This window comes from Lactuca sativa, chromosome 5, assembly GCF_002870075.4.
Source record: "Lactuca sativa cultivar Salinas chromosome 5, Lsat_Salinas_v11, whole genome shotgun sequence".
Lineage (NCBI taxonomy): Eukaryota > Viridiplantae > Streptophyta > Magnoliopsida > Asterales > Asteraceae > Lactuca > Lactuca sativa.
In genome coordinates, this window is record NC_056627.2 from 6,376,713 (window position 1) to 6,448,801 (window position 72,089).

The following is a 72,089-nucleotide window of genomic DNA, read 5'->3' on the forward strand; positions in this document are numbered from 1 at the left end:
GGGTCCTTTTTATAGGTGAGCTGCTAGGGTTTTCGTCAAAACCCTAATTGGATTGCTTAGGCCTTAAGTAGTCCAAAGGAACCTTCCAGAATAAGGCCTTGGACGAATTCAAGGTGGGCTTCCCTCCTTGATTTCGTCCACCCCATTCTAATGGATCCTCAACCCAAAATCCAATTATCTTATAATTGCAATTCTAGTCCCCTAGGTTTAATTAATATCTTTTTATTACAAAATTAATTTCTTAATTAAGTCTTGACCAATATTAATTAACCAATATGAACTCTCTTTTAATCATCCAGTCAAGTTGCTCTGGTGAAGGCAACCCAAAAGGACCATGATACAACCGGGTCAAGTACATACCAAATATAGTTATGGGCTTAGAAACCTAATGCAACAGATAGCTCCCAACAACTCTTACCTAACTAATGATAATGATCGATCCAACGAGATAACTTACCCTACAACCAAAATCCAACCCGAGCAGCACAAGAACCTCTAAACTCTATCTCCGTTGTCTCAGTATGAACGACCGAATACAACAAGATCTTCACCTAGAAGCTCCCGATACGAGAACCACACGTATATTCTTGAAGCGTGAAACTGACAACAATTCATCCTGCACACGCATTCTGACCAATCCATTTTACCCCTCGACGTAGGACACCCATTGTGATGCACTTGATATGTGTAAAATGCCCTAGTTTTAATCCTACTACTTCAAACACAAATAAACACACGAAAGGCAGTGTACTTATCGATTAGCAATATAGTTCAAGCAAGTAGGCTATCGAACACAGGGAACAATAACAATTAAACTAACTACTAGAATTATCTAAATAAAAACAAGTAGTAAAAAGAAGGGTTTTCTCTAGTTTTGCAAGACTAGAAACTTAAGCAATTAACTAACAGTCAAACAAAGACAATTAACATCTAAACGAAAATGGAAGTAACTAGATTCAATAATAAAAGAGACTTATGTTCATGTTCGACTCACTTATTCCTAAGGTTGATTTTATGACAAGTGCAATGGATTAATTTATCATTGGCTACTGATTAATGTGATTAGATTCATGTTCACTATTACTAATCCTTAGCAAACAAATTAATTCAAATAATGGCCATTTGGTTAAACTAACAAGTTTCCTAGTATTTTGAATCGGATCAAGTAAGACTTGTAATATTAGCTAATTAAATATGGCAATTCAATCAACTCATGTATGGTTGTTCATCATACATGCTTACACATTAATGTACTTATTTTCTAGTTAATCATAGGTTCATGTTCACTAATACTAGGCATACAATGTTGTGTTCACAAAATTATATAATACAAGCAATTAAGAAGATATCCATGCAACTTAATAGACTTGATAATTAACAGAAAATAATTATTATCAACACATAAGGGTCTTTAACAAGCTTAACAAGACAATTCACCAAATCAATTAATCCATACCTTAAAATCAAACCATATTAACAAGTTTATCTAGCCTAAACAGAAGTACAGAGTTTTTATATCATATCTACAACAATTAACATCTCAAAAACGAAATCTAATGATAGCAACATCATTTATGCAAAAGATTAATAAAAGAATATGTGTATTGCCTTTTATCTCCTCCAAATTAATCTCTAGGTTAAACTATCGAAAACTAGAGCTCTAGGAATACTTCTAATCACCAATTAGTCGCCAAAAATCTTCTGAAAAGCTTAGGGTCTCGGGCAATAATGTCCTTTATATATATTTTTGAACAGGGGCAACTCGTCCAGGTCCTTTGACCGAATCGACGAGTTCTTTACTTAAGATATGTGTACGGTAAGGTACAGATGGTTTGAGAATATTCCAATCAACTCATTGAGTTGATGGCTAACTCGCCGAGTTCTTCACATTTCAAGCTCTATTTCTTCAAAACTTTAATTCCCGAACTTCCAATCGCTAGTCCCGCTTCTTTTTTCACTTGGGCACGTCTTTTAGGCTGAAAATATAATTTTAACATAATTAAGTACCTTTTGTTCAATATTTGAGACAAAATAGCCAAAAAGTATTAAGATATTATACAAAATATATGACTAAATATGCACATATCAAAATACCCCACACTTGACTTTTTTTGCCCCCAAGCAAAACTGAATTTTAGCACACTAGCATCACATAAGACAATCCCAATCAAACCCAACCATTATGCCAAGGCCGCAACGCCTGCATTTATGTCTAATGTTTTTCAAAAATACCCCCCTAATCCTAAATACCTCCAATCCTCATAAACACTCGCCCACTTCTTTTGAACAATGCTCATTTTATGCATCCCTCCGAATCCATCCGTAGAAACTTTCTTAACCTTAAGTCATTTTTGGTTAAACCCCCAAGCACACATACGATAAAATATCCTAGAAAAGAAAATTACAATAGAAATACTTGATACTTTGTATCTTCAATAATTTGTAGCTTTTCTTCTTGATATTTCTTCTTTGTCTTCAAAGCTTTCTAGATTCTTTCTTTCAATCATTGCATCACTTTTTTTTCAATTTTTTCTGATTTTTTAAAATACTCACTTGTTTTTTTCTCTCAAAACTAAAAACCTAGAAAAAACATATGCTTACGCAAGGGGATTTAACTTCATCATTTATTGGTGAAAGTCATTAGTCTCATGTGCAATGACTACTTAAGTTTTCCTGGATACATTTCGGTACACGATGCTAAACATATTGCATCCCTCAAACTAAGCAAAGTTGTGTTTTTGTCCCATGATTTCACTAGAATAAAGGGGGCCACAAATGCATTATAACGTATATAGGCTTAACTAAACATTTGGGTCCTCATAAAATCATCAAACACAATACTAGCATGAATCTTAATTGCTTTACCAAGATTTTCTAAGTTAAGTCCTAGCAATTTTGTGCTTTTTTTTTAAATTAACTAAAAATCAAAATTAACTAATATAACCAACCCCCTACCCCACACTTAATTTATGAAATGTCCCCATTGCATATTATGCATGATAAAGAATAATAAAGTAAATAGAGAATTGGAACAAACTCCCCTCGGATAGTAGTTGCGAGGTTGATATTCTTCACTTAAAGCTCCATCTTCAATTGACTTTTAGGCACGGGAATAACTCATCCATGCGTTGGGTGTCAAATCTTGTGTAGTTGTGTGGTACAACTCCAAATATTTAGGAAAAGCTCTTGGAAATGCTCGGAAAATAATCTTCAAAAGTACAGCCAATTGCCCGCATCAAATGTAATCAAATCATCAACTTGAAGGTAAGATAAATGGCCAATCGACGAGTTCATGTGGGGAATCGCCGAGTTGAAGTGTAATGCTGGCAGAAATTGCGTTTTTTCACTTGGACTCGTCGAGTTCATGATATGGACTTGACTAGTTATCGTTATATGGACAAAAACTCCTTCTGCTTCAGTTCCATTTTTGGTGTTTAAGGAGAGTATTAAAGCAATATTCCCCCTTGTTTTTCTTCAGTAAAATACACTCTTTAACCGCTCTAATTATCGGACTCAATACCGGACTCAAAACTCCTATCTTATCGTCTATACTCGACTTCTCTCATTATTCCCTTACGCTCTATTTACGTACTCAATCCCTCAACATAATGCTGAAAAGATCAAAAACAACACACAAGTAATAGAAAACGAAAACAAAATAAAAATCCTAATTACTATTTGTTCGAATCATCAACCAAGCAAATAAAAAAACACAACAAACCAAATAAACATTGTCTTAAACAAACCACATAAATAAAAATTAAAAAGGATAGTTAATCTTCATCTTCTTCCTCGACCCCTTCATAACCACTTCCACCCGCCCCACTTCTTCTTACATTCACCCGTTCCTCCCAACTTCTAACATACGGGTAGTCGGGGCCATCCATTCGTGGTATGTTCAAATGGCTCATGAAGTGGGGGAGTGGCATATGGTTGTAGTTCATACTACGCCCCAAGTCATCTTGATATTTCCTTGATTCTACACTATACCAATCCATTGGCAACTCATCATCCACCGAAATCACGGGAGGGTCTTCATGCACATGCTCTCATCTCGGCCTCACCCTTCTTCCCAGTTGGTCGGGTGCCACTACCTCATCATCATCCGGGAGAGCATAATCACCACCATAGTCCTCAACAATCCTCGCCCTCCTATAAAGAATAGGATTGAATGAAGGTGTTGGTAACATGGTCAACATATTCCCGACCCCCCTTTCCAAGACCCCAAATGACCTTGCTAATTTTGTAACAAACATTCCCCCACAAAATTTTGAAGTCTTCCTCTCCTTCACTACCCCTTCACCCAAATACTTCGCCAAACAGTATGGAATATTGAAAAAGGTATTTGGCATGATAATACACCACAAATAAAATACATCAAGGCTTGGAACCTTGTCGTCATCCTTACGCATGTTTATGGTGTTTGCAATGACCCGGTGAATCAACCGGTGAATCGGGGACCGTATGCTACCCTCTTGGGCCGTGGATGGAATATATACATTGTTTGCAATTGTGGTCCACCAATTTTAACCATTTGTTCCATCCGGGAACACTTTGTGACAACTCTCCATGAAAATCCCAAAGGCTTCAGTCATAACCACAGATTCATCATAAATGCCCATCCTCCAACTCAACTCCGCCATGCTGCATCCTTGATACTCACCACCAAGAAAAAAAAATTCAAGGCGTTTTCATTGTAAAAATCATCTCCCCATCGGAAGATTACCGTGGAAAAGAACTCCAAGCAAAGATCTTGATAAATTGGTTCCTGAATTCGTAATACCTTCCTCCAAGCATCACAAGTTACTGAAACTCCATCTTGTACAAAAAACCTTAGTCAAATATGGATGTAACGCCTCCTCCAAACCTACTTGTCCCAGCCAATCCCAACTTATCTCATTTGGGACATAGATATCCTTGTACTTGAGTGTGTCAAGCTTTTTCCTCCACCTAATCAAATTTGACTTGGATCCAATATCTGGGAAATTAAACTAAGGGAAGTCCCCTTGGCTCCCTCGTGAAATCTAGCCTCTTCTGAACATTTTCTGCAAAATCAAACACAAGGAAAAATACCACAAACCAAAGAAGATATTAAAATAAAAATCTGGAAAATAACTACATGGACTTGTCGAGTTCATATACCGACTCGACGAGTCCGATGAACAGGCCGAGTATCTTCTACTGATTCGAACAATATCCAATCTATTATACTCAAATTGACATCAGGGGTTTGTTCACGGCGGTAAACCAAGTATTAATTCACAAAAAAAAATTAGTCTAAACACTCTAAATTAGCCCGAATCGAAATCCTACTGTTCATATCAAAATCAAAATTCACGCTTTCAACACATTTTAGCCATTAAACCACCAAATATTGAACCTTTAACAGAATATTGAGTGAAAGCACTAACCTTTATGCAAGAATTTAGAAGAAATCATGAAATAGGTATATGGTTGCTTGAGAGAGAGTTGCTCGTCGAGTGTGTGGCATCTGGAATGAACGAAAGTTTACCTTTAGGGTTAAAACCCTAATTTACAGAGTTTAAAAATTATATTTGTTTCGGTAATAAAGTTATACTCGTCGAGTCCGGGGGTCCCAACTCGTCGAGTAGAAACGAGTTTTGTAAAATACCGGGGATTTTCAAATGGACTCGTCGAGTTAGGTTTGGGACTCGGCGAGTTGTTGACTCTGTTCGAAAAATTTTGGAAAAAATTTTTCTTTCTTGAAATTGATTCCACCACACCCCACACTCAAACTTTGCTTGTCCTCAATCAATCAATTTAAGCTAAAAAGAAGATTTAGATTCAAAAATCCTAATAAAACACACCAACGAAGACAATAAATAAAAACGAAAATGAAAGGGTAAAAGAAAGCAAACTCAAACAGTGGGTTGTCTCCCGTAAGTGCTTCTGTTTTTGAGGAGTTTTTAGCTGGAATCCTTCCCGCTCTACTTTGCAGCGACTTTCTCCAAATCCAACCCTTCTTCTAGTCCTTCTTCGGTTGGCATGCCTTCTTCATATCTCTTAACTCTATGCCCATTCATTTTAAAGCTCGACCCATCCTTGCTCCACAATTCAATCACCCCATATAGATAAACATGCTTGATTGTAAAAGGCTCGGTCCAACGAGTGCAGAATTTTCCCGGAAATAACTTGAGTCTTGAGTTGTACAAGAGAACCTTTTGATTAGCTTCAAAGTCCTTATTACCCTTCAACCTTGCATCATGCCATCTTTTTCTCTTGTCTTTATAAATCAACGAGTTAGTGTAAGACTCATTCCTCATTTCTTCCAAAGCATTCATTGGAAAAATTCGATTGGCACGCAACTCACTTGGTTCAACATTGCATGTTTTCAAATCCCAATAAGCTTTATGTTCAAGCTCCACGGGTAAATGACAATTCTTACCATAGACTAATCTATAGGGTATAGTTCCAATGGGTGTCTTGAATGTTGTTCGGAAAAGTGCATCATCCATATTTTCAGCCCAATCTTTCCTATTGCTACCCACCGATCTCTCCAGAATCTTCTTAAGTGCTCGATTAGTAATCTTGGTTTTCCCATTTGTTTGTGGATGGTATGGTGTTGAAAATCTATGATGTACACCATATTTTTCCAAAACTTTTGCTAGTTGATCATTAACAAAGTGAGTTTCCCTATCACTTATTAATTCCTTGGGTACTCCAAATCTAGAAAATAATTTTTTTAGAAACTTCACCACAACCCTTGCATCATCGGTTAGTGATGCTTGCACTTCTACCCATTTTGACACATAATCCACTGCCACAAGTATGTATTTATTACCTTTAGATGAAGGAAATGGTCCCATGAAATCCACACCCCACACATCAAATATTTCATACACTTGGATGTTCCTTTGAGGCATTTCATTTCTTGCAAAAATATTACCCGTTCTTTGGCAAGCATCGCACTCTCTCACATCAGTGGCATCATCCTTGAAGATTGTAGGCCAATAAAACCCCGCATCAAACACCTTCTTAGCAATGAATTTTACCCCATGATGTCCTCTTTCCGGTCCATTGTGGCAATGCTCTAGTATGTCTTGGATTTCCTTGCCAAAAATGCATCTTCTTATGATCCCATCTGCACAACTCCTAAAAAGATAATGCTTGTCCCACAAATAATATTTAATTTCTGAAAAGAGTTACTTCTCCTTGTAATGCCGAAAATTTTCAAACAAAATTTTCATTTAAAATCACATAATTCTCATGATACATTTCAAAAAAATCTCATTTATTTAATTTACAACTCGCGACTCCATAATTGTTTGATTAAAATCCAGGATCCTCAAAAACATAACTCTTTCACTAGTGTGTACAATCAAGCCGGTGCCTTCCCGCGATCCTGAGAAAAACACATAACACATAACACAGTAAGCACAAAGCTTAGTGAGTTCCCCAAAATACTATACATAGCTCATTAGCCACTCGAGGCCATAACAAAGTAAGACCCTCCGGTCAATGTGTCTCAGTGGGACCCTCCGGTCCTAACTCAATAAGCACAAAATAATACACAACATAAATACATAGCCATAAAGCAGGATATCTCAGTACTCAATACAAACACATAAGACATCTCCATCACACAAAGATACCACTCATGGTAAGTATAGTGAGAAGACTCACCTTGACAGCAAGAAATCATCCTCGCACTCGAATCTCGAACTAGCTACCGCCTAACACATAGGGTAACTATCTCAATAAATACTCCATTCTCGACTCTAAGTAAACCAAAGGTTATTATTCCTCTTTCTGACTCTTGAAGTGGGTAAAAGGCCATTTTACCCCTCCATGGTCTCCATTACTCATGTTTGAACAAACCCTAAAGTCAACTCGAGTCAACAGTCCATGTTTGACCCAACTCGCCGAGTGCACCTATATGACTCGTCGAGTCCACTCGTTTCCTTAGAAGTCTCGTGAATGTCCAGCTTAGCTCGTTGATTTGACCCCCAACTCGCCGAGTTTTCTCATGATTAAGCTCATCGGGACAAACCTTAACCAACTCGTCGAGTCGGCTCATCGACTCGGTGAGTCCATTTAGACTCGTTTCTCATTCAGAAGATTTCAAGGCAGAAAACCTTCTCAAAATTTAGATCTACATTCTCAGAGCTTAATTATCACATAAAGTCACGAGCTTTACGTCCATGCATGGCATATGTTGCTCTAAATGCCAATATAACTCTAACAAGGATGTTTAACCACAATAACTCTTATATGGTTGAATAAAACTATAATCTTTCGACTCTCTAGACCTCACAAGGTCCATATCAGAATTCTAGGCCTGTAACATCCGGATTCCCAGGTATTCTATTTTAATCATTTATTTTGAGTTAAAGAGAGGGACTCGACGATTTGACGCCTAGACTCGTCGAGTAGGATCGTGATTCGCTGACTGGATTAATGAATGGACTCGATGAGTCGGCAAGGTGACTCGACGAGTCCGTGCTGGCGGCAAAAATCCTAAATCTTTGGGCTTGTTCCCTATTTAAGGATCCTTATAGCCCTCATTTGCGGCTACCAGTCCAGAGAGAGAAACCCTAGAGAGCTTGAGCGAGTTGTGTGTGAGAGAAAACTATTTTGATCCATTGTTGGTGTTGTTTTGCAAGAAGAACGTGTTTCCAGAAAGAGAAGGTCAAGGGGGTTGCTATTCGATGGTTTTCAAGCTTGGATCTCCATTGTTGAGGTAGTAATTTGACCCCTTCTTCTGTTTAGCTTAAGATCCTTGAATCTAGGGTTTTCTATACCCTTTTATTGGCTTGAATTGATGATTATGTTGTCCCTTTGAGTGTTAGACTCTAGATCTGGACCTTTAGAGGTCCAGAGAGCCTTATCCTTCCTGCTTTATGTTGTTCTATGGAAGAAATGAACTTAGGTTTCCATTTTAGAAGTGAATTCATCAAAAGGAGCCTTATGTGTGTTGCATTAACATAAAGGTCGGACCTTTACATGATTATTGGGTATGGGAAGGTCAGATCTACGGGATAGAGAAGCAGATCTGACCTCAAAAGGTTATTTGAGTGTTGCCATGGAAGCAACTCGTCGAGTTCATAAAAGGACTTGACGAGTCGAGTCTGGGTTACCCTGCGTTTCGTGACAGAAGTAACCCGTCGAGTGGAGGATGACTCGACGTGCCAAGTGAGGCTTAGAAGGACTCAAAGGACCCGCGTGGACTCGCCGAGTCGCCCATGTGCACTCGATGAGTCTGGTCAAAGTTTGACTGTTGACTAGAGTTGACTTTTGTTGACCTTTAGGGTCTAGTCAATGTTTGAACTTTTGAGCCATTGGAGGTGTAAAATGGTCTTTTACCCTTTTGAGAAAACTTATAGAGGGAATAGCCTAGCCTCTCAGAGTCGTATTGATTAGAGTAATTATTTTATGTGATTAGGCGGAGGCTAGATTAGTATTTTCGAGTTCGAGAGTTACCGAGTTACCTAAGGTAAGTCTTCTCACTATACTTTACCTAGAGTGGTAATTAGAGTTATGTGACAGAGTATCTTGTATGCTATTTATGTGATTGTGATGCACTACATTATTTCTATGTGATTTATGTTGTGTGTGTTCCAGAGTGTACAGAGTTAGGACCGGAAGGTCCACAAAGTTTGGATCAGAGGGTCCATAGATTTATAGCCTCTACTGGCTAATATGTGTTCTATATTGTATTTTAGGGAGCTCACTAAGCATTTATGTTTACAGTGTTGTGTGTTATGTGTTTCAGGTACTAGCAAAAACTGTGCGAAGGCGTCGACATGATCCGTACACACTGGGAGAATTTATGTATTTGAGATCTTGGGATTTGTTTTACTTTGACATCATGTGATACAATGGATTTTTGTGATATTTTAAGAATGGAAGTATGTTTTAAAAAGAAAAATTATTTTGAAAATTTATGTTGTCACAAGGCCTCCTAATAGACTCCATGCACTTATTGTCCCAACAAAAGGTAGAAAAAAGCCCTAACTTCCATAGTCATGAGATCCAACTAATAAGATGGGAAAGGTGTAGTCACACACCATCTCTCCTATTCCTTACGATTACGGTAATCCTTCCTCAACCCGGGATACAACAATCCTCATCCGACACGGAGACCCCATTCTCACCCGTGGTCCGGCAACCAGGTTCCAGAAGACTAAAGTGGTAAGGCTACCCAAGCCTAAGAACTCCTTTGCGTCATAGTCTGACTAGCGATTATTACAGCTCCTCGCAAAACATTATTCACTCTTATCAACTACTGAGTGCTACGGTTACCCCCGTAGGCTTACGACACCCCCTTACTAACCAGTAAGTACTACGGCTCCCTATAGTATCACAACACTCTCCCGCTAACTAGTGAATACTACAGCTCCTCGCAGTATCACGACACTCTCTCGCTGACTAGTGAGTACTACGGCTCCCCGCAGTATCACGACACTCTCCCGATGACTAGCGAATACTACGGCTCCCCGTAGTACCACGATACCCTTTCCTACCGACTCATGAATGTTACGACTCCCCGTAGTCTTACAACACTCTCTCGTTCACTGAATCACCATGGGCTCACTCCATGGTTTCTCCTGATAATCCCATGCAATTATTCTTACCCAGATCCACTCGCTCTCTTATCATGCCATAATCTCATCCTCAAGACATCATTGCACTGAGTTCACCAAATCATACTCTGCAGCTCAACCTAGATAGGTGCTTACACCCACCTAGCTTATGCACCACCACTCCCTGATGTAAATTCTCGAAGGTACAACACTTTTCTCAGCACATATACACCCTTAGACAGTCTCACTCCGGCAACACTTAACCGATGGGTTTCCCCTGGAAAAAAATCTCTCGGTACTCCACTTGCCATCTCACATTCGAGTCTCAACATTACCAAAAATTAGGACATCATACTCGGGTACCTCGGTACACCCTCACAGCATCTCACGATGTCTTGCCTCAACCACTGATCTTCCACTTACATAGCTCGAAACCTCCAAATACTCCCATCTCACGAATTGAAACATGGAGGAATCGTCAATGACTGAAAACACGTTGCCAAAATCCAAAGTCCCATCCTCTATTGATCCCCACCCATACGAAACTACTCATACCGACTCTAAAATTGGTTGACAAATCAACTGATTCCCCTCCTGGAGTATAGATCACAATCTATGCCTATACCTGCAAATCTCAGCTAGTGTACCCTGAACTCAGCGATCCAACCGCCTCGAACTCAACATTTGTAAACCCGAAAAATCCCTGGCCACAATAAATTCTCTGACCAACGGCCACCTGCCATGGATTCACTCGTCCTTTCTTAAACACACACTCATGCATCTTCCCGCCTTCCACCTGACCTCATCCACCAATAACCCAAGTCTCATGTGTCCGCACCGCAGATCTCCATAACTAGTTCTTTACCCGCACTTGAACGAATCGCTGATTCTCCCAATAGAATACCCAGTTCTCCCCCACTTAGGATTCGAACCATCACCAATTGGCATACCAACAATCTACTCCAGACTATTTTACCCGGTACATCACACTTGACTCTAGGAACGTACCATGTAATCATTCAATGATCTTCCCAATGGAAACCAACCAACTCCAAATATCCCGCAACTCAGACAAAAATCTCGGAATCTTCCCAACGTGACTGCCTCTAGTCCTCTCGAAGCCTCAGACCGACAAACCGTCGGATACCCCCACTGTTTTGAATAGACCAGAATCTCAATCACAAATTAATACACTATCACGCACCTCGTCACTGATTCCTCGACCAACCTCCCACCGCGGGAATCATCATAAAAGCAAGAGATCTCACTCTCACAGTCGATACACAACATAGACAACGAGGGCCATCGTCCCGATATGCTCCTCTTGATCACCTGGAACTGCTGCTAAAAGTATGCCTCCCTCAATAAGGTACCTCCTTGTTCTCTTCCATCTTAGTCCTACTAATGACCTCTCATGGTATGAAAATACCTCGCAGCAAACATACTACCCAAATACTCTGGCGAAAAGGTTGCATCCCTATGCTACCCCACGGGGTTTACCTCCAAACTCTGAAACTGAGAACTCGTTATCTCCTTCGCTTCTCCTAGAAACGGGGACAACGCAACTCTTGTCATAGAAGGTGACGTCTCATCCACCGGTCGATTGCTCAACTCAGACCGTGATCCACCAATAAGCATCATCTCTACTCATCTCTAAGTCTTGTGACTCCAACTGGAGTCTCACCAAAAATCTCTTAGAAACTAACTCGATTTCCTTCTCAAGGTATGCTCCATTGAAACTCGTTCGACAAGGCCCTCGGGCCCCCACACTCTATCATATCTGATCTCAGTCTAATCAAATACAACGGGATAACTGGTAAAACCATAATCACTAACCGCCATGAATCATGGTACTCGAACCATGTGATCACCTCTCGATCTACTACAAATCATGGTACTCAAACCATGTTATCTCCTCTTAATCTGCTACGAATCATGGTACCTGAACCTTGTTATCTCCTCTTAATCTGCTATGAATCATGGTACACGAACCATGTTATCTCCTCTCAATCTGCTATGAATCATGGTACCCGAACCATGTTATCTCCTCTCAATTTGCTATTTAGAACCTTTGGAATTCTCCTTGTTTCGAGTATAGGTCCTCTGCTTTCAGTAGTACGGGCCCATACTACCTGCGACATCTACCCATACTTCCCACACGGATCGTCGTAGATTTCCTAAGTAGCTCCTCAACCTTCTCGATCACCAATCCCGTTAAACCTAGTCGCTCACCATCAAGTACTCTCCTCTATCAGTGTACTTATCTAACTAAGGCCACCCCCTAGGCTATTCCTAGGTTCTCACACGTCTCTGCCATCAGCTACTGAAGATCTCCTTACGATGCCAACCACTACCTCTTGAATATCGTCATATTCACTTAGTAGCTGACTCCCATCATCGAGAGTTCCACAAAGCATGAAGCAAGCAACATTCAGGGATCAAATAGTCTCCACCAGCACGTAAAACCACTATAGGTTACAACTCTATTAGCTCTACTCACACTCTAAAGGTGTCACTGAACTCAAGCAACTCTACCCCACACGGGTATCTAACTACTCTCTCAGTAGGCTCCTCCACTTCTCATCTACGTATCTCTCCTAGATTACTCCTCTACTCAAAGCTCTATCTCTGAAATATTCCTACTGGATATTGTTACTCCGCACATACTCAAAGCGCATCATAGATAGAAAAATTCCTAGGCTAAGGAATCAAAAATCAGGCAACTCTAGCCCTAAAGTATGAAATACCTAGCCTATCTCCTATCATGCATCACTAATATCTCAATACTAACTCATAACACAAATAAGTAAGGGTATTTTTGGGAAATCACCGTTCGGGCTCTGGCTGATTGTACACACTGCTCCTTATCGTTTTCTCTTAGAAACTCTTGCTTGTTTTTAAAAATAATTTCTTTTGAAATTTTTTCTCAAATCCCCAGTTTGAGTCCAGACATAACTGAAGGTGTATCCGAATCCCTCAAACCAAGGCTCTGATACCAACTTGTAACACTGAAAATTTTCAAACAAAATTTTCCTTTAAAATCACATAATTCTCATAACACATTTCACAAAAATCTCATTTATTTAATTTACAACTCACGACTCCATAATTGTTTGATTAAAATCCAGGATCCTCAAAAACATAACTCTTTCACTGGTGTGTACAATCAAGTCGGTGCCATCCCACGATCCTGAGAAAACCCCAAAACACATAACACGGTAAGCATGAAAGCTTAGTGAGTTCCCCAAAATACCATACACTGCTCATTAGCCACTCGAGGCCATAACACAGTAAGACCTTCCAGTCAATGTGTCTCAGTGGGACCCTCTGGTCCCATAACTCGGGTGGGCCCTCCGGTCCTAACTCAGTAAGCACAAAATAATACACAACATAAATCACATAGACATAATGCAGGATATCTCAGTACTCAATATAAACACATAAGACATCTGCGTCACACAAAGATACCACTTATGGTAAGTATAGTGAGAAGACTCACCTTGGCAGCAAGCAATCATCCTCGCAATCAAATCTCGAACTAGCCACCGCCTAACACATAGGGTAACTATCTCAATAAATACTCGATTCTTGACTCTAAGTAAACCAAAGGTTATTCTTCCTCTTTCTAACTCTTGAAATGGGTAAAAGACCATTTTACCCCTCCATGGTCTCCATTACTCATGTTTGACCAAAGCCTAAAGTTAACAGAAGTCAACTCGAGTCAACAGTCCATGGTTTCCATTACTCATGTTTGACCCGACTCGTCGAGTGCACCTATGTGACTCGTTGAGTCCACTCGTTTCCTCAAAACTCTCGTGAAGGTCCGGCTTAGCTCGTCGAGTTGACCCCCAACTCGCTGAGTTTTCGCATGATCAAGCTCATCGGGACAAACCCTAATCGACTCGTCGAATCGGCTCATCGACTCGACGAGTCCATTCAGACTCGTTTCTCATTCAGACGATTTCAAGGCAGAAAACCTTCCCAAACTTTAGATCTACGTTCTCAGGGCTCGATTATCACATAAAGCCACGAGCTTTACGTCCATGCATGGCATATGTTGCTCTAATTGCCAACATAGCTCTAAAAAGGATGTTTAACCACAATAACTCTTATATGGTTGAATAAAGCTATAATCTTTGGACTCTCTAGACCTCATAAGGTCCAGATTTGAAGTCTAGGCCTCCTAATAGACTCCATGCACTTATTATCCCAACAAAAGTTAGAAAAAAAGCCCTAACTTCCATAGTCATCATATCCAACTAATAAGATGAGAAAGGTGTAGGCTTTATACCTTCTACAGAAGCTCCACGTGAAGAAATGCTAGATCCCACAGCCTCTTCTCATTCCTTGCTTGTTGCTCACTCCTTTCCTTCCAAAAGATTCACCAAAAACACTTGATATTAGCTCAAGCATGAGATTTAGGTAGTTGGTGAGGCGCATTTGAGGTTATAAGTCCCTTTAAATAGGCCCCAACCCCGGGAATTTAGGGTTTCCTCACACAGCACCAACTCGGCGAGTCGGCACACTGACTCGTCGAGTCAATTCATTAAACCCACACGGATAACTCGACTCTACTCGATGATTTGGACTCACAACTCGTCGAGTCGCTCCATGAATCTCAAATTTACTCTTACAATGATATACCTGAAAATCCAGATGTTACACTCCTGCTGGTGAGTGAGTCCTTTTGGAAGAAAGTCGCTAGCCAAGAAATTTGCAATGTCTGCATACCATGGTTCTTCCCCCATAATCACCATCAAGTATTCTTCCGGGAAGCTATCACCAATACGCTTGTCGTCCATCTAGTCCCTTTCTGGATTTTCCAATCTAGATAGATGGTCAACAGCTACATTTTCCATCCCTTTCTTGTCCTTGATCTCTATGATAAATTCTTGAAGTAAAAGCATCCATCGGATCAATCTTGACTTTGCATCCTGCTTGGAAAACAAATACTTGATAGCAGAATGGTCAGTAAAAACAGTAGTTTTAGACAAAATAATATAGGTACGAAATTTATCAAAAGCATAGACCATGGCTAACAATTCCTTCTCGTTTATTGTGTAATTTTCTTGGGCCGGATTTAAGGTCTTGCTTGCATAATAAATGGGTTGAAAGTGCTTATCAACCCTTTGGCCAAGCACGACTCCTAAGGCAAAGTCTCTTGGATCGCATATTATTTCAAAGGGCAAATTCCAATTTGGGGCGATAATGATCATGGCATTAGTTAATTTTTCTTTCAAAATTTCAAAAGCAGCTAAACATTCTTTAGAAAAAAAATAAAAGGTGCATCTTTCAAAAGCAATTGAGTTAAAGGTCTAGTTATTTTAAAAAAATCTTTGATAAAGCGGCGGTAAAAACCCGCATGACCTAAGAAACTCCTAACACCCTTCACATTAGTTGGTGGGGGTAATTTAGAATGGTATCAATTTTTGCCCGATCCACCTCTATCCCCGCTTTGGATACATTATGGTAGGGGTGTAAGTGAGCCGAGCTACTCGTGAGCTACTCAGGATCGACTCATTAAAAGCTCGACTCGAGATCAAATTAAACGAGCCTGAGCCAAGCTTCAATTAATGGACTCGCGAGACTAAACGAGCGTAAACGAGCCTATATATATATATATATATATATATATATATATATATATATATATATATATATACATACATACATACACACACATACACACACACACACATATATATATATATATATATATATATATATATATATATATATATATATACACACACACACACACACGTACATAGAATCTCGTTTAGGCTCAATTAGGCTCGCGAACCCACTAAATTGTTCACGAGCCAAGCTCGAGCTTCATTTTAAGGCTTGAATCGAGCTCGAGCTTCCTCAAATTAAACGAGCCAAGCTCGAGCTTGGTCAAGCTCAAGCTCGGCTCGGCTCGGCTCTTTTACAACCCTATTTTATGGCCTAAAACAATGTCTTCTTTCACCATAAAATGACACTTTTACCAATTCAAAACTAAATTAGTCTTTTCAAACCTAACAAGCATCAAATCAAGGTTAGTATGACAGTCATGAAAAGAAGAGCCAAAAATAGAAAAATCATCCATAAATACTTCCATAAACGTTTCCACCATGTCGTGGAATATCGCCATCATGCATCGTTGAAAATTTGTTGACGCATTGCATAACCCAAAAGGTATGCGTCGATAAGCAAATGTTCCACTTGGACAAGGTTTCACCTTGGAAAGGTGTTATTAGGTTCCGAAAGAGGGGAAAGTTAGGCCATAAGTATATCGGACCCTTTCAGTTCATTGCTCAAGTGGGCAAAGTTGCCTATCGTTTGGATCTTTCAAAAGAGTTAAGTCAGATCCATAACACCCTCCATGTCCCCCAATTAAGAAAGTGAATTACAGATGAATCCACAATTGTACCATTGGAAGACATTCACGTAGACGAGCGTCTGAACGTGGTGAAGCCGGTGACGATCTTGGATAAGAAGACGAAGACCGTGCACAATAAGGTAATCAACTTAGTAAAGGTTCAGTGGCAACACCGAAAAGGATCAGAATGGACATGGGAGCCAGAAGAAGAGATGATGAGCAACTATCCAGAGTTATTTAGTTAGATTTTGAGGACGAAATCCTTATAAGTGAGGGAGAGTTGTAACATCTCATTTTACTGTTTCTGCAAATATTGACAATTAATAAAAATTCAAATTTTAGATATTTAGCTCGTTAGCCTTAGTAATATAAACAAAAGTCGTAGTTCTCGTTAAAGCGGATTCATGCGTATACAGAACATCCAAATCTGACTTCAAGAGAGGAAGATATGATTTTTTCTAAGTTTCAACTTAGTAGTGTGTGCACAGATATCGACTTTTAGAAAGTAGATTATTAGGAAAAATAATCTAAACGAGAATAGAAGATCTCATTCATAGGAGTCTGTTGATGTAAAGAACATCGAGAACGAAGTCTGTATATAGGAGTCATGCTTTCTACAGTGATCTCTAACAGGCTAAGCCTATCAAAAATATAAATTTTTGATAAAGTGAGAATTAATTGTTGAGGTCTAAAAGAAATTTGTAGATCTCGTCGTGAGCTTTCCAACAATATAAAGAACGTCGAAAACAGAGCTCGTATGATGAAGTTATGCCATTTTAAAAATATAGAAAATCGGGCGCGAGCAATGCGCGATGCGTGTTAATGTCGTGGCGGCACCATAGGACGCCATGTGGCAAGCCGACTCTTCCTTTCCGCTAAGAGGTTTGATGACGTGGCACAATATGAGTGTGACATGTGATGGGTTTTGGTCATAAGAACATCCTATGTGCTCATACAAACCCTAATGCGTGGATCTAGGTTTCTCTATTGTACATGAAAGTTATCCAAGACTATAAACCCTAATTCTAGCATACAAGTAATCATATTAACATAAGAATAGGTTTAAGATATTACCTTGATTGTTATGTAGCAATAACAATCCAATTCCTCCTTGTATTGACTTTAGAAAGCTTAGAGTCACAAATGTCACTCCTCTAATGGTTCACAAACACCATAAGCAAGAGGATGAAGAGGAGAGAGGATGAAGGCTGCCCAAAACGTGTTCTAACCCTAGAATAAAGCTTCACCACGTTTTTGGGTCATAAGGGTCATATATATAGTGAGGCTATTAGGGTTATCTAACAAGGAAACCCTAATTTGGATGCTTAAGCCCTAAGCAACCCATGGACTCCTTTAATTAAGGCCTTGGACGATTTCCTTATGGGTTTCCCCATAGAATTCATCCACTCCTTAATTTAAGACAATCCATAGCCCAAATTGCAATTATCTTATAATTACAATTCCAGTCCCTTTAGTTTAATTAATCTCTTTTAGTCACCAAACTAATTACCAATTAATTCTTGACTGATATTAATTAAACAATATGATTTCTCCTTTAATATATTATTCTCATAATATATTAATAAATCATATTTAATCCTTTCTCTCCATAATTCATCCTATCAAGTTGCTTTGGTGAAGGCAACCCAAAAGGACCATGCACCATCGGGTCAAGTACATACCAAAATAGTTATGGACTTAGACACTAATCCAACAACCTGTGGCACCACAAGAGTGTGACACATGTCACCTTCTAGAAGGGTGTGAGGTGGGCGAACCGGTGAGCGAAACGTAGCAGGCAAGTGCAAGAGCCAGCATAGCCCTGGTGTGCGGCATGCCTCCTGCTTCAGTATATATACCCCTCATTTTCACTTCATTTACTCTCCTATTCATATAATCTCTCTCTAACCTTCATTGAGTCCGACTTTTGGGCTTTTCTTGAAAGTGTTTAGTAATGTTTTAAGGGTTCGAGGTGGTCGGAAAGTAGAACTTTCAGTCTCGAAGTTCGATCCGCTTAATCTCCCAGTTTTTTGAAAGATCTAGTATGTCCAAGAGTCATTATAGAATGATATTGCTAATAATATATGATCATATAAGGTCACATCATATAGCAAGTTACCGTCATTTGATTATTTATTAGTATAATTTGATTGTTAATAAATATATCAACACTTGTGTTTAATTGGAAAATTATTATTTCATGGAAATAATATTTTACTAATTGAGAATTTATTAAGGTCATGGATCTCGAAGCCTTAGCGAATGAAGAGAAGAGGAGCACTATGTCCCACTACTATTGTAAGTACCTTAGGTTGTCGTGGATGCGAAAGACACGAGGGTCTAACACGAATTTGATTACTGTGACCTTACTAGCTTTTCTAATGGGCCTCTAGGGCCCAATAGCATGTAAAAGCTATTGAAAGTCCTTTTATAAAATATTGGGTCATAGAAGGCCCAATAACATATAAGCGTTATCCCTTTGGGCCCAAAGATCATGTCGATGGGCTTGCAAGGCCCAACGAGCATGATTTGAAACTCATAAGCCCAAAGTTTGAAGATTTACTCATTGTAGTTATCGCGTATCTATTGAAGTATTTTGACTTAACGATTGTAGTTTTGTATTGATTCGAGACCGAATCATTTCATTTATAACGATATTTGGTGTTTAATGTGTATTCGTCTTCCATTTTGTCGGTAGTCATGGATTTTGTATTTTGACTTAACGAATTAATTTGTTTAAAAGTAGGTGACCTTTTCACTACCTTTCTTTTTATAAAAATAACAATTTTAGTCCTTTATATAAAAGAATTTCATTTTTAGTCCTTAAAACATTTTCTTGACACTTTTGCATCATAAACTTGTTGAAAAGACAGTTTTAACCCGAAATTTATTTTGTTAACAGATTCAGCCCTCCCAGAATGGTATTTCTCGGCTAAAACCCCATTTTTCGCAACTTTTACAGTTTTGGCCCAAAATATAAAAACTTTACGTTTTTGGTCCTTTTTGGTAGTGAAAAGCATTTTTTGACCCTTGAGATAGTTTTGTTACACTTTTTATCGTCTGTTATGAAGAAAGTTTCATTTCATCCCCTTCAGTTGTCAATTTTTCGCAATATTGGGCTTATTGGGCCAAAAAGCCCAAAATTAGCCCATTAAGCAAAAATTTTACATTTCAAGTCCTTTGAAAATTTTATTATTCAGAAAAACAATTATGGAAACTGTTTTGACTTTTTTGGACCTTATGAAACCATGACTTGGCAACTTTGAACCCAAGTTTTGTATATTTGACAATATAAGCCCTAGAATGGGTTTTATGTTAGAATATATTCATCATAATCTTATAAGCTATTATTCTTGACTCATTTAGTGTAAAATAACTTAGATTATGTTTGTTTCCTTTCTCATGTCATAGATCTCGAGTTAACACTCCTTTTGGTTACATATTCATCACAAAAACACATAAAATCACACACATACATTCATAAAATCACACATAGCATACACATACACATAGATATACACATTTTCTTGTATTCTCCCCCATGAAACATATGAAAACTGAAAAGAGATGGGTATGAAGCTCACCTTGAGTTGTGGTTTCGGTTTTTGAAGGATAAGATGAAGAAATTTCGATCCTAGCAAGTCTTCTTGGAGGATCTCGAACTTAGATGCTTCTAGGGTGCAAGATCACGAGTTTGATTAGGTTAAGAAGAGATTTTGATGAAATGAAGTAGCTAGATCATGTATTAGTCATCAACTTACCTTAGATGATGAATTACTTGATGAAAATCCTTAGACTTCAAGCCAAATTTTTGAGATCTTCAAAAGAGAAGAAGATGATCTTGAGAGTGGTTTAGAGAGAGTTTTTGGTGAGATTTGTGTGTTGTGTTCGGCCGAGAGAAGAAAAGAGAGAGGAGTAGAGAGTGGTGATGGGATTGTTGCGTGGAGATATGAGGCCTTAGCATGGGAATGCAAGAGATAATGGTGAGGTGGCTACCAAAAGTCAACTCCTCTTTCTTTGTGGGTTTGGGCCGAGAATGGAGAGGGGAAGAGAGAAAATTTGGGCTTTTTGCCCTTAAGCCCATATTATAGTTAATTTAGATGATGCTTGGCCCAAATAAATCAAAGTATAATTTTGTGTCCTCTTAGTGCTAAATTAAATTGGTTGTGACCCATTAAAGTTAACCTAGTTTATTTTGGGTTCATAAGGCCCAAAAATGTTAAGTCTCATGTATATGGGTCCAATTAGGGCCGATTTGAGAGTTCTAGGTTCAAGATAGTTAAATTGGAAGCTCATTGGACCATTACGCCGAATAAGGAAATTCTAGTCCAAAATGGACTTAAACCGGGATTTCAAGGGTTTCCAATTCTTTGTTGACTATTTGTAGTGCTTGAATGAATTATTTGATGAGGTTTTATTGTTATTGAATAAGCATCATACATGCTTTCATATTGTTGATTCATAATTGATATAAGTGTTGTAGTTACAAGGCCTCAAAATTCCTAGTTGTGACATCATCCCCCCGTTAGAGGGAATTTCATCCCGAAATTCTTTTGAAAGCTAGACTTGAGAATGCGAGAATAGATGAGGGTACTTCTGTTTCATTTGATCTTTGTGTTCCTATGTGAATTCTGGCCCGCGTCTTGCGTTCCATCAAACTTTCACGATCGGAATGCGTCTCTGCTTGGTACGCTTCACCTCCCTGTCCATGATTTCAACTGGTTCCTCGATGAACAGGAGATTCTCATTGATTTCAGTTTCATCTAATGGGATGACGAGAGTCTCGTCGGATAATCACTTCTTTAAGTTGGAGACGTGGAACACAGGGTGTACACTGCTGAGCTCGGCGGGTAGTTGCAGTCTATAAGCCACTAGACCGATTCGGGCAAGAATCTCGAAGGGTATAATGTATCGAGGGTTCAGTTTGCCCCGCTTCCCAAAACGAATCACCCTTTCCAAGGAGAGACTTTTAGTAGCACCCTATCTCCGACTTGAAACTCCAAGGGCTTTCGTCGTTTATCGGCGTAGCTCTTTTGTCTGTCTCGGGACGATTGCATTTGGGCCCTGATCTGGATTATCTTCTCAGTCGTCTCGCGTATGATTTCTGGTCCCGTTAGGGCATTGTTTGGAGTCTGCCCTCCCGCTAGTTGGGTGTCTCCTACCTCAGCCCAGCACAACGGTGATCTACATTTACGCCCGTATAATGCTTCGAAAGGAGCAACTTTGATACTCGAGTGATAACTGTTGTTGTATGAGAACTCGATCAAAGGCAAGTGGGTATCCCACGATTTTCCAAAGTCTATTACGCACGCGCGAAGCATATCTTCTAGCGTTTGGATGGTTAGCTTGCTTTGGCCATCCGTTTGTGGGTGGTAGGGAGTACTCATGTCGAGTTGTGTTCCCATAGCTTTCTGAAGCGATTGCCAAAAGCGGGATGTAAACCTGCTATCTCTATCTGAGATGATAGATACAGGTACTCCGTGGAGTCTCACGATTTCCTTGATGTAGATCCTTGTCAGGCGCTCCATCTTGTATGATTCTTTTATTGGTAGGAAATGGGCGGAATTCATTAGTCTATCAACTATTACCCAGATCGTGTCCAAACCATCCGTCGACTTGGGTAGTTTGGTCACAAAATCCATGGTAATCCTTTCCCATTTCCACTCTGGAATTACTGGTTGTTGTAGTAATCCGGAGGGCTTCTGATATTCCACCTTTACTTTAGCACAAGTAAGGCATTTGCTAACGTAAGTGGCAATCTCTGCCTTCATATTAGGCCACCAATAATGTTGCTTAACATCCAAGTACATTTTGTCTGAACCCGGATGGATGGAGTATCGCGTCTTGTGGGCTTTGTTCATGACTACCTCTATGAATCCCCCAAGTTTAGGGACCCATATGCGGTTCATGAAGTAATATGTCCCATCTTCCTTCACCTCCAAGTTCTTCTCCATTCAACGCAGTGCTTCACTTGTTTTGTTTTCCTCCTTCATGGCATCTGACTGGGCTGTTCTAATTTGTGAGGTAGGTGGGATTGGATAGTTATCGAGAGAGTTTTCACACGATGATTTGAGTATTCTTTTCGACTCAAGACATCGGCTACCACGTTAGCCTTTACTAGGTGGTACTTGATTTCGCACTCATAGTCGTTTAGCAGTTCGACCCATCTTCATTGCCTCATGTTTAGCTCTTTCTGATTCAAGATGTGTTGGAGACTCTTGTGGTCGGTGAAGATGGTGCACTTAGTACCGTAAAGGTAGTGCCTCCAAATCTTCAAGGCGAAGACCACTGCTCCCAGCTCCAGATCGTGGGTCGTGTAATTCACTTCGTGAGTCTTTAGTTGTCGGGACGCGTAAGCTATCACCTTTCCACGCTGCATGAGTACACAGCCTAAACCCTGATTTGACGCATCACAATAGACTATAAAGTCTTCCGTTCCTTCGGGTAGCGATAGCACCGGCGCACTACAGAGTGCTTGCTTCAGAGATCGAAACGCGGCTTCCTTCTTGTCCGTCCATACGAAGGGTACGCCCTTTTGTGTAAGCATGGTAAGCGGTTTGGCCGTCTTAGAGAAGTTCTGGATGAATCTCCTGTAATAGCCTGCGAGACCCAGAAATTGGCGAATTTTTGTGGGTGTTGTTGGAATTGCCCATCCTTCGATGGCTTGGATTTTAGAAGGATCCACATGAATTCCTTCCTGACTAACAACATGTCCTAAAAAGTTCACACTTCGGAGGCAAAACTCGCACTTGGAGAGTTTTGCGTGTAACTTTTCGATTTGCAGGGTTTCCAGGATTTGTCGAAGGTGTTGGCCGTGTTCTTCTTCGTTTCGGGAATATACGAGGATATCATCGATGAAAACGATAACAAAGTTATCAAGAAAAGGTCGGCAAATTCGATTCATTAGGTCCATGAATGTGACAGGATCATTCGTTAGACCGAACGGCATTACGACAAATTCATAATGTCCGTAACAAGTTCGGAAGGTGGTTTTTGGAATATCCTCCTCCCGGACCTTAAGTTGGTGGTATCCAGATCGCAAATCTATCTTTGAGAAGTGACTAGCTCCTTGGAGCTGGTCAAATAGGTCGTCGATTCGTGGAAGTGGATATCGGTTTTTGACAGTGAGCTTGTTAAGTTCTCTGTAGTCGATACTCATCCTGAAGGTACCGTCTTTCTTCTTGACAAAGAGAACTGGAGCTCCCCAAGGTGAGAAACTGAGTCGGATGAATCCTTTATCCAAAAGCTCACTGAGTTGGTTGGACAACTCTTGCATCTCCGCAGAGGCTAATCTGTAGGGCGATTTGACGATGGGGGTAGCTCCTGGTACAAGGTCAATTCAAAACTCGACTTGTCTTTCTTGGGGTATCCCCGGAAGATCATCAGGGAAGACATCTGGGAACTCACAAGCTACTGGAATGTCTTGAATGTTGACCTCTTTCTTGGATTTGTCTACTATGTGAGCCGGGAATTTCAAGTCCTTCCTTCGTAGGTACTTTTGCGCTTTAATGCACGAGATAAGACGAAGGTTCGTGCTGGGTTTGTCCCCGTAAATAACTAGGGTTTCGTGATTTGGGAGATGAAGGCGAACGGCCTTCTCGTGACACATAATTTCAGCATGGTGGGGGCTTAACCAATCCATGCCGATAATCACATCAAAACTCCTATGATGCTTCTATTATTGTATAGATTAAGTTGTTGTTCTCTTCTTGGTGATAAAGGGGTATGTTTTTAGGTTTTCCTACCATCGCGATTTCCTCGGGACATGTGATAGTTGTACCTTGGAGTAAATGTAGTTGATCAGGCTACATCCTCTCCTTGATACAACCACGAATAGTCCCGGCCGAGATGATAGCATTATCTTGTTTGGTTTGGTATTATATTATGTTTCCTAATTCACACAGGCAAAGATGTTTTATAGTTGTGTTTTTATTTGTTTTGTTTTGTTCAGAGTTGGGTTAGTCCCTCTTTGGTTTCTAGTTGCATATCAATGTGTGGTTAGATATGCTAGTTCACTATAAACAATGCTCTGATACCAACCTGTCACACCCCCAAACCAGACGGCGGAAATGTCCAAGGGCTCGTGTGACTTTAATTGAATATCATCACAATGAATATACATGAATCATAACATAAACGTCACCATGCATCAATATATTACAACTGGAATTGTTCACATCAAGTACATTGTTTACAAATATTACACTTCATAACACAAATTGTTTCAAAGTTTTCAACACAAAATATTCTAACATACTTGCCATTACCCTTCCGCTTATCTGTTACCTGAGAATACAAGTTATTTTGGAAAAACGTCAACATATGGAATGTTGGTGAGTTCATAAGCATAGTTGTAAATAAAATGATTTGTATAGTTTATAAAACCCAGAAAATCCGATATTTTCTGAAAAGACATTTGTTTATCAAAGTGTGAAGATCCATAGTTGATGCATGAATGATTTCAAAACATATATATGAAGAGTGTTTTGTATTATAGTTATAGAAATTTCGAGCGAGTAGTATTGAATTCCCCGGAAAACCTGATGTTTTCCGATACTGATAGGTATTCGTGATTACTGATTTTTGTATTGTCTTAAGTCTTAACGAACGAATATTGATTACTCCACATTGTATATCTTCCTAATTTCGTCTACTTTGATTTCTCGTAAGCCTTAGCGAACGAAGAAAAGAGGAGCACTATGTCCCACTACTATCGTAAATACCTTAGGCTGTCGTGGATGCGAAAGACACGAGGGTCTAACACAAATTTGATTACTGTGACCTTACTAGCTTTTCTAATGGGCCTCTAGGGCCCAATAGCACGTAAAAGCTATTGAAAGTCCTTTTATAAAATATTGGGTCATAGAAGGCCCAATAACATATAAGCGTTATCCCTTTGGGCCCAAAGATCATGTCGATGGGCTTGCAAGGCCCAATGAGCATGATTTGAAACTCATAAGCCCAAAGTTTGAAGATTTACTCATTGTAGTTATCGCGTATCTATTGAAGTGTTTTGACTTAAAGATTGTAGTTTTGTATTGATTCGAGACCGAATCAATTCATTTATAACGATATTTGGTGTTAAATGTGTATTTGTCTTCCATTTTGTCGGTAGTCGTGGATTTTGTAGTTTGACTTAATGAATTAATTTGTTAAAAAGTAGGAGTTTGACCTTTTCACTACCTTTCTTTTTATAAAAATAACAATTTTAGTCCTTTATATAAAAGAATTTCATTTTTAGTCCTTAAAACATTTTCTTGACACTTTTACATCATAAACTTGTTGAAAAGACAGTTTTAACCCAAAATTTATTTTGTTAACAGATTCATCCCTCCCAGAATGGTATTTCTCGGTTAAAACCCCATTTTTCGCAACTTTTACAGTTTTGGCCCAAAATCTAAAAACTTTATGTTTCTGGTCCTTTTTGGTAGTGAAAAGCATTTTTTGACCCTTGAGATAGTTTTGTTACACTTTTTATCCCCTGTTATGAAGAAAGTTTCATTCCAGCCCCTTCAGTTATCATTTTTTCGCAATATTGGGTTTATTGGGCCAAAAAGCCCAAAATTAGCCCATTAAGCTAAAATTTTACATTTCAAGTCCTTTGAAAATTTTATTATTCAGAAAAACAATTATGGAAACTGTTTTGACTCTTTTGACCCTTAATAAACCGTGACTTGGCAACTTTTAACCCAAGTTTTGTATATTTGACAATATAAGCCCTAGAATGGGTTTTATGTTAGAATATGTTCATCATAATCTTATAAGCTATTATTCTTGACTCATTTAGTGTAAAATAACTTAGATTATGTTTGTTTCCTTTCTCATGTCATAGATCTAGAGTTAACACTCCTTTTGGTTACATATTCATCACAAAAACACATAAAATCACACACATACATGCATAAAATCACACATAGCATACACATACACATAGATCTACACATTTTCTTGTATTCTCCCCCATGAAACATATGAAAACTGAAAAGAGATGGGTATGAAGCTCACCTTGAGTTGTGGTTTCGGTTTTTGAAGGATAAGATGAAGAAATTTCGATCCTAGCAAGTCTTCTTGGAGGATCTCGAACTTAGATGCTTCTAGGGTGCAAGATCACGAGTTTGATTAGGTTAAGAAGAGATTTTGATGAAATGAAGTAGCTAGATCATGTATTAGTCATCAACTTACCTTAGATGATGAATTACTTGATGAAAATCCTTAGAATTCAAGCCAAATTTTCAAGATCTTCAAAGGATAAGAAGATGATCTTGAGAGTGGTTTAGAGAGAGTTTTTGGTGAGGTGTGTGTGTTGTGTTCGGCCGAGAGAAGAAAAGAGAGAGGAGGAGAGAGTGGTGATGGGATTGTTGCATGGAGATATGAGGCCTTAGCATGGGAATCCAAGAGATAATGGTGAGGTGGCTACCAAAAGTCAACTCCTCTTTCTTTGTGGGTTTGGGCCGAGAATGGAGAGGGGAAGAGAGAAAATTTGGGATTTTTGCCCTTAAGCCCATATTATAGTTAATTTAGATGGCTTGGCCCAAATAAATCAAAGTATAATTTTTGTGTCCTCTTAGTGCTAAATTAAATTGGTTGTGACCCATTAAAGTTAACCTAGTTTATTTTGGGTTCATAAGGCCCAAAAATGTTAAGTCTCATGTATATGGGTCCAATTAGGGCCCATTTGAGAGTTCTAGGTTCAAGATAGTTAAATTGGAAGCCTATTGGTCCATTAGGCCCAATAAGGAAATCCTAGTCCAAAATGGACTTAAATCGGGATTTCAAGGGTTTCCAATTCTTTGTTGACTATTTGTAGTGCTTGAATGAAGTATTTGATGAGATTTTGTTGTTATTGAATAAGCATCATACATGCTTTCATATTGTTGATTCATAATTGATATAAGTGTTGTAGTTACAAGGCCTTAAAATTCCTAGTTGTGACAACCTGAAATAGAGTTTTGAAGGGAAAAATGGGTAAGCACAAAGCTTAATGAATTCCACACATACACATTATCATATCATATATATTCCTTATCGTTATACACAGATACAAACAGTATCAAACACGTAACCATGTGTAACAGCCCAAAAACCAGGAGAAATTTTTTCATTTTTAATTAAGGTTTACAATCATAAGTTTGATTCCAAAATCCATTACATCATCATCATATCAAATCATCAGAGTGACAATATCAATAAATGCGGAAAATGGTGGGGAGTGAATGTTGTGCAATCAAGTCGGGTCATTCCCCTTAGTACCGAAAGTACCTGAAACCACAATACAAACTGTAAGAAAAAGCTTAGTGAGTTTTCCCAAAGTACCACATACCAAACATACAACTGGGCCATGCCCTATGGTATATTCTAACTGTGACAACCCGATATTTCAAGACGATATGATGGAACGCAAGTCAAATTTAGGTCAAAATTTAACTTTCCTAAAATCTTATTTGGGTTAAATAAAGTAGAAGGAATCGTATCAAGGTTTCCAAGCATATAAAGAACAATAAAATCCGAGTTATAACGAAGAAGTTATGACCATTCTAAGTTTTTCCAACAGAAAAACGGCAATACGAAGTTACGTAAAAACTCGAATCGGAGATCGAGCGACTTTTGGCCGGAATGACCTAAACGGGAATTGAAGGTCTCGTCAATGGTATTTCAGCAGTAAAAAGTCTGGCAAAAACCGACGTCAGATAAAGATGTTATGAATTTTTAAAGAAATCCCTTAATCACATCATTTTAATAAATAAATAATAAAAATTATTTTATAATTTGCCAACGGAATCTAAACGAAAGTTGTAGATCTTAGTCTCACCTACGCGTGGATATAAAGACCATCGAAAACGGAGTTCGTATGAAGAAGATATGAATTTTTGAAGTTTATTAAATAAATTATATATTTATTTAATTCAAAATTCGGACCTTATCCGAAGAGGAGTCAGCGTCCTCATCCGAGGTACGCGCTGCGTACCCCTGTACGCCCTGCGTACCCGAGAGACTTGGCCTCTGATCGTCCACGTCGCCCTATCCGAGGCGTCCGACCCGCCGTCCCATCCGACCCGCCTCCCCACCAACCCGTCCCATCCGAAGCCGAGGCAGTCGAGGCTTCGGTCATGCATGACGTACGCGTACGCGCTGCGTACGAGCGTACGCCCCTCTTACCTAGGCGGTTCAGCCTTCCTATAAATAGGATGCGAGGGCTTCCGAGAAAAAGGCTCATTTCTCTCCTCTCTCTCACAATCTTGCCTCGTTTTCCGTGCCCGTTCAAACCCGAAGCTCTGGCCTTTTTGCTCAAGTCTCGAGGGTCGATTTTACTCCTGAGATTCCCAAGAATCCCGAGAAAAATCCCTTTCCCGAGACGAAACTCTGCCCGGTTTTCCATCTCGCTATCTTCAAACTTTCAGATGAGTTCATACCCCTATAATCCACACTTTTAAATGTTTTATAAATATTTTTATATGCTTTTAAGGGGGGAATACAAGTAAAACACACGATGATTATCGTATGTTATATAAAGTTTCGTTTTACACTTTTTATCAACGGAATCGCATGTGATTTATAATTATTATAAAGAAACTTTCGTATGCAAAATGTATCACGATAACATCATATCTTTTGAAATGAAAAGTGTTGGTATTTATATATAAATCAAACACTCTGCTTATACTGTATGTATATGTGTCCACCTATCATACTACAAACATACGATTATTTTGGCACGAAAAACATCAATATTTTCGGATACTTCTTGTTAATAAATCAATCTTATGTGATTTATAACTAGTATACAAATGGATTTACTACAAGTTTAACAGTTTCGCTAAACATATTACTTCAAATGACTTTCTTAAACGTTTTTACATGATTAAAGCTCGTTATCAAACTGTCTTACATACTGTAAGCTTCCTTTCAAAATCGGTTACAAAGGTGTTTTCAAACAATGGTTTTACGTGTACTTAAACTGTCTTATCAAACAAAATACTTTCAATCATTTTATAAACTGACATCAAGTCACAAATTCTTTATTAGACTTTTCAACAGTTTTACAAAACTTCTTTATGCTTTTATATTATAAATTGCATGCCTCTATATGTATAGTTATATAAGAAATGTTTAAAAGACTTAGGAAGGCTATCCACCCTATTTCCTTTTCGCGCCTTGAGATGTGGTCTGGTGGGATATTGGGTATTCGTCCGAAAGTCGTTTAAATATTAGTTATATATCATGTATACATATATGGTCATAAATGTTCCATCAGTTAATTTAGTTCCGATACTCTTAGATAGCAATGGTGTATAAACCTACTTGGTCACTCATCAATTACATTCTAGTAAACTATTATAGGAATAGTTTAGAGTAAACAAAACATTTTCCCTACTACAAGAAATTACACCGGAATCAGTTCATTCATGAGTCTAGACTACATGTTATATGAAAGAATACTCTTACATGAATACTTATACATGAATACTTTTACATAGACATTATATGGCAAATTACTACTACATGTTATATGAAAGAATACTCTTACATGAATACTTTTACATAGACATTATATGGCAAATTACTACTACATGTTATATGAAAGAATACTCTTACATGAATGCTTATACATGAATACTTTTACATAGACATTATATGGCAAATTACTACTACATGTTATATGAAAGAATACTCTTACATGAATAACTATACATGAATACTTTTACATAGACATTATATGGAAAATTACTATTACATGTTATATGTCTAAGATACGGTTATATCGTTCGCCTTTCTATCTTTACCTTGTGATTCAATCACATCATCGACGAGATAGATTGGGACTTTATCTCCTAGTACCACATGATACTTTGAGGGACTAACCATTCCGACAACCACTGTTAGCTACAGAGGTAAATGAACAATCTACAGATGTTTTAGGTTGATACCATCGTGGGTATACATAAGGGACTAACTATTCCTAAACCCGGCTGTTAGCAACAGAGGTAAATGAACAATCTACGGATGTTTTAAGTTGATACCATTTCAGGTATACTTAAGGGGCTACTAATAAGAGTTAATCAGGGAAAAACCGTCATATTTTCAGGAGATGCGTACTTTCAAAACAGTCAGGTCTAGGTAAAAGACTACTTTCAAAACATTCGAGTCTTGGTAGAAGACTACTTTTATACTAGTAGGAAATATGGGATTTTCTAGAGCTTTTCATACTTATACTAAATGTTTCATCATTCATTCACCAGTCTTTCATATCAACTAATCAAAGCAATGACATTAAATACTTATGAACTCACCAGCTTAAATGCTGATCTACTCTTTCAAAATAACTTGTATTCTCAGGTTACAAATAGACAAGTGTCGATGCAAGGTTTAGAGAAGACGGAGCAGTCAAGACTCGTCTTTTATTTTGATAAGTTATCATCATGTCTTGTACTATGAAAGAAAACACTTGTAACTAAAATTATACTATTAATGCAATGGATGATGTTGTTGCTTGTTTACTACTTTACATTTGTTGTGATGCATACATGACGTCCTCCGCCCCAGAACGTTTTCGCCATTCGTGGTTTTGGGGTGTGACACTAACCCAATAAGCAAGTATAGGCCCCGCCCTAGGGTATATTTCAACCTGATTATACAATAGTGGACCCCACCCTGGGGCATATTTCAACCCAACATGCCATATTGGGCCCCGCCTTGGGATATATTTCAACCCAATCATGCAAACACAATATATATCACACAACAGATAACATACTACATAATCGAATAATGGGCCGGCCTTGGTGCCTTCGACCCATGGATGCAGGGAGGAGACTCACCTCGGTCTGCTGGTAAATACTAACTGCTCGGCTACTGATCTGGGAAATCCACATTAAACATACGCAAATTACCCTAATTAGGAATGGTTTAACCATGATGACTATGAGCCTAAATTCCAATCCAACTACTAAGGTCACCTTCCCCCCCCCCCTTCTCTTTCACCTTACCCTTAATGGATATAATCATTCCTGGCCCAAAACACAATAATGGGCCCTAAGGCCCAACTCATAACACTTAAGGCCCACAACAAAAATTTGAGGCCCACCTACCCTAAACATGCAAACTCCCAAAAACTAGCTAAGGCCCAAAATCCACAAAAGTCCAATAATTGTCTAATGGCCCATTAGGGCGTACACGTGGCGTAATACCCGTGCGCTTGGCGTACTCGAATCCAAAGCTGTACGCACGACGTACATCTTAGTACGCCCAACGTACTAAGCTGTTAAGCACTTTCAACTATTAAGTGCTTAATCCATGTTCTCTCACACCAACTTCTAGATCTCGGTAATTTAGGAAGTCCTAGGGCATAAATTTGGCAACTTTATGCCTTTTCATGTTTTATAGGAACCCAACATCTAATTTTGTCCATCAAGACTCACTTCTAAATCAATGCATGATGTCATAACAACCATCAAGATAGCATTTTTATGCCTCTTACACACCAAAGGGACTAAGATCTAGCATCACAAGCTTTTGGAGTTGCCCAAACTCACAAAAGAGAATCTATGGACCCAAAAGAACTCATAAGAAAACCCTAACTCTAACTATCAAAGGAGACAACAAGGTATGAGCTTTTTACCTTCAAAAGCTTCCTAAAATTTTTAATTTAGCTAAAAACATGTTCATTTTTGTTAAAATTTTGAAGACCATGATTATTTTTCCGGTTAACTTCAATAAATTTGGTAATTTTATTGATTAACTTTATAATTTACTAATATTTGGTTATAGACAATGTAACACAAATTATTTATATAAAATTTACTAAACTGTTTTAAAATTATGTAAGATATACTCCAATTATTTATAATATTCTTCAACTATTATTAAAATAATAAACATGTTGTTGAAAAAATATTAAAACAAATCTAAGTTGAATAATATAACATAAAGTAAGTGACAAGTGGTTTGAAGAGGACAGTCTAGTGTTGCGCCACGTAGCACACACGCAACAGTTTTTATGTTAGAAGTCTTTCAAAAAACAAACAGCTGCGAGAGGCCTAGTGTTGCGCGTGTGCTGCGCGGCGTAGCAAGAAGTGGTCAAAAGTGGTTTTCTGGAAAAACAAACAGCACCTAAATCCTGAGGTTTTACTCTGTTTCTTATAGCCCTAGAAGCGAAGTAAAAACCTTTAAAGACAGGAGTCTGATCCCTGCAGTTTTCTTCAATCAAGATCAACTTCAAACATGTCAGTTTTAATTATTGTTTCGTCTTTAATTTCGTCCAACAACATGTCAATCTGCTTTTACTCATTTTTTATAATTAGATCTGATCGAGAAGGATCATTCTGATTTCTGGATGAATCTTGGTAACAATATTAATAATAATTGGATTTATTATCTTGCGACATATCAACGTTTAATCATATGTATTAATCGTTGGTTGTTTGTGAAAACATTTAGATATTTAATCATAAATATTATTTGTCTATTCTAAATAATTCATGATTAGTTCATAATACTGATTATTGGATTGTTTAATATCAAGTATGAAAATCGACATGTTGATAAGATGCTCACGTTCAATGAAAGTTGCCCCTATCTTTTTCCAGCCGAAAATTCATTTAGTATGTTTTTATTCAATCTAACCTACCTCGTTTTGACGCATACAAAAGATAAATTGACACGAGTTCATTGCACAACATGTTGAACCATTTGTGATCTTAGTGACACGACAACACGTTAGGTAGGGTGTGCATAACTTAACCGGTCCAATTCAAACTGATCGACTGGATTGAATATTCAGTTACAGTTGGATCTGATAAATTATGAAATTTCAAAATCCAATTGGATTGGATTGGTTATTGGATCACTTTGAAAATCTAATGGATAACTCAACCAAACCTAATATTAATCAAATATTATTATCTAATTACTATTATAAAAATTTACAAATATAATCAATTTTCTTAATGATTTTGCATGTTTGAACCTTAGTCGGTGAAGTTGAAGATTTGAAGTGTCGTTTGTTAGTCTTATTTAGCGCAATTATGTGCGATTTAATTTTAATTACTATAATTATAGTAAGTTGTTATTGGATAGAAAATAGATAAGAATATATTGGACAATACATAACCAATCAAATATATTCAATGGATAAAACCAGTCCAATACAATATTCAATTAGGTTGGTTTGGTTGCATATAACAATTTGGATTAGATCTATTGACAAAATCCAACATCCAATGGTTGGTTGGATTGGATCGGTTCCATCAAAATTCATTGGATTTAAACCGATGGACACTCCTAACATTAGGTAGAGAGATTTAGTTAAAATGTTTTATTAGATTATATGTTTTTTTTAATTTGTAGTAGTGAATATAAGATTCAAAATTGCTGGTGTCCAATTTAAATACTGTTACAAAATCAAAAGATCGGAAAAAGTTTATTATTTTGTTATTTTATATTTAATTTTTAAAACGGGTATTTATAATTATATTAATTTTTAATTTATCATTAAGTAAGTATTAGTTTTTAATATTTAAAATATAGTTTAAAAAATACTCCCTCCGTCCCAAAATTATAGTTCATCTTTCATTTTTGGTTTGTCCCAAAATAATAGTCAACTTCTAAAAATAAATAACATTTTTACCAAAATACCATCTCATTATTATTTAATCAACTAAGCATTTAATGGAACATTAAATGCAAAGTAAGGACAAAACTGTCATTTTATTATATAAAGTTAGTAGTAATTAATGTTTTTTTTAATTTGTGTGTTTTTTGTCTATGGACAATAATATTGGAACGGAGGGAGTATAAAGTAATTGTTGATGTATGAAGACCATTTTGAAATGATGAGTTGCATTACTTTGATGTAGTAATTAATTATTGTAAAAGTAACCTGTAATGCTTGAAAGATAAGTAACAATTCATTAACGTGAACGGCCTATAAAGCCAAGGGCAGAGCTACCTATGGGCCAGGGTAGGCCCAGGTTCACCCTCAAAAATCTCAAAAAATCTTTTTTTCTTTTTTTGCTTTTATATATATATATATATATATATATATATATATATATATATATATATATATATATATATATATATCCAATTAATTTATAAGGACCTCTCTGAAAATAAATTATGGCTTCGTCCTTATATAAAACGGTCTTAAAAAAACTCAAAAACATACATTTTTAAAGAGTCAATAACATGTCACAAATCTTATCATCACAAACAAAAACTTACCATATAAAAAATAAAAAAAATAAAAATAAATAAATAAATAAATAAATAAAAGGTTTGGTTCATGACTTCGGTTATGGTGTACCAAAGACTTGATCTAGTAGTCAAATAAATGTTTCATGACATCGGGAAAAAAAATTGTTCCGTTTCATTTTTATTATTTTCAAGGGACCAAACTGCTCGTGATCTCAAAGTGAAGGGACAAAATTTGTAATTTACCCAAACAAAAACACACGACCTTAAACAAAAGAATATGTTGTTTTGAATCATTTCAACGCCTTCCAGCAGGGAATGAAGCGGGGAGGGTTGATTCGCATGCTCGTCACCTTCAATTCGTTCTTCAAAGAGAATTTAATTACCAATGCCTTTTCGGTGATCAGATATTCCGATATCCATGAACCAAGAGGAATCTATACCTACAGATATTCATCATATCATTACTAGAAATCTAGAAATCAAATTAATGCACGTAAGATCTCTCTCTCTCTCTCTCTCATTGATAAGTTTTATATCGGATTCTTGTTTTCCCTCAATTGCATGCTTATGTACTGCCATTCATCTCGTTTTCTTATGAATTTGAAGCAATTCTGAATCGGCAATATCACTTTTTATTTAAAAATTCGAGTTAGATCAACAAACGAATTCAAATTTGCATGATGGATCACGATTCACGGGTTATATATTATCCAACGTACCTGAATTCATTGTGTGAGGTTGATGGCATCCAATCGGTGGATTATGTCCGATAATCAAAAACATCAATAAATGCCTCGCTCCAGGACCTGGATTTGAAATCCATGATCATCGTCTTTGCTAAATATGTACGTCAGAACATTCTAGAAGCAAGTTAGCTAGGTGATCCTTTCGGCATTAAGCCATTAATTAATGGTGTAGGGGGGAGAAAGTCTTTTAACTTAGATTCTCACTCTAAAAAAAATTCTATTTGCTGCTCCTTCTCACTAATGAAAACTACTAGGAATTCCATTTTGTGATGTTTGATCATATTTGCAACATTTCCTTTTGACAAATTTTAAACTAAAAGTTACACCTTAATTTGTTAAACACTTCAATCCAATTCCTTGATAAGACATCGTGTTGATTTTACTTGCCTTTATATGTAGCATGTTTGAACATCCTTAATGAATCTTAATAACATAACATTTTTCTTGTACGCTTGCTTGGCTTCTTTAGGTGCACATAGATTTTATTCCAGCCTTCCAAAATGAATTTTAGAATAATGGAGAGAGATCTTCAAAGCCCTAGATCAGCTTCAAATGCCCGAGCTCGGAATAGGAGAAAATCAACTGAGGTTGGTAGGATGTCCAAGTCTAGTACCTCAATTCTTATAAAGATCCTAATTTGGTTACAAACTTTTACCTTATTTACTAACCCGGATGCAATTAATGATAGAATGTTTCCGTATTTTTATAGGCTTTTCCAGATGTCATGAAGGTAAATGGAAGTGATTTGCTCGTGAATGACCAAAACAAATACAGATCAATGTGGATCCGAACATATTCTTCGGTGTGGATGCTTGTGGGCTTCATATTGGTTGTGTATTTAGGTCATCTTTATCTCTGGGGCATGATTGTTGTCATACAAATCTTAATGGCAAGTGAGCTCTTCAATTTACTTAGAAGAGCTCATGAAGATAGGCGTCTTCCAGGCTTCAGACTTCTCAACTGGTAAGAACCCGTTTTGTTTGTTTACAACTGATCTCCTTAATTATATATTAATTGTTGCAATATTGATGATAACATATATATGTATATTATGAGTAACGAGTAAATGGAAACATGGTTTTACAGGCATTTCTTCTTCACTGCAATGTTGTTCGTGTATGGTCGCATTCTCAGCCAACAGATAATGCATGCTGTAACTCCTGAAAAATTCTTCTACAATCTTGCAACCAGTTTTATGAAGTATCAGATGGTTATCTGTTATTTCTTGTACATCACAGGTGCATTTTATGTCTTTTCCTTAAGTTGTTTTTGATAACATATAAATCAGAATTATTCTTGGAAGCTTTTTCTTACAAAGGTCCTATTTGATACAGGGTTCATGTGGTTCATTCTTACACTAAAGGCGAAGATGTACAAATATCAGTTTAGTCAGTATGCATGGACACACATGATATTGATAGTAGTATTCACACAATCGTCCTTCACTGCTGCAAATATCTTTGAAGGGATATTCTGGTAGTCCCAGTTCCCCCAAATCATTCTCATTCATTTATTATGATTATATTGTAGTATTATATGAGTATTGTTCAAGAGGCAATGTCACAATGATTTATCATCTCTTGAAGTCATCAAAATTTTATTAAATGTTGAAGGTTTCTCCTGCCAGCATCACTTATTGCAATTAATGATGTCGCTGCATATTTCTTTGGTTTTTTCTTTGGGAAGACGCCCCTTATCAAGCTTTCTCCAAAGAAGACATGGGAGGGCTTTTTAGGAGCATCAGTCACAACAGTTATTTCAGCATTTATGGTTAGCTTATTTTCAAAGCTAAAAGAATATTTCCCGGTTTATTTTTGTTTTATCACTAGTTAAGAAAGAAGTGCACTTCAAGGGGTCTGAAGTCATTACTCTAATCTTCTAATTAAACATATTAACTAATCTTTTATATATGTAGCTTGCAAACGTTTTGGGTCGCTTCCAGTGGTTTACATGCCCAAGAAGGGTATGTTCAAATACCTCATTTTTCCACAATTAACCAGAAAATGTAATTTTACAAAGAGTCTTCTATGTAGGATTTATCCACAAGTTGGCTGCAATGTGATCCTGGTCCTATCTTTACACCAGAAATATTTGAGTTACCCAGTGGGGTAAGTCAATTTTTAGCATGCACCTGAAAGTATAAGGGTTCTTTTTTTCATTAAGTCGCAGCAATGTATAGATAGCTGTCCAGATTAAGTTGTTAACTCATTAGGCCCATTAAGAGCAAGAAACAACACCTAACTTGTTGTAAAACATTGCACGCACGCAGTTGCCATGGAAAGAGATATCAGTTTTACCAGTGCAGTGGCACGCTTTATGCCTTGGTTTGTTTGCATCGGTTATTGCACCATTTGGAGGGTTTTTCGCAAGTGGGTTTAAGAGGGCCTTTAATATCAAGGTGTGTCATGATTGTTATGCTTAAAACCACAACTTTTGCATCTATTAATTATTAACATGTTTTCAACTTTCTAGGATTTCGGTGGCAGTATTCCAGGACATGGTGGCTTTACTGATAGAATGGATTGTCAGGTAATTAGCATTTCTCGATTGATTGATGTCCTTCAATATGTTTTTCAAACATACAAGCTAATCAAATCATAAATTTATCATTAAATGTTGTTCTTGTGTGTGTGTTTTGTAATGGTTGCAGATGGTTATGGCTGTTTTTGCTTACATCTACCATCAGTCTTTTGTTATCCCACAATATTATCCAGTCGAGATCCTATTGGAACAGGTAGGTATATGAGATAATCTATCTTTAATGTGGATTTCTATTATCGTTAATATGATATCTTATCATCTTTTTTATTTTTTCTGGAATAGATATTAGGAAGCCTTAATTTTGAGGAGCAGGTGTTACTACTCACGAAACTGAAGGAAATAATAGACGCGAGACAAATCCAGAATTGATTTGATTTGGTTTGTTCTTCATTTACACACCACAGAAAGTGATACTGGTGACACTGAATACGTCCATACATACTTGTAGTATTATATTCATTCATTCTTTAGAGATTTTTTATTCTGTTTTGATTGTATGTACCTCCTGAATCACGATGTAATTTAGGATGAAAACAACTGTAATTGCTGTTAGATGCCAACTTGATTCATGTCTATATATCTCAAACAACTGCATTAGCTGATACTATTGATTGTTCTGAAATTAATTATTTTGTTTTTGTTATATATAAGTTAACCACTAGCCAAAATTAGATTTAACTGCAAAATAAAGTTTAAAATCCACATTACATTTAAAAATAGATTTGGGGGTTTTCTTGAATTTTTAAAACCAACATCGAAACACAAACACCCCAATAAGACATAAGTTGGGTATGTTCCAAAAAATGTTTATGCCCTAAATGATCGCCATCCTTATTTCAATATGAAAGTAACTACACATCTTGTTAATAGCAAGTCTTGAACCATGATCATTGATTTAACAATTCCATACATGGTAGGAATATGATCTACACACATAGATACAAATTTAAAATGCAAGGAAATAATGAAATACAAGAATTTACATTGTGCACGTGCTTAGCGTAAACGTGCTACATCATCCACAACTGAACTACAATGATTTCATATTGGTTTTAAAATACAGTTTAGAAGTATGTAGAGAGAAATCGGGCCTAAAATAGCATTCAAAAATCATCAAATGCAACAATCTTCTACCGAAGAACAACTGATAAGCATGTAACTCTCGTAAACCTAAAACCGTGTAAGCTACTATACCTCTAGTCTGATGCCTATTCATCAATCATGATCTAAAGGCCTATCAAAAGGTTTCTATTGTCATCACTTAGTAAACAAATCTGGGGGATTCTTGTACAAAGGACATTTATGAGTGACTACCTGCCATCACTTATCATTAAGCCGATGAATTGATATCTCATTCGCATGTGCTTCGTTCTACTATGATATATTGGACTCTTTCAAAGATAAACTTCATTTTGGTTATTTTTTTACTTCATTCCAAACTCTCATAAGAAGTTTTACAACCATATTATAAGCTCTTTATTTACATATGCAATAGCCATGTGTTTTGCTTTTGTGATTGAGTTTTTTTTTTCTAGAAGTCTAGGCATCCAACTAGCCGTAGTTTCCTCTGAGTGTGAACATATAGCCTTGTAGTGCTAATACCCGAATCTAAACATTTACCCAAATTTGCATCTACGAAGCCTTTTAGAATAACTCACTTCCAAAACTACGACAACATCATAGGTGATCATGTCCCTTGGCAATCATCAGATTCCACAACACACCACAAATGTTGGACCAAATCCAGTGATAATTTTGGACTATGTTCCAAAATTAAACGTTGGTAAACTTGTATGATTTTAGTCAATTTGCATGAAATTTGGTTTAGTCTCAAGGTGGAGTATGTTAATGATGTTGTTTTCATGCACTTTCCAGACAATTGTTGCATTTGAGCTGCACAGTTTTTGCATTACTTTCCTTTTATATGCAACTTTTACTCCATAGTTGTTACTTGATTGTATAAATTCCGAGTTTATATTTAAATAATGCTTTAGTAGTAGATAATTAGGACTCTCATTTGTTTAGGAGAGTTTTCTATTTAAGTGTTATCAGGAAACTTTGTATGACCATTATATAAAAGCCCATTAGTCTCTTGGTTAATGTTTTCTTCTTCTTTCACGCAACAGAAGCTTCTTGTACCTTCCTTGTATTGAAGGTTTATAGTAATAAGAAGTATCGGTTGTGGTTTTCCTGTTTCGGGTTTCAAGTCATACTTTTGGTGTTTTGTGGTTGTTCACACAGTTGACATGAGATGTTTCACTTAACTAACTTGGCGTCATGATCACCAAATGAAGATGGTTTGAGGTGTTTAAGTATCGTCTTTTAGTCAAATTTCACCATTAGATGTAAAAAAAGAACATTTTCAACAGGTGGATGCTGACCCTTGTTTAAAAAAAAAAAAAAATCAAGACATAACTTTTCTAAATACCAGGGTGTAGAAGTGTAACTCAGGCTCAAGAGTTTTAATCAAACTACAGGAGCTCCTATCGGTGATAAAACTATAAGCTTAGCCTACTTGAGATTTTTGGGTGTCAGTTTCAAGTTTGGATTTCTTCATTTGCATCTTTTTTGTCCATAGCTATGGTCACACCAACTTCAGCTGGTCGCAGAATTCGATCATGCAACATGTATCCTGCCTGCAAAACCAACCACAATATTATTACATCACCAATGTTGATGCAACTGTTTAATAACATAAAAATGCTAGTTTAATTTTGGCATAAAAATTAATGTTAGCCTGTTAACTATTAAGTGAAGTGACATGCATAGTACCTTGAGCACAACTGCAACTTGATCAGGTGGGTTGGTTGGATCAGGTACCTGGAATACAGCATTATGCCTGTTGGGGTCAAATTCTTCATTTGTGGGATCATATTTTTCCACTCCAAATTTTTTGAAAACCTGAAACCACCAAATTCATTACCTATGTTGGAAGAAAGTATAGTCCCTTTGAAAATATTTTCTTAACAATTTAAAACTTGTGGGACCCTATCTATGACGTCCCTCATCTCACATAACAAGTACCCTGAATTGAGAACATTCATAAAATGGAAGGATTATAAAAAGAGTTATTTGGGTCACTTGGTAACAAAGATTTTGAATATTTGGTCACCAGGTGCTGAAGTGGGTATTTATTAACATTAAAATTGTAAATATACTAATATAGTGAGTGACCAAAACTGTATGTGATCTCAAAGTCAAGGGACAAATCTTAAAATTTACCAGAACATAAACACGAACTTAAAACAAAAGAATTTATTACCTCTGCTAGTTGTTTTTCAGTCATCTCAACGCCTTCCAGCAGGGTTTTTAAAAGTGGCACAGCTCCAACACTATCTTGAGACGTATCCATCTTAGAGAAACTCTCTTTTACCACTGAAGAAGCTCTACCCAAATTATCCGCAACATCCAGTAAGCTCTTGGCAAAATTCTGCAGCTTTGAACATGTTAAACCAAGGTTATCGATAGCGATAGCGAGGAAATAGCGACAACCCACCTATACGCTACGTAGCGATAGCGAGGAAATAGCGACAGCTATTTCATGTTTTGTGATTTCTTATAAAATTAAAAACTATATTTACCTGCACCTACGCAGCAATCAAAAATAACATAGAACTAACAAGTACCAGTTCTATTAAGCTAACATTAAGTTCGAAAAGATGTTTACCACAAAATATTGGTTAGTTTTAGACTCTAAATTCTAAAATTAAGTTCTAATACCACAAAATAATGGTTATTTTTAGACTCTAAAGTCTAAAACTATGTTTCAATAGCACAAATCGATTTTGGTGAGGTGTGCTATTGTCGCTGTTGTCGCAGAAGGGAGAAATAACCCGCCAAAATCGATTTTGGCTCCGATCGTACAATCTTAGTCGATTAGAGGGGAAGGCACGAAATTGATTGTACAATTGCCCACCTAAACCTATTCCGAGCCTAATTGCTACGTTTCTTACCAATTTAAACAAAAAAAAATGTCGGACATCGCTACACGCGCTATTGCCTCGCTACAGGCATTGTAGCGACCCATCACTGCTACGCTACGCTATTCGCTATAGCGAGTGTAGCGATCGCTATTAACAACCTTGTGTTAAACTACCAGTAACATGACAACATAAAATACATTCAGTCAGGATACTTTTAAACCACTAACATAAAACCTGTATTGCAAACTTCTTTGAGTTCTCTGCTTCTCTTTTTGTCCTCTCCATTACATTTTCCATTTCAGCATATGTTCGAAGAATTTTATCTTTCATTTCCTCAATCTCTTTATGCTTTGCCTTCAGAAGTCTCTCTTTCTCAGCCACAAGTTTGACCAGATCCTCCACTGACAGCTCTTCCTCATCTGAATCCGACTCTGAAAGAAAGAACTAATTCAGTAAGTAACCTTCCTGGTAAAGACTAAAGAGATTGGATGTATTTAATCTGGTTTCCGATTACAAACCTTCTCCTTTCTGGTCAGAGGCGTCTGTTTTACTAGGATTTTCTGCATCTGTACTTTCTTTAGCATCATTGGGAATACCTGTAGTGTCTCCCTCATTTTGGGAAGTTCCGTTTTCTTTGGATTGTAGAGATGCAGATGATGATATTCCAAATCTTTGAATGAAGTGTAAATTAAGAACAGGATTGTACAATTCCGTTTGACCTGTTACAACCTGTAGAACACAAACAAGCCTTAGATGCGGGCAATGATTATACACTTGGATAAATTCCATAAAGACATCTTAGGTGTGTAATTTTTAAAATAACAAAGCACCAACTTCAATAAAACCAAGAGTTCCCTGCGATTATAGTTCCTTGAAGAGTGTAAATGACATTGTAAAGACATTTTTACTTCACGATTTTAGATAATTCTAGATAGCCGATTTTAGCCTTCAATTTTAGAGTAGATGGCCTTCATTTCACACAAAATACATCGAATTGCCTGTAATATCTTACTTGTAGACTTCTCTCGAATAATCTAGGAATATCAATGCCACACGGTGAGCAAGACAAGATCGTGACAATATACAGACATACAGTATCATGAATACAGTCTTATGCTTGCTAAAACCCTGAAGAAATCTAAGCGGTGAAAACAGAAACAATAAACACAAAATAGTCGGATACAATCAACTACCTGTAAAACCCTAGTTAAACCCTAGGCTATATAAAAATTAGAAATGAACAATTGTTGAAATCAAACCAAATCAAATAGCGATTACCTTGTCTTGGGAAAATTGGAGCGAGTGGAAAGCATTCCGGATGACTGGAATGAACTTCTGATTATCATGCGCTGCATGGAAGATTAAGGAGCCTCGACACCGAGTCACCACACCCCTTGAAATCTGGGAAATGATACCGTCGGCCACCATCTCTCATGCGATAAACAAATGATCGGTAGCAGATGTACTGCAATCAATGAAAGACTCGTAGATGAAGAAAAAACAATCAGGATTTAAGGAATTTTGCTTCCAAAATATGGAAGAAAGAAATGGGCGGGGAAAAGTACCTTCGAGAATGCCATCCTTCTACAGAAAATGACGCATTTACCCTTCTTTGATTATTGTAGGGCGAATTCTCGTTAAAAATAGAGATCATTCATTTAACCAAGTGGAACCGAATCGGACCGAAAAATGGCTCCGGAATTGAAACCGCGGTATTATGTTCGGTTTTTGGTTCGCTATTTCCCATTAAACTAGTTCTGTTTTTCGGTTCTCCATCGAATATGAAACCAACATATCCCTAAAGAACAAATTTCTTAGTAGAACCGAACCGAACCAAATCAAAACTGAAACTAGAACCGAAAGGTCCCTACAGTTTGTTTTTGTTGTGCGCATGGTCCATGTCTTATCTAAAAAGACTATTTTACCCATGATTTTTTTAATTTATTTAAATAATGTGGGGTATGTAAGGTAAGGTGATGTGGAAGTTGGGTTGGGATGTGTTTATTTAAATAAATTAAAAAATCAATGACAAAATACTCTTTTTAGGTAAGACATGGACCAAACGCGCAACAAAAACAACCAGTAGGGACCTTCCGTGTTAAAAAAATAAGTGACGGACAAACATTCAAGTTACCCCAAACCATAGGAACCATTCGTGTAATTTACTCTATAAGTTTCAAAAATATTTTTTGTCAAAATCCTGTCTTATTAATATTTTAAACATTTTTATAATCATTATATACAAAATTTCTCGAAGGACTAATTTTGGTAGATTCATGCCCACCCAATACAACTCGACAATTGTTCGTGATGCATCTTTTTTCTTGCAAGAATCAATACGTTTGCCACTCACTAATTATTATTACATTACATTAAAAAAAATACTTAGCAGGGAATAAAATGTTACATTATATTACCTAAACAACTAAGTGAGACTTGAATTTATGACCTCTCAATTGAAAGTGTCACTTCTTACCTCTAAGTCGAATGCATTTGGTTTTAAGCCTTTTATTTTAAATACTAAGAATGTCTCTTTCGATGGGATCATCTATATAAATATGATTAGATGGGTGTGTGTTTTTATGCTTGTTGTTATTAGGTGTTTTGGATGTGTCATTATTTGAGGGTTTAAGTCACATAGTGGACAAAATGTATAAATTTAGGAATATGGTTAGATTGGTATGTGTCTGTACGTTAGCTGCTTTAAAAAAATACTCACAATGCCTAAAATATTCATTGGTATTATGAGTGAGTGTTGTGATGCTATTTCTATAGATGATCCCATCGGAAGAGAACAAAACATCATCATCGAACACTTCATGTTCTCCATAAGTCATTTTTGCTTATTTTAGGATTTTTTTTAAGTTGTTTGTTTGTCTTCTCAAGATCGCTAAATAATAAATAATGCAAAACAAACATATTAAGAATTTGATATACTCATATATAATTGGAGTATCATTATCATTGTTGGCTATTTATAGTGTCATATTCGAGAAACCAAAGATACGAGAGTATTATATCCCAAAAATGTTTACATTCGAGTTTGTATATCATAAAATTAACATAACAATAAATTAGCAATAATAGTTAGCAGGCAACCCTGTCGAGATTCTACATAAAGTAGCATCGTGAATTTAAAGAATCTCACTATTTGGAGCGAGTAGATTTACATGGTAAACAATCCTTACATGTTCGCTTGCATATGTTTATATGTAGATTATTGGTTAAGACTCATATATTATATCTAGCATATGTAATAAGCATATCGAATACATTCATTTATTGAGTTTATTGATGAACATATCGTTACAAATAAATGAATAATCAATGATAAGTACAATGATAGTCTAAATATCATCGATATATCATAATAAGTTGTTTGAAGAATCGATGTTTTACCTTATTAGAAGGCAAACAAGATATTTAAAAATATATCAAATGGGGTAGGAAGAACATGTGTAGATATCTGAAGGGTTTAATTAATCATTATTTTTGCATGAGAAGACAAACAAACACTTTATTATGTTAATATATTTATTTTTAATCATTGCATGATACAACATCTATGAATTACATGGTGCTCAAAACACAATGATTACACAAAATCTTCAATGGCCATTATCTTCTATCTTTCGATTCGATGGGATCATCTACACAAAATAAGATCATAACACACATCTAGAACGCCAATTAACTGATGGGTTTTGGTCATAAGACATCCTATGTGCTCATACAAACCCTAATGCTTGGATCTAGGTTTCTCTATTGTACATGCTTTGAATCCAAGACTATAAACCCTAATTCTAGCATACAAGTAATCATATTAGATATTAGAATAAGTTTATAATGTTACCTTGATTGTTATGTAGCAATAACAATCCCAATTCCTCCTTGAATTGACTTTGGAAGGCTTAGAGTCACAAGTGTCACTCCTCTAATGGTTCACAAACACCATAAGCAAGAGGATGAAGAGGAGAGAGGATAGAGGCTGCCCAAAACGTGTTCTAACCCTAGAAGGTTGCTTGTCCACGTTTTTGAGGCATAAGGGGTCTTTATATAGTAAGGCTATTAGGGTTATCTAACAAGGAAACCCTAATTTGGTTGCTTAAGCCCTAAGCAACCCATGGAGCCCTTTTCTTAAAGCCTTGGACGACTTCATATGGGCTTCCCCATTAGAATTCGTCCACCTTATAATAAAAGGCAATCCATGGCCCAAATTGCAATTATCTTATAATTACAATTCCAGTCCCTTAAGTTTAATTAATCTCTTTTAGTCACAAAACTAATTACTAATTAATTATTGACTAATATTAATTAAACAATATGATTTCTCCTTTAATATATTATTCCCATAATATATTAATAAATCATATTTAATCCTTTCTCTCCATAATTCATCCTATCAAGTTGCTTTGGTGAAGGCAACCCAAAAGGACCATGCACCATCGGGTCAAGTACATACCAAAATAGTTATGGACTTAGACACTAATCCAACAGTCTCCCACTTGGATAAGTCTAATAACTATTCTGCGTATGACTTCAGATCCCAATCTGCAATCGTAGCTTTCCAAAGCCGCTGTCAACTCTGATCCTATTAGATACGCGTGTCCTTAGATAAGGGATCATATATTCCTCCATTCTAGATATCATATGAGATAAGATTTCAAATCATTCTCTTTGTACTATATCTCGATTCTGATTTATGACGACATACTAATTGAACAAATCAAATTAGCCCTAGCCCGGCCGAGCATTTACGTTTGTCATCACTAAACCATCGAGGGGCCCAAATATATCGCTTTTATCCTACTTTGAATAAAAGGAATGGATAAACTTTGATACAATGCTCGCTTGCACTCACGCACCGAATCACACACAACAATATGTTTTATAACACCAAGTTACTGGTGCGTTTACATATTATCAATGTGCAACCGATTCGCAAGATACAACTCACACATCTCGGTTTCAAGAATATAAGATGTTATCGTCTCACCAATCACTCGTGATACAATCCAATGAGTGATCCAAGTGAGTGTGGGTCTAATCCAATGCTCAAATCACATTCATAAGCACTCATGAACGTTGCAGCAAACATTTGCTTATGTCTAATACTCTTTTAGACAATCCACACACCAATTCATGACAGTCTTCATTCATATCTACTTCCAACATATGAACGACTGTGGCCCGTTTGAATAATTCGATTATTCTTAATAAACTCAATTATTCTGGAAGTCAAAACATGCAAATGTGAAACACAAGAATAATACTAATCCCATATGGCCTCAAACCTTTGAGTATAAATAAAACTCCTTTTATTTATCACCATATCGATTACTCATTATTTGTCGTTTCGGATAATCAACTTCTTACTTGAATTGCAACACTTGTCCCATGCACACAATGTTTACCTATGGTTTTTACTTTGTGAAATAGATCTCATTGAATACATTTCCAATCCTTCTCATTTCACAACTCCAAATCCGTTTTTCATAAGTCAAAGAATATCAAATTCTTGCTACTTATAGAATATGCTAGATTCTAACATTCTATGCAACTATCCTTTTGTAATTTCACTGCACCAAAGTCACAAAGACTATTGTCAATGATATTACAAAGTCCTCTATCGGAGATTGTTACAAGACAATTCCATAGACGTGATGTCTCTCACTCAAAGTACATTCTTTGAACATCCTTTTGCATAGAAGTTTCTAATCTAATCATAGATTTCTCAATATTCAATTCCCAATATGGACACACTTCCATATGTTCCATATGACAACTCATTCTTAATAGAATCTTATCTATTCGTAATGATGTCGATATGGTCCATCCAATATTGAAATATTTCCATATTTTCCAATACTATACTTCCAACTACTCACAAGCGACCAATCCTCGTCGAACTTTGGATTGTCCTTTAATAGTTGTTTAATCATTTTAGTCTAAACCGATTCTAGTCCATTTTCCCTCTAAATGTGCTCGACATTTGGAAAATTTTAGAATGGTCAAACATTAAAGCATTTGCAATCGATCCTATACCCGAAGCGTATGGGACACGATGCATAATGTTTTATTTGCTATGTTCTCAAAATTCGAATTGTGAAGAGGGATGCCGTAATCATAATCGAAATTTTAAGAACACACTATGTACCTTTGACTAAATTTTATTAACATTCCACAACCTAAGCCTTTAGATTTGAAATGAAGCATAATATTCTCTCCCTTAATTATAGCAAAACAACTCTTCAACTATTGCGACTTTGCAAAGTATGACTCTTGTTTTCTATAATTAATATTGCTAACCTTGCAATACTTTCCTTAATAATCATACAATCATAACTTTTATGCTCCCACTATCTTGATGATTATTATAAAACATAACACTTATGCTCCCACTAGCTTCGACATGTATTCATAAACATCTTAACTTTCAGAAAAACAATGCTTATTGAATTTCTTAAGTTCATGTTTCTAATACTTAGTGCTTTGATAATCTTTTATCAAGGTTTCTTGAACTTATACACATTTGCCTTCGATAGTTCATATGTGTGTCTAAACAATTAAGACTAATTGCCAAACCTCACAATTCAAATTATGGAAAGGGATGCCGTAACCATAATTGAATTCGAGAATGCAATTTTACAATCACTATCTTCTAAAATCTCTCTTAGTGAAAGCATTTCCTCACGATTATTTTCATGAAGGAGAAAATCTTATGACACTTAGATTTAAACGGTGTATTTGTTCCTATCCATGTGAATTTGTCAAAACCAAAGTTTACGACGAATTCAAACTCATATGGATCGAACTTTCTTAATCTTGATTTCTTGCCTTATGGTAGCACAGCTGCCCACCATGTCTTCCAAGTAGTTAAGCAGCTCACCCTTTCCTATCAATGTACCTTTCATTGATTAAGGTGCTTTGCCTTTTATGCGTTCAAAATGAGAACTTATAGAACTCACATGCATAATTAACTCGATTAGATTGGCATAGAATCAAAATAATGTCAACACGATAGGTTGTAAACCTCAACTCGTGTGCTAGTGATGATCGTTAAGGTTTATTTGATTTGTTCTTGAAACCTTTCAAGACCATTAAGGCTCCCACTGACTCCTTGACATATAAGATTCTTTTGTCAATAAACATTTCTTGACAAACAAATATTCAAGAGTTAGTGTAGCTTTTATCAAGAACACTTCATAAATTGGTCCTAGTCGGTCTTTGTCTTATTCAAGACATCACAACTTTCCACATTTGATGAATGTTGTAAACCTTTAATACTTTTCACTCAATGTCGCAATCTTAACTCTAAGACTTGTTTTGGAACTAAGTATGATTGACTTTTGATTTGATCATTTCTTCAATCTTTGATTCCTCTTCTTGGACATACAATTGTACCAAGACTCATTTAGAGGATCATTTGAGATATGGTTCTTAATCATTAAGACCTATCATAAAGCATAAAAGCTACTCTCCCATCTTCTTAGAATGGAGAAACTTTTATCTTTCTGCCTTCTTGATTCTTCTTATCCGTTCTGCTGTTGATTTGAACTTTTTCAATCAATTCAGAATTACACTTAATCTTGTAAGTATAATCATATTTACTAACCCTTTAGTAAATCATGACGAATATCATTGTTACTCTTATGGTGGACTTGATCAACACGCAACTTTGTGTATTCGATCTCCAAGTCCTTCACTTGACACTTTGTCAATGTTTTAGTCTAATTTCCAAATATGAAATTTCTCATTCATCGTGCAACCAAGTTGCATGATTCCAAATTTCTGTCCAATTGAAACTTGGGCGATGAGAAACTCTCCTTATTTGGTAAATTTTCGACTTTCCATAAATAACATAATAAGAACCAAATCCATTATTGCTAATAATAGAAACATTTTAACATCAAATTTTCATACACGCCATTGTAAGGATAAATAAATAGTATAAAATCAAAATTTTATTTTATTGCGGAAAAATTTGTCCTTACAATGCATCTTATTGAAAAACTATGCTAATACATATTTCTTAGCAATCTAATTCTGACTCTAAGTAGTAGCTCAAGAATCTAATCTTCAAGTAATGCGATCGAAATCCATTCCTTCTCGGTTAGATTCTGCTCACTTCTTCCCTTAAGCTTCCTTTCTTTTCTTCGATCCTACAAAACATCAATTGTAATCTTATCACATTATGTATTAAGAATCTAGAATAGAAGCTTAAAAGAGTTAGTCAATGGATTTTACCTAAAGCAAAGCCATACGTTTGACTCTCCCATCTCTTAGATCTCTTAGGTAAATAGGGCAGCTTTGTCTCCAATGCCCCTTTGCTTGGCAATAAAAGCAAATTGACTCTTTTGGAACAGAACATGGAACTATTTCAGACATTGCCTTTCTCTTATGATCAAACTTTTCGATCATAGCATGTCTTTTGTTGCCATTGTCTATATCTATAGAGGTCTTGAAGGCAGATTCACCAATCAACTTTGCTTTTCTATTGCGCCAAACCATTGTTGATTCAGCAGCAATAAGCATACAGGTGAGATCTATAAGGGTCACGTCGTGGTTCATCGTATAGTACTCTCTTACGAACTCACTATACGAGTTAGGAAGTGACTGAAGAACCCAATCAACATCCATCTCCTTACAGACAACGGATCCCAACATCCTTAACCTATCAATGTGTGACTTCATCCCTAGGACGTGTGCACACACCGAATTTCCTTCTTTATGTTTACTTGCCAAAAGGGCTTGAGTGATCTTGAACTTTTCAAGCCTTTGAACTTGTGGGTTAGGGAGAATAATCGGAGGAGGAAGAGGAAGTGAAGTATGATCTCTTGTTCCTCGATCGAATCGTGGAATATCATCTTCATGTGGAATGCTTGTTCCACGAGATTTGAGAAGACCATAGTTGTCAAACTTTGACATCTACAAAACGGGAGAAAACGAATTCAAGTTAGTTGATTGATTGAGTCCTTAGTAAGTCACCCAAATGAAATACTAAGGCTAGGACCCAACATAATATTCTACAACTCGGGAGAGGGATGCCGTAACCCTAATTGCAGAATATTTGAAGGTAAGTGAATGACAATTCACTAATTTCCACCACGAAAAATGAAAAAGAAATTTAAGTTTTAAATCTATGAAAACTCCTAGATCCTTTGAGATTCATTGAACTTTCAATGGCATGTTTAAATCTCGATATGCCCCTCTTGTTTGTGACTGGGATGCCGAGGATCACAAAGCGGGTGTGAATAACCATGCAAACTTACATTGTGCCCTCACATGTTACAGTCGCCTATTCGATGTGCCGGTAAACCACACACGCTCCACCGAACTATGACAAACATTGAGTCACCCTTTGCTACCTTTGCTTAGACCCATTTAGTGTGTCGGTTAACCACACACGCTCCACTAACGTCTTCGCAAGGGCACAAAGTGTAATTTCATGGAATTGCATCAATTCACTTTTGCCTAAGTAACTAAGATTGGGAATTTTGAAAACATTTAGTTACTTTTATAATTCATTATACTTATAATGGAAGGTTTCGTCCTATCCTACCCGTTCGGCTAACGACCCTCCACTAGTCAAGAGTGCGGTGGGTAAGAGTGGATACCCATTCAATCGCCATTTTATAGGCAATTTCCTTAAACACCCCTTATAGACCAGCTTCGTGAATGAGGCCTACTAACGGTAAGACTGACTTTTACTCATACATATATATAATGTTAGACTTTTAATGTTATATATAGTATAGGGTGTATTTTATACTTTCAAAATACTAGGTGGTCTAATTTAACAATTATACCTTTAATTCAATTAAATTGTAAACCAAAAAATTTAATGGATTTATTAAATCTCTTTTAATTATACACCTTAATTAATTAATAAAACCATAAGGGTGTGATTTGAACTTTTTCAAAACAATACTAGAGTTTTAGAATTTAACATTCCTAATTAAACTTTTAATCAACTTTTAAATTCCAAAACTTGAGGGCAAGTTTTGAAACATTTCAACACATTAGGGTTTAGAATTTAAATATGCATCAAAATTAAACTATTTAATCAAAATTTAAATTCCAAAACTTGAGGGCAAGTTTTGAAACCTTTTTCAAAACATTAGGGTTTCAACTATTTAAATTTCAAAACAACAAAACTTTTGGGTTCAAATTTAAACTATAAAACCTAAAGGGCCAAATATGAAACTTTTCTCAACAACAAGGATCAAATAACAAATAATTCAAATTAACATTTAATCACATAATTATCCATATTTGATGATTTCTTGCAAAATAATTTATCAATTTACTTAAAATAATTAATCAATTATCTTATAAGGAAACAATTATCCTATTAATTGATAAATATCTTCAATTAGATTAAAATTATAGTCATATATATCATATAATCGGATTAATATTAATATAACATGATAAGGTAATTATCCATAAGCAAAAACAGCAAGAAATCCCGAAGTACCCTCCTTCTGACGAGTTGACTCGTCGAGTCAGCCTTGGACTCGTCGAGTCACCTTGGACTCGGCGAGTTCAGCCATGGACTCGGCGAGTCCAGCCTCCAGAATGCAAAAAATCAAATTTTTCAGTTACAACAAACATCAATACAATAGAAACCAATCAAAGCTCTGATACCACTGATGGGTTTTGGTCATAAGACATCCTATGTGCTCATACAAACCCTAATGCTTGGATCTAGGTTTCTCTATTGTACATGCTTTGAATCCAAGACTATAAACCCTAATTCTAGCATACAAGTAATCATATTAGATATTAGAATAAGTTTATAATGTTACCTTGATTGTTATGTAGCAATAACAATCCCAATTCCTCCTTGAATTGACTTTGGAAGGCTTAGAGTCACAAGTGTCACTCCTCTAATGGTTCACAAACACCATAAGCAAGAGGATGAAGATGAGAGAGGATAAAGGCTGCCCAAAACATGTTCTAACCCTAGAAGGTTGCTTGTCCACGTTTTTGAGGCATAAGGGGTCTTTATATAGTAAGACTATTAGGGTTATCTAACAAGGAAACCCTAATTTGGTTGCCTAAGCCCTAAGCAACCCATGGAGCCCTTTTCTTAAAGCCTTGGACGACTTCATATGGGCTTCCCCATTAGAATTCGTCCACCTTATAATAAAAGGCAATCCATGGCCCAAATTGCAATTATCTTATAATTACAATTCCAGTCCCTTAAGTTTAATTAATCTCTTTTAGTCACAAAACTAATTACTAATTAATTATTGACTAATATTAATTAAACAATATGATTTCTCCTTTAATATATTATTCCCATAATATATTAATAAATCATATTTAATCATTTCTCTCCATAATTCATCCTATCAAGTTGCTTTGGTGAAGGCAACCCAAAAGGACCATGCACCATCGGGTCAAGTACATACCAAAATAGTTATGGACTTAGACACTAATCCAACATTAACATTTCAAGAATTTTCGAGTGTTAGTTATATCGATTACACTTTTAAAAATCATATAGTTGTCGGCGAGATGCTCAAAGGTTTGTGTTTATACTTTAATTGAAAGTTGTAACATCCATAAAAATTCATAAAATTTTAAACTTTTCAAACAATTCCACAACCATCATTGTTCACAAAAATAGCTTCCAAAACATGTTTATTATCAGAGTTTTTTTTTCCAAAATCATAAAACAAACACGAGGAGGTGTACGATCACACTTTTTCCTTCCTGTGATCATCGAAGGTACCTGAAACATAAACCAAAACTGTAAGACCAAAGGCTAGTGAGTTCCCCCAAAATATCAACACAACACAGACCCAACATAAATACAATAAGCAGCATGCATACAGAGCCTTCAGTCTAACTGGAACGCCCTACCGATCTGCAGTCTACCTAGTATGCTCACAAAACCCACAACATGACTTGCACGCCTCACCGAGCCTTCAGCCTATCTGGAACGTTCTCTAGGCCTTCGGCCTGACTGGTACGCCCCGCTGGCCTTCAGCTGTCCGGAATGCCCTGGGTCTGTTGGCCTTCAGCACAAAGCAGGACCGCCTCGACCCAACCACACACACACACACTGTAACGCCTCAAAATGCAAGACAAAATTTTCATGTTTAATTCTCAAAATATTACTCATGAATTCAAGTCATCACATAAATTGTAAGTTATTATCAAAACAATATCAGAGTATCCCAAAATCCTCCAATCTCCATAAGCCGACGGATGTGTACAATCATGCCTTCGCCTTCTCAGAATCTACAAAAGTACCTGAAACACATTTAACTCAACACGGTAAGCACGAAGTTTAGTGAGTTCCCCAAAATACCACACACAAATAATTAGCCTCGCATGGTTATATCTGGATAAGGACCCTCTGGTTATGTGTCTCAGTAAAGACCCTCCGGTCTCACGGCTTGGGTTGGACCCTCCAGTCCTGTATCTCAATGAATACCCTCCGGTCTCTCAACTCGGTTTGGACCCTTTGGTCCTATCTCAATAAATGCACAAAATAATATATAGCATAAATCACAAAGACAAAATGCATAATATCACATATCTCAGTATAAGCACATAAGACCCTCCGGTTAATAACACATATAAGACCCTTCGGTCGTACAGTAATTACCACTCAGGTAAGTATAGTGAGAAGACTCACCTCGCAGGGTAAAGCAAGTATATCTCGTACTCGAATTGTTGGTCTATACTTCATCTAACATATATCACATATATCTCTAATTAAAATCAAATATCAACATCCTCAAAATGTTGGCTAAGTCTCTCTAATAACCTCAGAAGATAGGAAAAGACTATTTTACCCCTCCATGGCCTCCAAAGTCCACAACTAGACCAGAACCCTAACGTCAATGAAAGTCAACAGTCAACTCATCGAGCGTAACTTGTAGACTTATCGAGTTCCTTCGGAACTCAGTAAATCACGAAAACTCGAGTCAACTCGCCGAGTTACTGGCCAACTCGTCGAGTCCATGCAGTGTCCAAAAGATCGGGCAAAACCCTAACCACTCGTCGAGTTGTCCCACCAACTCGTCGAGTTCTCTCTGAATCCAAAAACGGTAAAACCCGACTCAACTCGTCGAGTTGGATGCCCAACTCGTCTATTTCTTCATCCATTACACATTAAGCTCATTCCAGTTGATTCCAATGCTCCAAACTTCAGATCCAACCTCCTAGATGAAGTTATCACATAAAGTTGCTAACTTTACATGCATGCAAGGCCTCACAAGGCTAAAACACCCAAAACTAAGTTCAAGAAGGGGTTCAGGGCATGGAGAAGGGCCAAAGCTTGATAAGGTTGATGACTTTATGGCTATAAGAGCCTAGGGGAGTCTAGATCTGAAACCATGTCCTTGTGACAAGCTCAAACCCGAGAATGACTCCATAATGTCCCAAAAATGGCCATAAACATTCCCAATAGAAGATCTAAGTATAAAGAAGTCAAGGTATTAACTTTATACCTCAATTTGATCGCCAATACACAGGAGGTGATGGATCTACAACCTTTTTCTTGATCCAAGCTTCTTAATCTTCAAGTGTCCTTCCAAAACTCCTCAAAAGTCACCTTTTAAGCTCTCAAATGCACCCAAGAGTGTACCAAGCTCGATCTAGGATTTTCTCTGGTTGAAATGACGATGAGGGAGGCTACAATGGATTATAAGTTCTTTAAATAGGGTGCAAAACCCAGAAATTAGCGTTTTCACTAAACAGCCTCAACTCGTCGAGTTGGCCCCTCCAAGTCGTTGAGTTTGCTTCAAAAATCCACGAGGGTTGATCTCTCCTACATGACGAGTTGGAGCAGCCAACTCGTTGAGTAGGTCCTATTTGATTAGGTCCTATATTATGCATGAAACCCTCGAATTCCACACCTGGGAAATCGGGGTGTTACACACACCGTGTCGACACAAATATATAACAGATAATCATATAATTAACCAACTAATAACAAGCAGACAGATCTTACAGATCACTAAGCATAGCATCATTATATCTACCAGGAAAGATATCTAACATATCACTACAGTACTCAATCATACGATAATCAGGATAACAATCCAAAGGGTCGGCCTTAGTAACCTGCCAGACCCAAGAAACTCATGATATACGAGGGAGATTTCGGAACCTCCCACTTCATCACAACCTCAATCTTGGTCAGATCGACTAATATCCCATCCTGGTTAATGAGGTGTCCAAGGAACTAAACCCCTCGTAACCAAAACTCGCACTTCGAGAACTTATCATAATGAAATTCTCGCCTCAAAACCCTTAGAAGCCCGTGAAGATGTTCCTCATGCTGCTCTCTGGTCTTGGAATATACCAAGATATCATTAATAAATACGATAACTAAACGATCGATCATCGGCCTGCATACTCGATTCATCAAATCCATAAATATTGCAGGCGCATTGGTGAGCCTAAATGGCATTACCATGAACTCGTAATACCCATAACGAGTCTGAAACGAGGTGTAACATCTGGTTCCTGGTACGCATTTAATAATAATTTATTCACTTTTGTAGAGTTCATCGACGAGTTGGGAGCCCCAAACTCGTCGAGTAGAAACCAGAATGGCGGCGGGATTTTAAGTCGCCTACTCGACGAGTTGAGAGCCTCAAATCGACGAGTAGGGCTGCCAGGATGAAACCCTAATTTCGGGGTTTTACACCCTATTTAAGCATCCTAATCCCCACTTGCTGGCCTCATTTCCAGCCTCTAAGTCCCAAACCCTAATCCACGAAACCCTAGTGCCTTGTATGAGCTTGTGAGATGTTTTTGAGTGAATATTGTGTGTTTTGAAGCTTGTTGAAGAAGAAGAAGCTTGGGGATTTAGAAGAATGCTAGTAGATCTAGAAACAACATCTCATCATCTTCATTTTCTGATAAGCAAGTCTTAAACTTGCTTAATAGCTTGTTAGATCTCCTTGTTATCATTTTATAGGGTTTTTGGTTCAAGAAACATGATCTTTAGGACATGGGCGTACCAAGTGGATATACATTCAGGTCTATAACCTTGAGGGGCTCACATGGCATAAAGGTGCAAACTTTATGGCCATGGAAGCCCCATGCAAGCTATAAGTTGTCATTTAAGCCTTTTAAAGCTTCAAAAGGCCATGCATGGGAGAAAATTCAGGAACTTTACGTGTTCATGGAGTGCTTAGAGTTTAGATCTCAGTGAATATGCCTTAGTTTGGAGTATGGATGGCATGTGGACCAAGATCTAAGTCCTAAAGGGTTAGGGTTTGAGCTAAACCCATGAAATAGAAGTATTAATGGGTAAAGTTGGAAACTTTACCCTTAATAGGACGTTTTCAATATGAATGAGAGATAAGAAGCTTAGATCTGAAGAGTAGGGGCTTAATCCTTTAAGAAACCCAAACATACTGAGGAACTCATCGAGTCCATAGAGGAACTCGGCGAGTTGAGTCGTTTTGTCCTAATTCTGTACCAGGTAGAACTCGACGAGTTGACTTGTTTTATCGCAACTATGAGTAGCCAGGGAACTCGGCGATCTGGGGGATGACTCGGTGAGTTGATTCAACCCAGAACGTTGACTTTGACCAGAATGTTGACTTTGACCAAGGGTAAAATGGTCATTTTACCCTAATAAGTATTATCAGTTTTTGACTAAGTGTTATTGCGATAATGATAGTCGGGGACTCATTGGAGCAGCCGTCAGAGATTCCTCACACGAGATTTCACAGTTAGCTTACGAGGTGAGTTTTCCTTCAGTAGGAACGGGTCGAAGGCACCAAGGCTGGCCCGTTTATGTATGTTAGTATGTTCCAAATTAAGGTCCGATTTCGGGCAGGCCCCGAGGTAGGTTTGTATGTTTTTCCAGGTTTCGATCCAATGTCGGGGAGGTACCCGAAGAATGTTAGTATGCTTGATGTCTTTGTGATTCTTGCATGTGTTGTTATTTGTATGTTTCAGGACTTCGGTCCGATGTCAGGGCGGTTCCCGAGGAATGCTTGTATGCTTACGAATTTTGGTCTGATGTTGGGCGGGCCCCGAGGAATGTTTATATGTTTATGATTAGGTAGTTATGCTCATGTTATGTGTATTTGTAGTTATGCTCATATGTATGCCGAGTCCTGCTCGATGTCGGGCGAGGCCCGATGTCGGATGCGGTCTAATGTCGGGCGGGGCCCGATGTCGGACAAGGCTGATGTCGGGTAGTGCCCGATGTAGTCGGGCGAGGCCCAATGTATGTTATATTTGTTTATGTGTATGGTATGTGGTAGTTTAGGAGACTCGCTAAGTTTCGTGCTTACAGTTTTCAGTTTTGGTTTCAGGTACTTCCGCTAGTAATGGGAAGAGCTCGGGATGACTACATTGCACACACCATAACTTTTATCCTGGGAGGATTTACTCTGATATTTTACATGTGATTTTGATACAACATTATGATATGATGTTTTGAGATACTATTACTTATGTTCTATGAGATTTTTCGGGTTACTATGGTATTATTTTATAAATGGAAAATGAATTTTTTGGACCGTATTTTTGGGATGTTTCACGCGGTATTCTCCACATCCTCCTCTCTCACCCTGACCCGATGATATCTGGACCTCATATCTATCTTGGAGAACCAAGATGCACCCTACAACTGATTAAAGAGGTCATCAATCCACGGAAGGGGATAAAGGTTCTTCTATAACACCCGAAAACCAGAATGCCAATTAAGGAAAGAAAAATCCCAAATCAAGAAGGCAGCTCGTCGAGATCAAGGAAAAGAACTCGACGAGTAGGAAAAAAATTGGGACGCGGGTTGGGAAACCTACTCGACGAGTTGGAGGGACCAACTCGACGAGCTGGTATGGGTTTGGGAAACCTTAAATTCGGGGTTTTGCACCCTATTTAAGCATCTTAACCTCCACCTATCATCCTCATTCGCAACGCCCATCACTCCAAACCCTAGCCACGAAACCCAAATACGTCTTTGAGTGTTTTGAGCCATTCTTGGTACTTCCTTGAGGTTTTGAAGAATTTGCGACAAGAAATGAATCCTAGTTTTCGGATGACCGGTCCTTTTAATCCAGTCCATATGATGTCTTTTTTGGGAACCAGAGGAAATGCATCTGAGGTACATCAATTAGTAGGTATGAGAGGATTATTCAATATAATTATAAATATAAATAGAATCTAATTAATTTTCAAGAAATTTTTTTCTTAGTAAATGAAATTCGAAGACAAGAGCAAAAAATGAAGAAAATAATATCTTATCCATAGCCTTTCGAATCTTTCATGTAGAAAGATCGAAAACTTAGGAGACTTGAGGAAAGAGCAAGGAAGTGAAGGAGAAGAGTAGATCCGGAGGTAGAGCTTTATTTCTGGTTCACTTGAGGTATAAAGCTCTTACCTTGCTTATTAAGTGTTTAAATCAAGTTTTATGGCTTTTTCTTCATGTTTTGGTTCAATAATGGTGGCCTTTGGGTTTTGGACGTCCCCTATGGAAAGAACCTTCAGATCTAGAGTCGTTGAGGGACTCCATGGCATAAAGGTGCCAACTTTATGGCCATGTGTAGCACCTGGTTCCTGGTATGTAATCCTTGTAATTAATATTTCTTAATTATGCATTTTGCCTTAGACTCGGCGAGTTGAAGGACCGACTCGCCGAGTAGAAGCGGGATGAGACGCGGGGTCTAAGCTTTGGACTCAGCGAGTCGGTCCCCAGACTCAGCGAGTATACCCTGTTTGGACACAGAAACCCTAATCTAGATGTTTTCACCCTATTTAAACGCTCTAACTTGGCCTCCTTTGTCCCTAACACTTCCAGAAAGCTGTAGAGCGAAACCCTAGCCCCCATAATGTTCTTGAGAGTGATTTTGGCTTTGTGAAGAAGGTTTGGAGCTTAGAAGAAGAAGGAAGAGGTTGAAGTGTGCAAGGAGGGGAGGTAGATCCGGAATCTACACTGTGAGAAGCTTCCATTCAGGTAGAAAAGTTCTTACCTTGATCACTAGTTCATTAGATCCCCTTTTTGTCCCAAATTAGTGGTTTTCAAGCCCTAAAACCTCAAGCTCCATGTGTTATGCTCTATGTTCTAAAAGGACTTCAGATTTGGACCTTATGGACATCTTGGAAGTGTAAAGTCTCTGTGGTTGGGGTTATTGAGGTCCCTATTGAGTGTATGACCTCTTAAAGAGCTTGGATTTGCCTTTTTGAGCTTATGGGGCCATGCATGCACGTAAAGTTTGCAACTTTATGTGATAAGCATGCCCTAGGAGCATAGATCTATGGTTTAGAAGCGTTGCATGTCTTAGATTTGGTCTGTAAGGGAAGTGGGTCGAAGGGACTCGGTGAGTCCCAAAGTGGAACTCGGCGAGTCCTATGAAGATGGTCTTAGACTCGGCGAGTTGGATGAACAACTCAACGAGTCCTATGAAGATTTCCTGGAACCCGACGAGTTGTTCTTTAAACTCGGTGAGTCATATGATCAGTTACTGAGAAAGAGGGGTTTAAGTGTTGAAGGTCCAACCCTTCGTATCTGCACGCGGAATTAGCAATTTAATGTGTAGCAATAGTCCCAGAAACCCAAATCCTCATAAGGGATGCTCTGGTAAGGATTTGGAAGCGAGTAGGAGACTTGCTCGTGGGGACTCGGCGAGTTGTTCTTGGACTCGGAGAGTTGGACCGTGAGTCGGTTCTATAGTCCCAAGTAGTGAGTTAAGGGTGACTCAGTGAGTGGGAAGAGGGGCTTGGCGAGTAGGACCGGGTTAGTAGGAGAAGGACTCGGCAAGTCCAGTCAAATGGAAGTTGACTTTGACCAAGGAGTTGACCTTGGACCAAGGGTGGGTCAGTCAGTTAACCTAAGGGTATTTATGAGTGGCTAATCTATGTTTATGGATTTGTAGCTGGAGGATTACCGGTGCAACAGTCAGACGTCTAGCAGTCAGACTTTTGGTAGCTACTTTTCGAGGTAAGTTTCCTTCCAGTAGGAACGGGTCTAAGGCACCAAGTCCGGCCCGTACAGATGATATGTTAGTATCGGAGTGTGGGCAGAGCTCGTATCTCATAGTTGAGTTTGATTATGTTATATGCCAGTATGATAGAATTGCTTATACTCATTGTTTGTGTGATACTTGTATGTTATGGGTTAGTAGCTGAGTGTGGGCGAGGCTCGTATCTCCCATATACGGAGTGTGGGCGAGGTCCGTATCTCCCAGATAGCAGAGTGTGGGTGAGGCACGTATCTCCCAGATAGCAGAGTGTGGGCGAGGCCCGTATCTCTCGGATAGCGGAGTGTGGGCGAGGCCTGTATCTCCATAAGTATGGGCGAGGCCCGTATCTCCTAGATATTCATTGTATGATTGTATGGTATGAGGTATTGTGGGGGAACTCACTAAGCTTCGTGCTTAAAGTTTATAGTTTTGGTTTCAGGTACCTCTACAGCGAAGGGGAAGGAGCTGGCACGGTAGCGGCACATCATACACACCTCTTGTTTTCTGCACTAAGAGATTGTTCTAGGATTTGTACTCTGACACTATGGTTGATTCCATGTTTTGGTTTTCAGACACGTAATATGCTTTAAGAAATGATATGATCGAATGTTGTTTATTTTCAGATGTTTTGCAAAGTGTGAATTAGAAATGAAATTTTTGGACTTGAAAAAAAAATTGGGTCGTTACACCATGGGAGTCTCATGCAACTTGTGAACCACTTTTAGGGCCTTTTGAGCTAAATAACCCATGCATAGATGTAAAGTTGGTAACTTTATGTGATATATCGACCCTAGGGGACCAGATCTGTGGTTTGGAAGCATTGAACCCGAATGAAAACCGTTGAATGGATTTGGACTATGGAGGACTCGACAAGTTGTTCATACAACTCAGCGAGTTGGGTCGTGGTTCCCCCAACCTTTTCTGTTACGGACAAACTCATCGAGCCTAGGAGATGACGCGACGAATTAGACATGGTTCTTGAAGTTTCGAAGCTTGAAGAACTCGATGAGTTCAAGGAAGAACTCGACAAGTAGTGAGCAAAAAGCCTTGATTTTGTATGAAGAGGAACTCGACGAATAAAACATATAGTAAGACAACGAGGTGGCCCGTAGCAGTAATTAGTGGTCAGTTAGTATGGCAGTGTAAGACTGTGGGGTGGCCCATAGTAATCACCGGTCCCTATTCGGTAGTGAGAATGTGACAGGTTCGTATTTACCCATAGGTTCCTCCAGATGGTTTAGGTTGGGGCGAGTCAACCGCACGAATGTGAGTAGGCGAAGGTATGGTTGGATTCAGGAAGCGGTAGGTCGATGGAGACCAGGAGTGGTGTAAGACTACAGTGGTTCAGGTAGCATTCATCTTTGTAGTAGGTTCGGTGACGACGAGTAGTCGGACGGTATGATCAGGAGGATCAGCAGGAATAATGGAGCCATGAGTGGCAATATGGTTGGGCAGATTTCGATAGTCGAAGTTCTGTTCGAAGGTTGCGGGGAGCGACCGTGAGGTTGTTCTTTGGCTCAGAAACCGGTGGGAAATCCGGTATCCCAGATGGGTGGCAAATAAGTTGGGACCAAGGTGGTCTCGGTTTGTTCAGAGAGCGGACAAGAGGCATCATGATGATCAGACATAAGTAGTGAAGTGAGGATTCTCGTATAGGAAGTAGCTTATCGATCGAAGATGGTAGGTCACTTATAGTTGGATTGAATAATCTCAGAGTAATGGATTTGACCCTGTTGCGCAGCTCTCGCTGGAGTCTAACCATTTCAGGGATGAATCTTCTACTCGAAGGATTATCTGAGCCTTCTGGCAAGTATGAGTATTCTCCACCTGGTTATGGACAAAGATTTCTTTTTTGATGGTGACATCAAGATGATTAGGATTGGAAGTGTGTGTTTGGTCGGTTAATCGATGAGGTTTTAGTATGGTAGTTTTGGAGCGTAGGCGGTCTGTTAGGGAGACAGACCATTATAGGTTACAGATCTTGAAAAGACAGAATGAATTCTCCGTATGGTAGTAAGGATTTATCCCTCATCAGGTTTGGAAGATCTGGGTAGTTAGGTTCGGTTGCCTTGGGAGGCCATTGATCGTACGAGATAACGATTGTACCTCTAGGATGGCGGGTGTTAGCATCGTGGGAATCACCAGTTGGTTTAGGGTAAGTAGTAGGAAACTGTGGGCGTATCGTGTGAGAAGTTTGCGGGGTAGGCGACTGTAGCGGACTTCGAGGACAAAGTCTAGTTTAAGCGGGGGAGATTTGTAACACCCGGAAACCAGAAGGCCAATTAAGGAAAGAAAAACCCCAAATCAAGAAGGCAACTCGTCGAGTTCAAGGAGAAGAACTCGACAAGTAGTAACAAATTTGGGACGCGGGTTGGGAAACCTACTCGACGAGCTGGAGGGACCAACTCGACAAGTTGGTATGGGTTTAGGAAACCCTAAATATGGGGTTTTACACCCTATTTAAGCATCTTAACTTCCACCCATCAGCCTCATTTGCAGCCCCCATCACCCCAAACCCTAGCCACGAAACCCTAATACGTCTTTGAGTGTTTTGAGCCATCCTTGGTACTTCCTTGAGGTTTTGAAGAAGAAGAGACTTGAGGAAAGAGCAAGGAAGTGAAGGAGAAGAGTAGATCCGGAAGTAGAGCTACAATTATGGTTCACCTGAGGTATAAAGCTCTTACCTTGCTTATTGAGTGTTTAAATCTAGTTTTAGGGCTTTTTCTTCATGTTTTGGTTCAATAATGGTGGCCTTTGGGATTTGTACGTCCCATGTGGAAAGAACCTTCAGATCTAGAGCCGTTGAGGGACTTCATGGCATAAAGGTGCCAACTTTATGGCCATGGGAGTCCCATGCAACTTGTGAACCACTTTTAGGGCCTTTGAGCTAAATAACCCATTCATAGACGTAAAGTTAGTAACTTTACGTGATATATCGACCATAGGGGACCAGATCTATGGTTTGGAAGCATTAAAACCCGACTGAAAATAGCTGAATGGATTTGGACTATGGGGGACTCGACGAGTTGTTCATACAACTCGGTGAGTTGGTTCGTGGTTCCCCCAACCTTTTCTGTTACAGACAAACTCGTCGAGCCTAGGAGATGACTCGACAACTTGAAGATGGTTCTCAGAGTTTCAAAGATTGAAGAACTCGACGAGTTAAAGGAAGAACTCGACAAGTAGTGCGCGAAAAGTCTCGAATCTATATGAGGAGGAACTCGACGAGTTCATGAAAGAACTTGATGAGTTCATGAAAGAACTTGACGAGTTGGATCGAGATTTCTAGGGTTTTATGGATCATTGAACTCGACGAGTTGATGGACCAACTCGGCGAGTTGAGTCAACCAAAATGTTGACTTCGACTAGGATGTTGACTTTGACTTTGACCAAGGTTGACCCTGGAGGGTTATGAAGTAAAGAATGGGTTCGAAAGGGTTGAGTAGAGTCCATATTTGGACAAGTGTATGTGAGGGGTAGAATGGTCTTTTACCCGAGTGAGGACTTGTGGTTAAATTATGAGGATCTTGAACTTAATTAGTTTATATAATGACTAGTAGCTCCAAGAGGTGAAGGATCAATAGTTCGGGGAGTGTCAGCTAGTGACCAGAGGATTATCCACATGACTTCAGCAGTGCGAGGTGAGTCTCCTCACTGTGCGTATGGGTCTAAGGCACCAATGTCGGCCCATGTAGCTGATGTATGGTAGGAAGACCTGGGGGTTAGCCTTAGATTATGCATTAAATACCAGGTGGTGGTTCCTAGCACACAATATGCTATTTGTATGGTTGGAATACTCGGGGGTTAGCCCTAGGCAATAGGTATGAAAGACCAGGAGGTAGCTCCGATATAGTGTACGCTAAGTAGCTTAGTAGAGTAGCATGTATGCTAGTTGTCTTTGTGATTGCTTGCATGGAAGACCAGGAGGTGGCTCTTGGCACTTGTATGTAAGATCCAGGTGGTGGCCCCAGCTTGGCAAGAAAGACCATGTGGCGGCCCGTGGCATAACGACAAGACTATGTGTGGCACGTAGCATCTTATTTGATTATGGACATGTTTGATATGTATGGATCAGTAGATATGTATGGTATGTGGTATTTGGGGAACTCACTAAGCTTCGTGCTTACGGTTTACAGTTTTGGTTTCAAGTATCTCTAGTTTTCAAGTAAAGGAGGTCGAGAAGATCACAAAGCATCACACTATGTTTTCCGTACATGAGATCTTTGGGAATTATACTCTGATATTGTTTATGATGACATGTTTTGATATACTGGTTTGGACATTGAATGATATTATGAATGTTTTTATACTATTGGTCTTTATAACAACTTGTTTTAAAATGAAATTTTTGGTCTTAAATTTTGGGATGTTACATCTTCACTGTTAGTTTGTTCAAATCCTGGTAATCAATACACATTTGGTGTGAACCATCCTTCTTCCTGACGAACAAAATTGATGCTCCCCACACAGAACTACTCGGTCTAATGAACTGCTTGCCTAGTAGCTCCTGCAACTGAGATGACAACTCCTGCATCTCAAGCGGTGCTAAGCGGTACATCGCCTTGGCAATTGGGGTCGCACCTGGCACAAGGTCAATCCTGAACTCAACCTGTCTCGCAAGAGGCACACTGGGTAACTCCTCCGGAAATACATCGGCAAACTCCCTAACAATCGGGACCTCTGAAACTGAAACCTGGTCCCCCAACACGTGTATCCACCACATAAGCCAAATAACCCACATATCCGTGCAGAATATACCGTCGAGCTTTGGCTACATAACAAAACCCCGAACCCATCCTAGTGCCCTCTCCATCGATAACCAGTTCTCCCCCCACTTGGGGTTCTAACTACCACATGTTGGCCCTCACAATCAATCATATCACCAAAATGACTCATTCAGTCCATACCTACAATCATATAGACATCCCCCATGGGGATAGAGATCAAATCGATTAGATAAGGCACCCTAAAGATCTCCATAATACAACCCTGGTATACTGATGATGCAGAAACCATGTGTTAGTTGGCGATAGAAACTCGCAACGGACACTCTAACTCTCCAATGGGCATATCAAACTCTCTACTGAATGATCGAGACACAAAAGACTGACTTGCACCTGAGTCAAACAACCCTAGAGTAGGCAAAGAGTTCACTAGGAACGTACCTAACAGAGGTACATAGACAAACATAACATAAAACATAATCAACAGAACAAGGGATAGAAACATACCAGTCACAACATATAGAGCTACTCTGGCCTCCTCGATGGTGAGATCGAAAGCGCGACCTCGAGCCCTCGGGGGCTCCACCCTACCCTGACTCCCATCAGTGATCCTCAAAGTAGATGTTGGAGCCTGTGCCGACCTATCTGCAAGCAAGGACTGTTGACCTTCAGATGGTTAACCTAGTCGCAATGATAACAAATCCCGGAACTGAGTGTTGGGACCTGCTGGTGGCAATCCCTTGCCATATGGCCCTGTCGACCATAATTATGGCACCTAGAAGACGATCGACATGCACCTAGCCGCACTTCCCACAAGTGCGGCCCTTCCGGCCCCCAAATCTGACATCAGCGAACTTAAACCGCATTGGTGCAGATTGTGATGTAGCACCTGGTTCCTGGTACGTAAAATTTATCTTAGTGTTTTTCATTTTTAGCCTTGGACTCGGCGAGTTGTAGGTCCGACTCGCCGAGTAGAGACGGGATCCGGAACACGTTTAAGTTGGCGAATCGGCGAGTCCATATTCTGGACTCGGCGAGTCCCTGCTGTCTGATGAAACCCTAAATTTCAAGGGTTTGCACCCTATTTAAACCCTCTTATCCGCCCCTAAGCTCGCCCCCTTCACCCTCAGAGCCTTATACTTCGTTCAAGCCTTGTTCCTTGTGAGATTGAAGCATTTTGGTGTGTTTTCTTGAAAATTTGGAGAGGGAAGGAGAGTAGATCAAGAAGAGAAGAAGGAGGCCAGGCATATTTGTGTTATCTCAGTGATTTCCTTGAGGTATAACCCAGTTTCCCTCTTCTTTCATGCTTATTGTCCCTTGTAGCTCCATGAAAGCCCTTCTTGAGCCTTTTCCCAAACTTGTTTGTGTTTTAGGGTTCGTAATAAGTTGTTTAGCCTCTAGATCTAGGCATGATTGAGCTCCATGAGCTTGGATCTACTTCCTTTATGGAGCCATATTGCATGAAAGCCCTAGATCTACTCTTTTGGTGCATTTTGAGCCCTAAAATCCTCATGGGTGTTTATTTACACGTAAAGTTGGAAACTTTACGTGTTAATCAGGCCCTGGAAACCCAGATCTATGAATGGCATGAGCTGGATTCAAGCAGAATTGCGTGTATAGTATTTGCATGTGGCAGACTCGGCGAGTCGAGTCGCGAGTCCCCGAGTTTTCCCCCTTTTTCGTGTTGCGGATTGGAGTAGTGAGTCATGGGGGTGTGACTCAGTGAGTCGGAAGCCAGACTCACTCATGAAGTAACTCGGCGAGTCAATGCCATGACTCGGCGAGTTCAAGGCAATCTTCTTGACTCAAGAACAGACTTGGCGAGTTGTTCATACAACTCGGCGAGTCTCAGCATAGAGTGTTCTTCGGATGAAGAAGAATTCGGCTAGTTTTTCATACAACTCGGCGAGTAGGATGAAGGACTATCGGCCTTTAGTTTAGAAGGAGAACTCGTCGAGTCAATGCTTAACTCGACGAGTAGAGACGGGTTTATGGTTGGACAAAGGGATAGGGACTCGGCGAGTTGGCAAGTCAACTCGGCGAGTCGGGCCAACTGGCAGTTGACTTTGACTTGACTCTTGATTGGTAAGGGGTAAATGGTCATTTTACCCTGAGGTCGGTTAGCAGTATTTGACTAAGGGTTTTGTGGGAGATATAGCCGGAGGATTTCCGGAGCGGCAGCAGCAACAGCCAGTCAGTTCCCACGCAGATTAGCAGCTACTTTGAGGTGAGTTACCTTCCAGTAGCGGTGGGTCTACGGCCACAATGTCGGCCCACCAGTAGGAGTTGTATGATAGATGATGGTCTCTGTGATATTCATCTAGGGTTGCTACTACCTGTGTTATGTTTATGTGCTAGTATGATATGATGCTATGTGATATGTGTTATGTGGTAGCAGTAGGGGGTGAAATATTCCCCAGTATCCGGTCGTAAGGATCGAAGGGGTAGGTCGGGCACCCAGATATGCCCGACAGTATCCGGTCGTAAGGACCGAAGGGGTGGGTCGGGCACCTAGATATGCCCGACAGTATATGTATGTTATGTGATTGTATGGTATGTGGTATAGTGGGGGAACTCACTAAGCTTCGTGCTTACAGTTTTCAGTTTTGGTTTCAGGTACCTCTTCTTCGAAGGGGAAGGAGCCGGCGCGGTAGCAGTACATCACACACATGCTTTGTACTCCGCACTATGAGATCTTCCTGGGGATTTGTACTCTGACACTTTTACGTTTTATTCCTAATGTTTTGCTAAATACATGCTTTAAAAATGAAATTTTTGGCTCGTATTTTGGGACGTTACATGCGACTTCATCGCGGCCAGCCTCTGCTCCCTAGTCTGCAGATCAATCTCAATCTCACGCCGCCTAGTGGCCTCCTGCATCTCCAGCAAAGTACCATAACGTTGGCTGGAAACAAACTGTCCGATCTCAGTCTTGAGCATGCTCAAGTAACGGGTCATCTGAGCCTGCTCAGAAGAAGCAAACTCAGGGTAAAACATAGCCCTCTTCGTGAACATCTTGGTGATTCTCCTTCACCATCTCAGAACCATGCCTCAAATCCAGTTATTCCTGGGCTAACCTCTCATGCTCCACCAACAGCACATATTGAGAGCGGAACATCTCAGAGAACTGCAACCAAGACACAACAACTCTCTGGTCAGCAAAATATGAACTAGTAGCAAGCCTCCACTGATCCTTTGCTTCGGTCTCGAGGAGGTTCAGAGCGCACCTGACCTTCTGGTCAGTTGGACAAGAACAAGTGAAGAAACACCCCTCCACATCAGATAGCCACCTTATGGCGTTGATCGGGTCCTGCACCCCATCGAAAGTCGGGGGCTTTGTATTGTCGAAGTCTCGATACTAAAAAACCCAAGCTGATCAAACCTCTACAGCCGCATACCAACTTGTAACATCCACAAAATTTCATAAAAATTTAAACTTTTTCAAACCATCCAAAAATCATAATTGTTTACATTGTAGTTTTCAAAACATATTTAACATCAAGGTTTTCATAAAATCACAAAACACAACATGAGGAGGTGCATGATCAAGCCTTTGGCTTCCCATGATCATCTAAGGTACCTGAAACATAACCCAAAATTGTAAGCCCAAAGCTTAGTGAGTTCCCCCAAAATGAAAATAAAAAAACAAATAACACAAATATAATAACTAAATGCAATGGGTCCACAACTAATAGACCAGATTACCCTTGAGCCCACCACATAAGTCTAGTTTTCCCCTAGGGCCCACAGCTTATGTTTGGCTTGCTCCCCGGCCTGATCAATCCTCAGACTGAATACTACTAAGCACTCAGTACGAGTCTGGCATGCCTTTCCCGACCCTCAGCTCGTATTGGGAATGCTCATGAGCCCTTAGTATGAGTCTGGCATGCCTTCCTGGCCCTCAATTGATATCTGGCTTGCTCTAGAGTTTGTTGGCTACCGCACGGAGCAGTACAACCTCAACCCAACCTGCATAATATGTCAACATATAACAAATAATATCACATACAGATAAACAAACAATATCACAGGTAGTCCTACAGATCTACCCTACTAGCTTATCAAATCTAGCATGCACATCAATTCCATACTCAGCATATCAACAAATATTAGATTATCAACCAATGGGTCGGCCTTGGTGCCTTTGATCCAAAAGTACAGTGAGGAAAACTCACCTCACAAACTGAGTAGAACTAATGGGGCCATACTCCTAATTCCATTAAATGGCCAATTTCCATCAGAATTCCAAAATACCCAAAATACCCTCAAGGTAAAACTTGGTCAAAGTCAAAGTCGACGGTCACGGTCAATAGTCCATGTTGACCCAACACGCTGTGTTTACTAGCAAACACGTCATGTTCCGTTAGCATTTAGACGGTCGGGAAAACCCCAGCCAACACGCAGTGTTGGCTTGCAAACACATTGTGTTTGCCCGAGTTCCAACAACTTAATACATTCATTTGTATTCTTCGATTCCAGGGACTCCAAGGCTCAGTTCTAGACCCGAATGTTATCAAGAAGGATAAAGTTTCCAACTTTATCCATTGAAACTACTTCAAAGGTCCAAAAACCCAACCACTAGGCTTGAAGATTCAAGGGCTTAACCAATAAGCACCAAATCCTTGAAATCTTAAACGCAACCTTTCCAGAAGAGATTCTAGCACCAAAACCATCCCAAAGGTCGGTGATTTATAGGCATTCATGCCTAATGCATGTATTTAACCCAAAATATTTTAAAATGGGGATTTATGACCTCCTCTCCATGCATGGCATCAAAACTCGACTATAGGCCAGATCCAAGACTCTACAAGGTCACCTAAACCTGGAGATTCATAAAGTTGTTAACTTTATGAGATCCAACCATTCCCTCACTCAAGAACAACAAGTAAAAGGGACAAAACTCAAGATCTAGAAAGATAGAGGAAAAAAATCGGATCTTGGACACTTACAAAGGTCCAGAAGAGTGCCAAACTGAAAGATGAGGGCTTGCTTACTGGATCCTTGCCTCCTTCTTCCAACTTCTTACTTATTTGGCTCCAAAAACACCACACCAGCTCACACATGAGAGGGGAAGATGATTAGGGTTCTCAAGGGTCGATATGGGGAATTGGAGGCTGATAAAAGACCAGCTCTAGGGACTTAAGGAGATTATATAGGTTGCAAAACCCTAAAATTTAAGGTTTTATCAACCAGCCGCCAACATGTTGTGTTTGACCATCAACACACTGTGTTGGCCCATAAAAACACACGACCCATAAGTTCCTCAACACGCCGTGGTGAGGCTTCACCATGCCGTATTCCAAAAGAAAAACATGCATAAATGGAATAAATCTCATACCTGGAAATCGGGATGTTACATGGCGGCCTATAAATAGGAGGCGTTTTTCCCACATCTCTCCACACCTATTTACCCATTTCTCTCTCAAACACCATAAAGCCTCAAGGATTTTATCTATCATTTCTTAGGAGTTAGTAGCGAGTTCCGGAGTGCCAGAAGGCCCCGAGAAGAAGAGCTTTCGACTCAGAAGTTGTGCCCGCGTAGAACCCGGTTCCTCGCTAAACCCCCTTGTAAGTGAGTTATGCCTACCATACTTTAAGTATAACTTATGTTTAAGTTCATTATCGTTATTATGAACCTATAAACAAGATTTATCATTGATTCCAAGTCGTTATACTGATTGATCTACTTACGGGGATGATGTCTAGGCTGTGATTTAGTGAGGTGTTTAAAGTGGGATTTTCAAACAGTATACTTCGTATACCAAACGGAACCTACTTCCGATATGATCCTACCTGGTTGTTCCTTACTTGATAGATCATGAAAGTAGACTTTGAGTTAATGATAAATCTAGACTAATAATTCGCCGCAATAAATATTAGACTAAAACTTAGTTATAATAATACTAGGTTACGTCAAAGGAAAAGACAGTTGCTAGGAGCGAAGCGCTGTCCGAATTTTGAGTCATCACTTTAACAAGTGAGTGCATAGTTACTTTCATCTTACACACAGATATGAAATATTAATATTAATACATGTTATATGTGCTTATTATACGTGTTCCTAATATTTATGCCAGATGAACGATTATACATGTTTTATGT

At 38.4% G+C, this 72,089-nt stretch overlaps 2 protein-coding genes across 3 annotated transcripts; one reads left to right on the forward strand and one right to left on the reverse strand.

Annotated features, from left to right (window-relative positions):
* The first annotated feature begins 36,346 nt into the window (after positions 1 to 36,346).
* LOC111899622 (phosphatidate cytidylyltransferase 1) lies at positions 36,347 to 38,938 on the forward strand. The gene is made up of 11 exons (XM_023895463.3): positions 36,347 to 36,433; positions 36,556 to 36,809; positions 36,933 to 37,084; positions 37,181 to 37,322; positions 37,460 to 37,616; positions 37,762 to 37,809; positions 37,880 to 37,962; positions 38,112 to 38,244; positions 38,319 to 38,375; positions 38,497 to 38,580; positions 38,670 to 38,938. The coding sequence occupies exons 1-11, from the start codon at positions 36,347 to 36,349 to the stop codon at positions 38,754 to 38,756; spliced, it is 1,284 nt and encodes a 427-aa protein (XP_023751231.1). The 3' UTR covers positions 38,757 to 38,938.
* Positions 38,939 to 40,692: 1,754 nt separating this feature from the next.
* Positions 40,693 to 43,867, reverse strand: LOC111899610 (grpE protein homolog 2, mitochondrial). Of its 2 annotated transcripts, none has more exons than XM_023895445.3 (6): positions 43,589 to 43,867; positions 42,829 to 43,039; positions 42,545 to 42,741; positions 41,650 to 41,823; positions 41,160 to 41,288; positions 40,693 to 41,023 (listed from the first exon to the last, which is right to left on the reverse strand). In XM_023895445.3, exons 1-6 carry the CDS (start codon positions 43,736 to 43,738, stop codon positions 40,925 to 40,927), a joined length of 960 nt encoding a protein of 319 aa, XP_023751213.1. In that variant the 5' UTR covers positions 43,739 to 43,867; the 3' UTR covers positions 40,693 to 40,924. The 2 variants fall into 2 exon arrangements, with proteins under 2 accessions (XP_023751213.1, XP_023751215.1); XM_023895447.3 differs by having other exon boundaries at positions 41,650 to 41,817; positions 43,589 to 43,866.
* Between the last annotated feature and the right edge of the window lie 28,222 nt (positions 43,868 to 72,089).

Bases quoted from the DNA above. Each gene is read 5' to 3' on its own strand.
- LOC111899622 (XM_023895463.3), top strand. From the start codon at position 36,347: ATGAATTTTAGAATAATGGAGAGAGATCTTCAAAGCCCTAGATCAGCT. The intron at 36,434-36,555 runs GTTGGTAGGATG...GTATTTTTATAG, and splicing joins ATAGGAGAAAATCAACTGAG to GCTTTTCCAGATGTCATGAA. The intron at 37,810-37,879 runs GTATGTTCAAAT...TCTTCTATGTAG, and splicing joins GGTTTACATGCCCAAGAAGG to GATTTATCCACAAGTTGGCT.
- LOC111899610 (XM_023895445.3), bottom strand. From the start codon at position 43,738: ATGGTGGCCGACGGTATCATTTCCCAGATTTCAAGGGGTGTGGTGACT. The intron at 43,040-43,588 runs GTAATCGCTATT...TGTGTTCTACAG, and splicing joins TCCAATTTTCCCAAGACAAG to GTTGTAACAGGTCAAACGGA. The intron at 41,024-41,159 runs GTACTATGCATG...TTGGTTTTGCAG, and splicing joins AAGTTGCAGTTGTGCTCAAG to GCAGGATACATGTTGCATGA.